At 36.2% G+C, this 72,089-nt stretch overlaps 1 long non-coding RNA gene and 2 pseudogenes across 1 annotated transcript; all 3 read left to right on the forward strand.

The window, feature by feature from the left end:
- Positions 1-19,715: 19,715 nt before the first annotated feature.
- On the forward strand, positions 19,716-41,954 carry LOC116632256. The gene is made up of 4 exons (XR_004299386.1): positions 19,716-19,844; positions 27,669-27,742; positions 36,295-36,411; positions 37,973-41,954. It is a non-coding gene; the product is annotated as an uncharacterized LOC116632256 (long non-coding RNA).
- Positions 23,980-24,083, forward strand: LOC116632519 (annotated as a pseudogene).
- A 3,931-nt stretch (positions 41,955-45,885) lies between the features above and the next one.
- Positions 45,886-46,591, forward strand: LOC116631936 (annotated as a pseudogene).
- Positions 46,592-72,089: the final 25,498 nt, after the last annotated feature.

Below are 72,089 nucleotides of genomic sequence, written 5' to 3' on the forward strand. Positions count from 1 at the left end.
TCAGTAAACTGTTAAAAGGCTCTAAGAGGAAAGTTGTCTGGTGTCTATCTCAATAGCTTTTTGTGCTGAGGCAGAGAGCAGAGTTAATCAGGGACTCTAGAAGTAATTATCGACAGAGTTTGGGTAATACAAATGCTTGGGTAAACAGCGATTGTTCTTTCCACAAGATTGCGAGTAGAAACAACAATACTGGCATTGTCCTCCACTTCTCATTAAGGGGACTCGGGGAGGGAGGGCTGCACTGCTAGGCGGATGGGAAACTGACAGGCAAACTGTGCTTGAACGACTCTCTCCTGATCCCACTACCACAAGCTCTGGCTTTTGGCATCAGGAGTGCCAGCTGCCTCGGCAGAAGCCAAGCCTGTCATACCGTCTTCACATCAAATCTTCAGGGTACAAGAGCTAGAGCATAGTTAGAGCTTAATGAAGAAACAAATACAAAAGGGAAGATTAGGCCTTGTTAACACTTGCATTCATTTGTTCTTATAGAAACTGCGCTGGATGGGTTGTTTTATAGAACTCATTCTTTTTTTTCTCCTAAGCAGAAAAGTTACATTGAGGATGCATTTTTTTTTTTATATTGTAAATACACAGGGAAAAAAGAAATCTTTCAGTTCCCCTGTAACTATCAGCCAGCAAATTGTTTTGTCAAAAATGCCACTTGAAACAGTGATGTCCATGACAACTGTCAAAATTGGTAAATAAATACTTCTCATTTTTTTATATTAATCATATTGTACTTCTTGCCACATGAAGCATTTCTTTGCATACTTAAGTGGTACCATTGCCTTCTTTTGAAAAATGGGGATGTAGAACTTTATCTATTGTTATTGGATAGCAAACAGTCTCCTCTTTGGGGTGCAACATTTATGTTTCATGGCACCACATTACTTTTATCTTCAAATTAATTGCATTTGAGAAAAAGGAACCATATTTTTGAAGTTCACTATAAACTAGTCAGAAAGTTTGACAGGAGAATGCTACCATTATTTTTTATTGTTGCAAGCAGTCAGTCAGCGGTACAAAGGTGTATTGTGCACAACTGCAATGTAAAAACCTATTTGTGTTTACGCTATCTGTCAACCACTGAATATGGCTAAGGTGCATTCTAAATGATACTATTCTAAAGGAAACAAGAACACTTTAATGGAGTAGTGTACTTTCTAGTCTATACCTTGTATATAGGGCTTACCCAAGAAAGGTTCATAATGTGGCTCTGAAATTTTGGATACATGTTGAAAGACTGCAGAGAGGTGTGTTCAATATCTGTATCGGGACTGAGATAGTTAATTTTTATAAATTCTCAAATATTTAGATGCAAACTCAAGGAAGAGATCCTTCGTGTGCTTTGCCTTGCTTATGATGGAAAATAGAAATATGGACAGCAGGGTATTCTTTCAGAAGGTAAATTTCTGTAGGCATGTGAAAAGACAATACCTAAACAATGCAGCTTAATTACTAAATAATTTATTTTTTATGAGAAAGGCATTTAAAATATACTATATTCTATTTAAAATAAAGTATACTGGGGCGCCTGGGTGACTCAGTCTGTTAAGCGTCTGCCTTCGGCTCAGGTCATGATCTCAGGGTCCTGGAATCGAGCCCCATGTCAGGCTCCCTGCTCAGCGGGGGAGTCTGCTTCTCCCTCTCCCACTCCTCCTCCCCACCACTTGTGTTCTCTATCTCTCTCCCTCTAATAAATAAAAAAAAAATCTTTAAAATTAAAAAAATATACTATAAAGTCCAAGTCATTTTATATAAATTGAATTAGCCCAAAGTAATTTTATACTATAGTCATATAATGATGACAGAGAAAGGTGTTATAAATTAGATTTTGTATTCTATGAATAAAGTTTACCATTTGCTGTAAAGCAAGACTCTACCTCTCAGATATTACTGCCAAACTACCCCTTAATATTTGAGCTATGTTACTTGAATTTACATTGGCCTAACATGAGTAAGTCCTTCTTTTTTCCTTTATATGTCCTAAAGAAAACCAGTGTTTTTAGCATGGGGGGAATGGAGCCCCTTTATTCTGTTAGTGTCTGGAAATACCACCAAGTTGGTGTTATGTGCTGAGTTCCCTGAACTCTTCCTGTTTATGGATATTATATTTGTGTGACATGATGTTGTTTATGGTATATAAAACATTCAAACAACAGTGGGCCTTGAGATACTCAGAAGTATCTCATAATTCCTTGTGCACATATACTTCTCAGTACTCGAACTCATGGATGTCACTATTTTAAGGTGACTCCATCTTAAAATGTGAGGTCATGTTGTAGGGAGCTGACCTCATCACAAAAACTTCTGAGATTTGTTACCACGAATTCATTGATTAATCATTTAAATGGCACTTGGTACAAGTGGCGATTCTCATATGCTTTCAGACAAAGAGCAAGCAGTTAAAGACTGAATAATGCTATTTTTATTTGTTAATGTTATTAGCAGTTTCCTCAGTAGCTTATAATTAAACATGACAGGTAGATTTGTATGATGTCTCCAAATGTGTTTAGTTACACAATAGTATTATTATAACTTTTTGTGGTAACAAGTAAAATGAGACTACATTTTTCTTTCTGATCAATAGCACTCCTTTTTAGGATTTTATTAATAATTACTTCAGCATTAATGTGACTACACTATTACATTCATTTCTAAAACTGTCCAGCCAATTTTAGATGATGCAATCAATTATGTATCAGCAGGACATGCAACTAGAGTATGTACAAGAGAGTCTTTACCTCTGGAAATCGTATTGTCTTAAGTATGACATTATAAAATACATATGTGTTTATTTGGATTATTTTAAGACAATAGCATGATAAAAAAGAGTAAAATAATTCATGTTCCCAAAAAGCAAAACCTGACAAAAATATTTGTTTATTATGTTATAATCATCATACGTAAATATTACATATATTTAAATATTTTACTGACAAAAATGAATGCAAGTTAGTTTTCTGTTTGAAAAGGTCTGAAGCTAAACTGAAGTTGTAGAGTTTAGATGAGAGCAATGGGGTATGGGTATTACTATGACATACATTTAATTGACAGTGATCTGGCTCCATTTTGGATTATAAAACATTATTTAAAGAGTTTTATATTTTTATAAAGCTTAAGGTTAATTTGTACGGTTTATAACTTAGGTGAACCAAAATAGAAGAAAAAAATTATACTTTTAGTTAGATCAGGAAGTATCCACCATGCATTTAATTAAACTTTCCATTTACAATGAGTTGATTTTATGAGCTATATAATGAAGAATGAACTTTTCTCTTTCTCCTTGAAAAATTGTGTTTGGTAAGAATAGAACAATCCAAATGCAACTAAAGAAATTAAATATATAGGAATGTTGAATATTTGGGTGCTGGATAAACTTGTATCAAGTTCTCTCCTTTGAAAGATGTCATCCTTGATCAGAGCTCTAACAAGAATGAACTTGCTCCATTGCCCTCACTCACTCACTCCTTGACCTCTAGCAATGAGCGACTATCTAGAGGGAAAGGGGGGCATGCATAGGAATGGAATCATAACTGGCCCTAGAGGCAACCCAATTTCTTGTTAAAATTAGAGTCACTACCCCACTAAGAATCCCTTCTGGTTTCCACCCTGTTGTAGAGAAGAGTATGTTTTTTTTCAAGGAGTAACTGACAGAGGGTGGGGGTGGGTGGGTATGTACTCAGAGTTCGCTTAACTGGAATTCATGCTTGTTTTATACTAGATAAATGTATCTTCACTCACTTTTTTTGTCTACAGGCATCTGTATCTAGAGACTTAAAAAAGTCTATTTATCCAAATTCTAGTTTGACTAATAGTTCCACTCAGTTATAAATGCTGCTTGCCTTGTGTGAATCAGGTGGTTGTTTTGGCATATAGGAATCTTTAAGAGCACTGGTGTTGGAGTGAATAGATCTGGGTTCAGATTGCTGGTTGTCTTCATTTGGAGCCATTGCATTGTCTTATTGAACCTCAGGAATTTCCTCCTTACACAGTGACTCTAAAGATTACATAAATATCCATAAAATATCATCTGACAAAATAACTAGCACTGTATCTGAAACATAAGAGCTACCCCAGAGTAGTGGTTGCACTGAAATTAGAATGTGTAGAGTCCAGGATAAATTCAGAGCTGAGTAGTCCTTTAAGAACGGTTGTTTCATCCTGAGAGGGGCAGGGTAGGGCCGCAGAGCCCCTTTACCGTGGTGGGGGAAGAGAGGCCAGGCCCAGTTGGGACTGCTGCTAATGTGAAACTTCTCCCTCTTTCTTCCTAGCTTGCAAAAGTTGAAAAACTGAGTGCTTAAAAACAAAAAGAATGAAAGTTGGCACCAGAATCCAGTGTTGTTGTGTTTTTCTTTTTAACATGGAAACTGGCATATAATAATCTAAAGAAACATTTGCTGAATAAATACACAAATAAGTAAAAGTGAATTTTAAATATGCAAACCACTAAAATTTGAAAATAAGTAATTCCAAGTTCACTCCATCACCGTCCTTTTTTTTTCTTTTGAGAATAAAAAGTTCAAGGGACTTTAAGAGCGTGAAGGACACTTTAAAATGGTCCTTCTTTATGTTTACATATGTTGAAGGAAAACCTACTTGGCATATATACCTTTACCGAGTGTGTGTACCTTAAAGCACAAAAATAAACCCATATTAATGCATGTTTCTTATACAACTTTTTTCATCACAAATTCTAGCCATAGTCACATATGTATTCATGGAATAGTCCATCATATCTTCATAGTATGAGCATTTATTTAGAATGTTTTCTTAAATAACATAGTCAGATGTTTACTAAATATATCCTTTAACCATCTCCTGAAGATATATTTTCAGACATCACCATATACATTTGGGTTTAATCAGGATGGCTACGTATGTAGGCCAACAAAAATGAGTGCCTCAGCTGTAGGCATTGTGTTGACCTGTTAACCTGAATTTCATTTCTGACTACTTTTGTATTTAAACTTAAATTCCATAACCTATATATGCATGGGGGATTAATTCTCATTTGAGAATTATCATCCTACTTTAAAATAACTGAAACAGCAAAAATAGGTGTTCATTCCAACCATCAACCTTTCAAGATTTGGAGCTTGTCTTCTTGAGAGCTCTTCCACAGAGCAGAGGAAAGAGGCAACTTCGAGTCTGAGACCAACCAGAGGAGTTTGCAGAGGTGCCGCTTCATAATGAGTGGTGGCGTCTGTGGAGTTCCTTTATTCTCTGGAATTCATCAAAATTATACCACATCTATATACATTGAAGTGATATTACAAATATAAAAACTTTCTAAATGATATTTTCCTAGCGGATATAATTCATAGAAATCTCAGTGATTCAAAATAAAACTGGGTAATGCTAATATCTTTTTTCTGGTGTAAAACTTATATTTGGGAAAATTATAAAAATACAGAGTCACGTTAAACTAAAAATAAATATATGACGCAGATAATTTTTCATAGCTGCCAACCGATAGTATCAGCTCACTTACAAGTGGTAATACTAATGTAAGAAAGTATAAATTGAATGTTCAACTTTGCAAACACATCTATAAACATTAGAAAGGGAATTATCTTTCTTTCTAGGAAACGCATACATAAAAGTTAATGCAAGAAAATATTTCTATTTCATTATTTATTTTCCTCATTGCACTTTGATTTTAAGGCCAAAAAGAACCTATCTATATGCTAAATTTTGCACATTTTTTATCTTGGGGCAGTTGATGATTTTAAATTATTATTTGAATATCTGTTTTATATTGGTTATTTTGTGGTAGCTTAATGACCTTTATAATATGATCTTTCACATAATAAATATTTTAACTGAAATATGAAATCAAGATGATGTGTTTACTTTTGTTTCTATAGTACAGTATGATCTGATAAAATAGACATAAAATCATTATCCTACTAAATAAATAAATAATAAACTTTATGCACAGTGTTTTTTGGATAATAAGCATTTCTCACAGTAGCATGTTCATTTTAAAGATATTTTCTTATTATATTTTAAAACATATGTGACCTTCTCCTGTTAGGAACTTACTGAAAAATCTTTGCTAACATTCAGTTTTTTCAAGTAAAAGACAGATATATCCTACGGAGGCTTTTTCCCTCCTCTGTATATTGTAAAGGACTTATAAGGACAAATTTAATCAGGCAGTTCAGTATTTATAGTATATAAACACTTAAAATAACCACAGAGAAACAAGAGGATAGTTGTGTCTCACTTTTATTTACTTTGAAAAATAGTATATCACACAACAGTTTTTACTGATGATTAGGACTCACAGACGTGCTAGTTAAATGAAGTACATGTGTTTAATAACAAATTTGTACTTATTTATGTTCATAATTATACAGTTAATATTTTTCTTTACATTGCTTATTTTTTGCAAATATTACATTTTCTGTAGAATGAATTGCAATGGGCTATAGTGCTATAATATTAATAACGCCAAAAAATATATTAGCTGTCCTTCCTACAGCACATGCATGCCAATTTCTGATATTACTGTTCTGTGCTGCATACACATGGTTATATGTTTCTCACCAATCAAGATCTCCTCTCTTTTCTACCTCTCTCTCTCTCTCTCTCTGCCCTTGTCTCTCTTGCTTTTCTTCCTCTATTTCCTCCAGTCTTTCCCTATCCCAACCCAGTTCCCTTCCTTCCCTCCCTCAGTTCTTCACTGCAGAGTATAGTGAACATATTAAGAACATTAGTTGTGCTTGGGCTTCTAACCTTGCTCAACTCCAGCATTAGCAAAGGGATTCAGTTTCTTGAATTCATTAATAGTGTTTTGCCACAAAAGGCTTTGTAGTTCTCTCCTGAATATTGAGCCTAGCTTAATAACATTCCATTTATGTTAAAGACACATTTAATCTGTAAATGTGACCTTTAGAAGAATTCTCTTGTTTTTCATTAAAGAAACACTGCATTACAAATATTAATTATTCCTTGATGCCGTATTTTAATTAACTAATCATGTGCTATTTGCAGCAATAAAGAGTGTAGTAATGTATGTGCAGTAATGCTGTGTAATGCAAGATCGATATCAGAGAATCCACTGCTGCAGAAAAGACATGTTTTGAGTATCTTCTCTGGATGAGTTTGCTTATATGAAACATTTTGTCTAGAATGATGCTTTGTTTTGCCTTTTTTTTTTTTTTTTGTATTTTTAAATGCCAATGCAGGTCTGATTAAAATGCTGAACATATCGTTAGCCCCATCACTAATAAGTGAACGTTCACTGATGCATATTAGCAAGGTCTAGCAATGTGGTAAAATTGTCACTTAAGTGCTTGGAATCTGAACACAGAAAATGACAGGCAATGCCGAAGGTCCGGCTCCAGTGCATGTCTCCACTGTAGCTAGAGTCACTGGAATGGTGAAACCAGTTTAGGTTCAAGGTCGCTGCTGACATTCAGCTGTCATGGCTTCATTGTCTGCAGGCCTTCTCTCCATTGACACATTCAAGAGTACTTTATAGCAACCACAAAGAGCCAGTCAATTGATACCATTACACTTCATGCACACACAAACCACAAGCCTGTTCAGGACTGTTGATACAGTCTAACATTTATTCATTAAGGGATCTATTGAAAATGCAACTTGCCCAGCCCCACTCTTAACAACATAGACTTACTTGTTTAGTCCAAACATTTAGCTACGTCTTTTTCAAGTTTTGCACAGCATTCTCTAATTGAGGTAACATTATCTGCATTTTAATGCTACACCATTTATGTCCAATGAAAGATTACCTGAACAACCCTGCCATTACCACACTAGTTTAAATACGGGCAGTCGTATAGAAAAAATATACACAAAAGATGTAAGCAGGGGGAAAGGGAGATATTTATTTGTTCTGGGAGTGCCACGGAAATCCAATTGCTCAGAAATGAAATAAGAGTCTGGAGTGAAAGGAGGGAAAACCTAAGCTTGGGTCAGGGAAGAGGCAGTGATTAGCTCCATTGTTAGGAGCTCTTTGAGCTTCGTTGGTTGTAAAGAAAAACCCACTAATGAATCTATTGAAGCTTGCCAGAACTTTGTGTGGAAGACAACTTAAGTTATAGTGCTTATCTAAAAAATGGTAGTAAAGCATGTGGATATATAAAACAGCACATATGTCTCTTCATTAACAGCTTGCCCATAAAAACGAAAAAATTGTTTAAAGGTTGTATGTTGCACAAATACCCTATTTAACACATATATGTTTAATTCAGTATTTGCAGGTCTTAAAAAAAATCACCTCAGTGATGAGGAGATATGAAAAAGTATATTCTATTTAATAGTTAAATGACAAAGAAATAGGCAGTAATATAATGTAGTTAATCTCTTCTTGGTTTTCTACCAATATTTGTAAAGAAAGATGGGCTTAAAAGTCAAGTTAGAATGCTATTTCATATTTTGCATATTTTAAATATGCAAAGGATTACACTCATTACGGAGTGTAATCAACTGACATTAAAAATAATAGACTTTGGAAAAAAGGATCAATATGTCCATGTTCTGCATTTAATAAAAAATGTCTATCATACTTCCATCATATATGGCATCTCTAACATAGAATTGAGTTCATTTTTGCAATTTGATATAATATGAAATTATATATGCCTATTTAATTCTACAAAATACATTGCAGTGTCTCAAATAAGGCTAGCATTAAAATAAGGATTCAGTTAAGCGCAGTTTACGGGAAAAAATAATTTTGGCCAATCACTTGGTCAAGATCATTGCTAGTACCTGGAGAACTTACACTGTATAATAAGTAGAAATAGAACATATGCTTCTGAAAGTTTTGCCTTAAGTTTTTCCAAATATTTTAAGTGTCACGTTGGTGAAACAAAATTCAAACAATGGATGAGAAAAGGTCCTCATCCTCCCTACATCCCACCCCTCACTCTCAAACTCATCCCTGGTTCCATGACTTTTTCACAAGAATGAAGTTTGTTACTTGGGAAGCATGATTCTCTGCCTCTGAGAATTTGTTTTATAAGTAAATGAATGTTAGGTCAATGAATTCACTCATTTTTTTTCATGAGCACTAAAGCATTATTCCTCCAAAGCATACTATTTTTGGGCAACAGGAGTAATCACGAAGCAGAATTCTTTCTTAAAATGCCATGGGTCTTTTTTACTTTGGGCACCTCAGATTTCTATCTAAGGCCCTGGGAGACTTTTTTTGGAGATTATCTTGTAGTTATCAGAAAGTTGTCTCTTTAAACCCATGTTCTTATAAGGGACGATACCATTGCCATGGTACTGAGCAACCTTTCTTCAGGTCTTTATTAATTATTCAGTGATCAAACTAGGATGAGCAAAGGCTAAATACAACCAAATAAAAATGTGTGATATGTAGGTGCAGTTTTTCTCAAACCCAAACCATTAGAAATCCATTATGTTAATATTTGTTACAAAGAATGTCTCTATTTCTGTAAGATTTTATGTCAGGAATTTTGACTTACTATTGATCAGTAGAGGAATTTCAGGATGAGAATTGCAAGAGCTATGTCAAAAAATTGAAAAGATAAAGGGAAGGAATACTACATTACAGATGTACACTTAACCTGTTGTGTAGTCTGCACAACAACCCTGTGTGTTTGGGGATTATTATTATTATTATTTTATGAATACGAAGAAGATTTTTTAAAATTTAGCTGAGGCTACAAAGCAAATAAGTAGTAAAGCTGTGATTTAAACTCAAGATCATATTCTCCTGAAGCTTAAACTGCATGAGTACTTATTTCAGCCAAAGGACTTTGGTAAAATCTAGCTGGTTTGCTGATGCCATTTAAGATGAATACTATCTTCTCTCTTTCTGCCTCACTTTTTTTTTTCAGATTCACTCCCTATAATGAGCTTTTCATCTTGTCTTTCTTCTTCTGTCTTTCCTTTGCTCCAGAGAACATTGAGGATTGATCATCTTCCTTATCAGACACCTTCCATATCAGCTTAACAGAAGCAACTTCACTCACAAGTGATGATGGTCAGCCTATTCACAACTCTTTCTACTGGATCTTTTTCCTCAAGTAAAGTATATCAGTAGAAATCTGTCAGTCCAGAATTCTGGGTCTCTGTAAATATTATATAAAATCATTATGACATGTTACAGTCGTTCAAGCTTCCCTCCAAAACTCTCTCATTGATTTTTATTAATTTAGCAGATTTTTTTCTGGGAAATTTCTTCTGAGATAGGGAAACAAACTTTTATAGTAAGTTACCCTATATTTTCAGAATCCAGATGAAGACATGTAGGTTAAGTTTTATAACTTGTACCACAATAGACTTCTGCATATTTTGTTCCTGTGTGTGTGTGTGTGTGTGTGTGTAAACTTTCAGGCACATCTTACCTGTCTAATATCTAACCATCCTCTATTCTTACTACTCTCGTATGGAAGAATTTTTAATATGCTTACAACATATTTCTTCAAGAAAAATAAGACTGCTTACATGCAAAGTCCTCACAAAAATATCTTGGTCATTTGCTTGACTATTCCCTCATTTAAATGGCAAAGAAATTAGTCCATTTGAAAATTATAGAGGAGATAGTGCTTTTCTCACAGACACATTTACTTTCTCTCATAATGCAGTTTTTTGTTTGTCCAGGTCTGTTTCCACAAACTATCCGAAATAGGACCTTACCAAAAAATGACACCAAATACTATTCAAATAATAGCAGAAAGAGAGCAATGACCAGGATGATTGACTTTCATTCTCAAACTTTGCTAAAACCACATATATATTTTTACTTTTAAGGATATCCTTTGGTCAAGAGCTTTTTGAAATTATATTAAATTGTATATTAAAAAACAGAATTATTTTTGGGAACCTCTCTCCCTGTGTAATTTTTATTTTTACTCCTCTCTGCTAATACACAGAGCAAATATTATGTAGCATGGTTACTATCAGTATTTCCGCCCTTTTTGGTGAAAAAAAATTTAAGTCTCACAAATAGCTTACAGAAAAATAATAAGCTCTTTTAAGAAAGTGAAATATGCTTTTAAGATATGCTTTCAGTTAATTTCTAATCTCGAAGGAGGCTTATTTGGTGGTTGTTCCCTATAATTAGTGAGATCAGTAATCAAGACAACTGTGATTTATTTTACTAGGAGAGCTCAGAGACTGAAGACATCTGGCCTAGACCCGTCTGCTGGTAAAATTCAAAATACACCTAAATCTGCTTTGTTACATGATTCTCTTCAGAGAGATAGGAGGAGAGGTGATGTTCTCTGCATAAGGACAATTCTGCAGTGTCAGAATCAAATAATATTTGTTTTCTGACAGCAGAATATTGTATCATATTTCTAAGGACAGTAAGCCCTTGGGTGGACATCAATGAATACTAAACACTAATTGATCTGATACATCCATATGCATATACACAAATACACATGGTGGGCTGTAATGGTTGAAAAATTACATTTTGCTTCCATTAAAAGATCTGTCACTTTTAGGTCAGAGAGGGATTTTGGAGGGGGTAACCACCCACAATAGAAAACTATCCTGACAATGGTGGTGTTTTAGGGTTGTTTGTTGTTTGGCTTGTTGATGATGCTTAGCCAAGGAGACACTTCCTTTCAGATCCTGTCTCCCAAACCCCAGGGCTCTCTTCTGGGCAGTTCAGCCTAATGGAATTACGCCTGACATGTTTCAACTCTATTTCTTTATAAAATAAACATAAAACAATGGTTTCGATTTCTAATAAAACTCGGGAAACATGTGGGACTCCAACTTTCCCTGTTCTTTACACATCTGTAAATAAAGCGCATAAAAGAGGAGCCCAACAGGATAAATCAACATAAATTTGAAATCCACTGCAGCATATTAAATGGCGCAGTCTCAGTCAAAGACAGGCTGACCCCACGGCTTCGTGCAGTTTGAAGCTAATTGTTTGCGTCAGGATGGGAACGTCTGGAAGTCCATGGCTGTATCCCACCAGTAAGGCTCCAGTAACTGAGCCGGCCCACAGAGAATGGACCCACTTTGTAGCGACACAGCGGGCTCAGACACCACCTATTCTGCTCTCCAAACTGTCATGCATAACAACTTTATTGTGCTAAATTGAACTTGAAAGCAACCAAAGGCTATGAGAAGGAGAGGCTATGAGAAAAGCGTGCTGTCAGCGCTGGCAAAGGCTGACCTGGAAAGTAGGCTCAGAGACAGGGGAATAAAAGACCAGGCCCCATGAACACAGCATATTGTTTCATTTTAAAGTATGATTCCCATACCAGAGAAAGTAGCAAATGTGATGTAAATTTATTTAAATAGATTCGACCGCTTAAAAGTTTGCCAGCCGCTCTTATCCAACTTTCCCAGCTCTCTGATTCGTTACTTACAGTGGGAATATAATGACATATAGTCATCATTGTAACAGCTTCTTTGCAGGGGCACAATGATGATTAATAGCCACCAGCAAATTTTCACATGGACTCTGAAGCACTATGGCATTAAGCAGCCAAACAGTCCCAAATCCCCCTTTTCTGTTCCACTGAAAAGTCCCCTCCTTGTACCTTGCAGATAGGAACAAAGCCTATCTTAATTCCAATCAGCTTTTCCTCATTCAAAGGGACCTTCTCTTTTTCATAATTGATTCATGTGCATTTTTTAGTGTTTCACTGAGCTGAAGCCACTTTTCTCCTTTCCTCTGTTCTGCCCCCACACCCGCACCCCTCTTTTTTTTGAGGGGGCGAGGAGTGGGAAACATTTCAACAACAACAACAATAAAAAAACGGTGTGTTTTTTCTTCCCCAAATATTGGCTAAATACATTTCTCAGTTAGTATTCATTTGTGTTGTACATTTAAAGGGTTTAAGACAAGACTTAACTCTTGGATTTCTTCCTCCTCGGAAATGATTTTGGTTATAAAAAGTATGAGCTCACTGAAATAACTCTGGTGGGAGCCCTCTAAGGATGCCCTGTTTGGCTGGGGGGAGTCTCGGGGGCTCTCATTCCCACAAGAGACTCACAGTTGGAACAAGGACAGAATCCCTTGCTCTGGACGGATTCTTTTTCCCCCTTTACGTTGGGAGCCATTAAAAAACGAGCAAGTGACCAAAGTGGAAGGGAGCAAATGAAACCCTCCTAACCCTCTCTATCCTTAAGTATCATTTTACCCCAAGTAATCTCACATTATAATTATTTGCAGAAGTTGCTGTGCTACTTGTAGACATGCTCTCTCCCTGTGATAACGACAAAAATGACATCAGCCAGTGCTGTCTTGGATGGGGATTTCTACATGTAAACTCCGTTTTGTGTCTATGCTAGTATAATGACCACCAAGGGCAGAGTGTTAGTAGTTATGCTTCGTGTATTTGCTTACATTGCCTACAATTCTGCCCTCATCTTGATGTGGAAGTAGGGTGACCATATGCCCCTGTTTGCTCAGGACACACCTCATTTATGTCTTTTGTTCTTATGTAACTATTAGCAGTGCTCTCCTTCACTCTCAATTTGATTTGAGCAGTTTGCAAAGCCCATACCTTTTGGCTACTAAAACTGTCCTGAATGAAATACAAACCATAAAGCTGGGTTGTCTCTTACCCAGGTGCTGTGGACTGATTTACCCTATTGCAGTTTAGGGGAAAGAATCTCACTTGGAAACCCTGCTGCCCATGTAGCAGCACTGACTTTTGTCTCGCCCACTTTTAAGAGGTCAGCTGACCCTATCCAGCTTCTTTGATACGTAGCAGAAAGGAGGTCATTTGCTGAAATGAAAGACACATTGCAAACCAGATTTTAAGTGTGACACTCTCCTTCAGCTGGGTCACGGTTCTCAGTGTGAACCAGAGCAACACAGTTCACTGGTCAGATAAAAATACTATGCCATGTTTTTGATAATGACCTTTCTCTTGCTTTGGTGTCTTCAAATGGTTAAATGAAGAATATGTCAAATTGATAGGAGGTATTCTGTTCATCATGTTCACTCTAGTGCTTATGTCTTCTCATAAGAAAAGTAACATGTGAAAGTGGCATTATATATCTATACTGTATTTTTCATCCAAAAATCTCATACAGGAAAGTGTCTTCTAGTCTTTTGGTTGTAGAACCAAAGTGTCTCGGATAGTGGTACAAATCCATATGGTAATCTTCCTAAAGGCTGGATTTTGCATTTGGATTTCAGAGTTAACAGAGAGATGTGTAAAATCATCTGCAGGCAGAGAAGTCCCTACTGACTAGGCCACCAAGGAGGTTTGTATGTGTTGTTTATTCCTGAAAGTATATGGAATAAATGGACTCCTGATATGCTGGTTTCAGAATAACTTTAGTAAGAACCTGAAATTTCTCATTTTCCATCAAACCACAGCCCTTAGTCAAATACCAGAAGGATATGCACTAAGAATTATGACCTTAAGTTTTTTTGTGTGGTTTTTTGTTTTTTGTTTCTTGGTTTTTGTTTTTACAGGAGCACAGTCCTTTAGTAAAACCATTATTCTTAGCCAAATTTTGGTCTATCTGGTCTTTATAAGTGCATTTTACTCCCCTTTTAGATATTCTTTCAGAAATGAAATGAGTGGAGTACATGAATGATGTTTTGTGATGTACTCTTATGTCTTCATTTTCTCATACTGTTACCATTCTAAAAAAGTATAATTAAGATTTTGATAAGAACCATTAGTTTTGTTAGATTATGGTGTTGAGTCTGGCTATGAAATTCCCACATTCATAAAGGACTTTGTTTTTTGCTGGCTAAGACAAAATTTTTAAATGCAATTGCCTGTGGGACTCTCAGATAAGTTCCTTCTTCATCTCTGAGGTTGATAAATTGCTAGGGACACACAGAAGGACACACTGTGCTCATCTTTTGTACTGGCACCATTTGAGGAACTAAAGGTCAGGGTGCCTCTTTAGGACTTTGATTTGAGATTACAATGCTGCCCCTTGCGTTGCTCACCTTGTTTTAGAATGTCATAAAGCACTTTTCTTACAGTAGAAAAATCTCTTTATATAAATAAACTGAGGCCCACTGTTTTTACACAGACAGAGCTGACTTTTTTCCTACCCAGGCCTAATTCTTCCTGGATGCCTAAAATATATACTTTATGTGCATACACTATCTTGACTCTAATCCCAAGCCAGCTAAACAAATATGTCATATCCAGAGTGATTATTACCTGGTGTGTACATTTAAGAAAATAAGATCTCTCTCTTTTTTTAAGATTTATTTATTCATTTGAGAGAGAGTGAGTGTGCATGCACACAGGGGACAGAGGGAGAGGGAGAGAGAAACCCAAGCAGACTCAGCACTGAGTGTGGAGCCCAACTCAGGGCTCCGTCCTATGACCCTGAGATCATGACCTGAGTCAAAACCAAGTCAGACGCTTAACCGACTGCACCACCCATGCGCCCAAGAAATATAAGATCTCTTAATTGATTTTTATCCTGTTCTTTGATGTAATCAAACTTTTCAGTCTCTACTCTACTTTTCCAAATTTCTCTTTCCTTCTTTTATTTGCTAATAAAATTCTGGCTTCTTTTCCCATTATCATGGAAAAAGAGGTTCAGAGAGAGTGAGCATATCCCCATGAGATGAGTCATAGTTGGTCTAAATTTTTCATCATAATTCTGTTCTCCTTTGCCAGGGTTTGAGTTAGAGATGGGCATGTGACTCACCACACTAAGGCACATCATAATCAAATTGCTGAAAACCAGTAGTAAGAAAAAATTCTTAAAAGAGCCAGAGAAAAAAGATGTTTTATATAGAGGAAAAAAGGAAAGGATGAGAATAGATTTCTCTTTGGAAGCAATGCAAGAGAGAAAACAGTGAAGCAACATCTTTTCAGTTTGAAAGACCAAAAAGAACTAAGGAAGGCAGGGAGGAAGGAAGGAAGGAAGGAAGGTCTGTCAGCCTAAAATTCTATACCCAGCAAAAATAACTTTAAAAGATAAAGTTTTTCAGAGATACAAAATGACCCACAGACCCGTACTACAAGATATGGTAAAGAAATTCCTTAAGGAAGAAAGAAAACAAGACTACATGGAAATGAAAAGCACTGGAAATGGCTATTTCATGAAAATTTTATTTTATTTAATTTATTTTAAAGATAATTTAAACCTGGCAACTGACTGGTAGGTGCTATATAAAGAACTCTCAAAACTCAACAGTAAAAAAAAAAAAAATTCAATTATAAAATGTGGAAGAGCTATAAATAGACATTCTGTTGAAGAAGATCTAGAGATGGCAAGCAGGCACATGAAAAGATATTAACATCATTAAGGGAAAGGCAAATTAAAACCACAATGAGCACATCTATCAGAATGGCTAAAATTAAAAAAATAGTAATAACATCAAATGCTGGCAAGGATACAGAAAAACTAGATTATCCATACACTGCTGGTGGGAATGTAAAATGGTATAGTAGCCGTTTTTAAAAAGCTGAACTTGCACTTACCATATGACCCAGCTATCACACACCTGGGCATTTATCCCGGAGTAATGAAAATGTACATCCATACCAAAACCTGTATACACATGTTCATAGCAGCTTTGTTAACCCCAAATTGGAAATAACCCAAATATCTATAACATCTGAATGGATAAGTAAATTGTGCAATATTCATACAAGGGAATAACTATTGTTATGCACAACATTGTTGTGAACTACTGATATGTGTAGCAACATGAATGAATCTCAAAGTAATTATGCTGAGGGAAATAAGCCAGACAAAGAGCACATCTTGTAGGATTCAATGTATATAAAATCCAGAAAATGCAAACTAATCAACAGAGACAGAAAGCAGATTATTAGTAGGTGCCTGGGACTGGAGGGGAAGAGATGGGAGGGGGGGATTGTCAAGTGATATGAGAAAGCTTGTAGTAGTGATGAATAAGTTCATTACCTTGGTGGTGGTGATGGTTTTATGGATTTATACATTTGTCAAAACATCAAAAATTCACTTCAGTTTATTGCATGTCAGTCATTCTTTTAAAAAAAGTGTAACAATAGAGGGAGAGTCTATTCCATTCCCCCTTTGAGACTACCTTAACTAAGAGAATATGGTAGACTTGAAGTTGTGTGGTCTCTAAAATTAGGTAAGGAAAGTCCATGCAGCTTCTCCCAGTTTATTTCAGGATGCTCAACCTAAGATACTTACTGAGCCATCATGTGGGAAATAGGGCTACCCTGAGTCGCCTCTGCTAGAGAGACCTCATGGTGAGACCACATGGAGAGGAAGGACCTGAGACTAGGAACAGATAAAGAGCTCCTCAGCCAGCATCCCTTTATCAAGCTATCTGAGCTGTGGCCATCATGTGCTTGCAGCTGCAAGAGAGAGAGATCCCAAACCAGAACCATCCAGCTGAATGCTGAGAGATAATAAAGGAGTGCTGTTACTTTTTCTTGTTGTTTTTAAGTAAGCTCTGAACCCAACATGGGGCTGAACTCATGACCCTGAGATCAAGAGTCACATACTCTACCAACTGAGCCAGCCAGGCCCCCCAGGAGTGTTGTTGCTTTACAACATTAAGTTTTGGGACAATTTGTTACACAGCAATAAATGACTAGAATGCCACCTATTCTGTATTTTCCATGTTAACAGTACAACTTTCATTCTTTTCAGGAAAAACTGTTTTGTGTTAACAAATGAATAAATGTAATTTGTGTTTTATACATTTTTACAACTTTCCATTTATAGAAATTTGCATATCAGAAAGAATTGTCATCATATATATCCTAGCTTTTGGTTTAGAAAAAATAGAGAAACCTTATCTATGAATTAAGAGAACCACTGGTTTCAGTTAAAACTGCTCATATTTAGCTAACATCAATCAATCAGTCAGTCAACAAACTACTGAATGTTGGATTTTGATGAGAATACAAAAGGTATCTAGCTTGCCATGACCGCCAAGAATATATCACGTGGGTAGTAAAATAAAGCCTTTTTGTGGTAGGATGTGGTAGAATGTCTTCATGGAAGAGGAAGAATTTGAGCTATAAATGCTAAGTTATAAATACCAAAGTTTGAATGGTTTTTTAGTTACTTCATTTTGTCTCAAAGAAAACTTTATTGTGCATGATTATCCTATTAATATTAAGCATCAGGAAATACACCCTGAGAATCATTATTTGCTAGTCAAACCATTTCCCTTCCACAATTTATCTACTTCCTTCAACTCAATGTATATTTTTCAAACACTTTAATTTGAAATAATCTTAGCAATGGGACAATTGTAATACAGCTAATGGATAAACAGGGGTGCTTCTTAATGCAATCATGTTGAGAGGTGATAGATTTGATATAAATAGTAGCTAATAGCATTAACCTGTGTTAGATCTAGAGAACAGTTTCCAATGTTTTTGCATTCAAAATCTATTTAGTGGAAATATATAGTGGAAATTTCTTTGGTTTGGGTCTAGTAAGCCGAGTGGTCCAGGTCGGTGCTGGAGCCTGCCTGTACTAACTTGCATGGGCCAACTGTTATCACCTCTTTCCAATTCCAGCCAGAGTGGGAGTACTTATACCACAGAAATGGCAAAAGCTACAAGTCAGACCTCCCTCTACCCTGCCTCGTCCCATCCCAGAACAGATTGCTAAAAATTTATCAGCACAACCCTGCTTAAACTTTCAAGTCTTTGGATACAAATCAATTTTAGTAGGTTTCTCTGAGTTGGAACTGGTTTGAAAGGTGATGAACTATATTTGTAGGTGAGGCCAATGCCAAATGAGAGATGATAAGAATGAGTTCCTGGGAAGGAAGAGAAGCAGGTAATCAGTTTTTAAGAAAGTATTTATCACAGTGATATATATTTTTTCTTTTCCAGCTTCTGCCCATCCCTGTGGGACAAAAATGTGACTTCCTGACTTCTCCAAGAGTGGAAAGAGGGAAATAATGGCCAACGAGGTAGTGGGAGTTCTCAGCACTACTAGTTCCAGGAGCATAACAGAGGCAAGCCTAAAGCTTCTGTATGGGAAGGATTGTATGGATGAAAGAGAGGTCTGACCATCAAGACCCCAAAGGCCTGTCTTAGGAAGTTGTAACACCAGGAAACGTACCAGATAGTTTGGTGTGAAGATAGAATAGTAAGTGTTAAGTACTGAGGCTGAGTTGAAGGATACAGGATAACATGCACTGTAACTAGGTGCTAGTCCATTTTTTTATATTTCATTTTGTTTAATATCCCTTTAAAGTATGATGTACGCATTAATAAACATTAAGGTTTTCATATCACTATTTTAGGGGGGAAAGGCAATTTTTGATAGAGAAAACTGGAAAAATACTTACTCTAAATCCTCAAATAACCCCTGTGGTAGACCATAATAGGAGAAGCAGTATCCCCCAGCTTGTGAGGTGTTCTCATACTGCCTATTAAGAAATCAGTGGCCTCAGAAGTAAATCCAGCCCTACACAGGGTGACATATGATGGAGAGACAGAATTTAAGTTGGCATGCTTGTAAAATTTGATTTGCAATTTGAGAAACAAAACAAAACAAAACACTTTGTGGGAGAATTAAACTGAAAGACAATGAAGGATTTGGGAGAATTGTTGCTGTGTGAGACATTTTCTAGGAAGATGATGGTGATCTGGAATTTTAGAAGCAGGTTTGAACCATGATCAGAGATAAGCATATGTCATAATCACCATACTTGCATGTATGTGGGTAATAAAATGTAAAATACAATGATTTAAAATGTTTAAATGTAAAATACAATGATTCCCATTGTATTGCTCTCCAATCTCCTTTTAATTGATTCCCCATTTATCTGTTTCAGGGTCCTACTTGGATAAACATATCTGTTGCATTATTAAAATCCATTCATCTCTGCATTCTAAATAGGAACCATATCAGAAGATTACAAACCTTGACCCTGAAAGTATAAACAGTGTGGTAACATGTGTACAAGAGTGAGTATATGGTTTGCAAACCTTCACAAATAGTTTTCCAGTTGACAGGCCTAGTAGACAGCATTAGTCCTCCATATCTCCTGCCTATTTTCACGTGTTGCTTCTCTGGGCTATTGCCTCCTGATACGTGTTACTTCCCTACACCTCTGCACTATTTCCTCTTCTCATTGGCATTTATAACTCCCAGGTTTGTATCGTTTATGGATTTCATTCATGTACCATTTACCTTTTTTTCCAAATAATTAAGCCCAGAATTACATTAGAGCTTGCTCAAGCTGCTTGCCACTTGGATAAATTATACATCATGGCTTCTCCAGTCAATCACCATCTAGCGTTTTCAACATTCTGCAAGTCACTTAGCTTTATTAGTTGTATTCTCTGGTAGCCCTCAGGAGAATGAGGCTTACCCAGGGAATCACGATAAGAAAAATATGCAGCAGTTGATTTTTGTTTTCTTTTAACATTTCAACTTGAATGTTTCTCCAGTGTCTTTTTTGTGAAAAAGAATATTACTATCCTCTTATCCTATACTGGTCAACACTATTATTTTGGAAATCAGTAAGATGGAAAATACTTTGGGCTTAATATATATAAAGAAATATGGAAATCATTTTCTTATATATTGCATAACATTACATATATGAACAGTTTAAATTTTAAAATTCAGGCAGTTAGAGAGTAGTTCTATTGATTATGTGTAAGTTGTTTTTTTCCTTTATTTGGGACTTGTTTAACTTGTAGCAAATATGGAGTATTTGTTCACTACTATATCCCCATTACCTAGAGCATTGTCTGACATAGTAGACACTCTGTAGATATTTGTTGAATGAATATTAATAAAATTGACTTAAAATTTAATAAATATATCCTCTTTTGATGATAAATATTGGAATATAAATTTTATGAACATAGAAGCCCTGTCCATATTTTCTGTTGATGTCTACTACTTAGCAAAGTGCCTTGACAATATAGTGTGTGTTCAGTAAATGAGTCTCAATATTTCCAGTAGATACCACACAAATAATGTGTCTAGCTTAGTGTGAGCTCCCTAGCAATTTACATAGTCAGTTATTTGAATCACCGTATTGTTTCTCCAAATATTCTAGTATATTCAATATTTAAGGAAAGGCGAGTCACACATGTCCTATGGCTTCAATAATTGGCGCACCTTCAACCGTAGAGTACCCGTGTTTGAAACCATAATTTCATAAATGTAAAAATTCTTAATTATTCTTTTTTAGTCATTGTGTTCTTATTGTAAAGCAATACATAGTGAAGAAAATGTTATTTTCTTATTATAGAAAATTTGCAAATCAGTGATAAATAAAAAGAAAATCACTCAGAATTTTTCCACCCAAAAATAGCCATTGAAATTTTGGTATCTAACCTTCCAATTGTATGTGTGATGTACATATTTACAGATATTATTACTATATTACATGTAATTTTGGCACTTGCTTATTCCCCATTAATTTAACATGAACATTTTCTGATGTTTTAAATGTGGAATTATTTTAATGACCAGAATCATCTTTTTCGAGTCATTGCATGGTTGATTTCTTCTTATTCTTCATGTCTCCCATTTTTCAACCCCCGCTAAGTGAGGCTTCCTTGATTACCACCCCAAGTGGCCACAACTCCTCACCCCAGCTTTTTTCTATCATGTGAAGCCTGAAATGTGTCTTTATTCATTATTGTACTCCCAGTGCCTAACTGGTGCCTGACACTCAGTTAAATATTTTTGAAAATAAATAAATAAATGAGTGAAGAAAAGGATAAAGAAAATTCTGTTGGTAAGTCTACCATAGTGACTTAATGCCCCTATTTTTATACATTAGGTTATTTATATTTCTTTTATATAAATATCACTTTGATGTATTTCTCTGGATAAATTTTTTTGCACATCCATGATTTTTTTCTTAGTTTATATTCCTAGAAGTAAAATTGCTGGGCTAAGGATAAGTAAATGTTAAGATTTTAAGTAAGTATTACCAGAAACTTTGTGACAACTTACATGCTCATCAAGGGTATTTCAAATTGCCACTTTACTCAAGTCAGAAATAGATTTTTGTCATTTTAAAACAGTATTATTAGTTGAGAAATTTTATGCCATTTTAAATAAAATTTCTTTGATTGTTAGATATATCTAATATTATATAAGCATACAATTACTTTCATATGCTTACTGGTCATTGTCATTTCTTCTTTTCTTTTGGTTAATTGTTAATGTGCTTACCAATTTAATATTTTGAATTTATGAGTTCAATATATACTGAGAATTTATTTAATTTCTTGATATTCATTTTGTAAATATATTCCACAGATCATGGTTTCTCTATGACTTTTATTTATTGTATTAAAATTTCCATATGATGTAAACTTTTAAACATACACAAAAAAGTAGAGATAACACATATATATACATTCATGTGTGTATCACCCAGCTTCAACTGGGTACCCAGCAGGTACAACTGGATATAAGGATCAAAAAGATCTCATTAAGATCCTATTTCTTTTTCCTTTGCTTTTATCCTCTTTTAGCTGTATTCATAGGCAGTTATCAACTCGCCTAATCTTGTTTTACCTTCCTATGCTCAATTCCTCTATTTTACCTCTTCCCACCTCCTGATTATGTTGAAGAACACCCCATACATTGTATCATTTAATCTGCAAATATTTCAAAGTGTATCTCTAAAAGACAGAGACTGTCCCTCCTTTTTTTATACTTTTTACTGACATATAGTTAACATATTTTTATTTTTAGAAAGTTTTTTTAAAAATTTATTTATTTTTGAGAGAGTGTGTGAGGGTGTGAAGGGGGGGGGTAAGAGGAAGAGAGTCTTAAGCCGACTCTGGGCTGAGCGAGGAGCCCAATGGAGGGCTCGATCTCACAACCCTGAAACCAGAGCCCTGAGACCATGACATTAGCTGAAACCAAGAGTCAGAGGCTTGGGGCGCCTGGGTGGCTCAGTCATTAGGCATCTACCTTCGGCTCAGGTCATGATCCCAGGGTCCTGGAATCGAGCCCCAAGTCTGGCTCCCTGCTCAGGTGGGAAGCCTGCTTCTCCCTCTCCCACTACCCCCCTGCTTGTGTTCCTGCTCTCACTATCTCTCTCTGTCAAATAAATAAATAAAATCTTAAAAATAATAATAATAAAAATAAAATAATAAACTGGGGACTCATTTAAAAAAAAAAAAGAGTCAGAGGCTTAACCGACTGCCCCACCGAAGTGCCCCTATATAGTTGACATATTTTTAAAAGACTTTCCCTTTTCCACATAGTCTCAAAACTAAAATAATAGTTTATGATATAAAACAAAAATTTCAATTTATTTTATTTTATTTTTTTAAAGATTTTATTTATTTATTTGACAGACAGAGACACAGCGAGAGAGGGAACACAAGCAGGGGGAGTGGGAGAGGGAGAAGCAGGCTCCCTGCGGGGCAGGGAGCCCGATGCGGGGCTCGATCCCAGGACCCTGGGATCATGACCTGAGCCGAAGGCAGACGCTTAACGACTGAGCCACCCAGGCGCCCCAAAAATTTCAATTTTTATATAACTTTGTTCTTTTTCTTTAAGGTTTCTGCTTTTGTTATTCTTAGAAAAACTTCCCTTACTTTATGATTTACAAAAATTTTTGTAGTTTCCTCTAGGATTTTAATACAAGTCTTTTGCAGATGAATTAATTAAAAAAGAATTGAATCTCATAACTCATGCATATCACTCAATATTATAGTGTAGAATATATTCTGGAAATATTTTAAAATTTATTTTTATAAAATTAAACCATATTATTTTATAAATAGATAATTTATTGTAATTGTCATTCCATGTCAATACATACTGACTGATATTATTTTCTAAAGGTGCATAGTATTTAATTGTAAAACCATATCATAATTTCTTTTCCCAATGCCTTAATGCTGGATATTTAGATGGAGTAAAATTTTTTCACAATGTAAATTATTAGTTAAATTAATTAAACAAATATTGAATCCCTCTGGTATGCCAGACACTGTATATGGCACTGAAGATACAAAGGTGAGAAAACATACACACACACACACACACACACACACACACACACACACAGTGCAGATTCCTTTGTGGCATAAGGTTTATTAAAGTAGTCACATCGCTTCTCGGCCTTTTGGCTAAGATCAAGTGTAGTATCTGTTCTTATCAGTTTAATATTAAAGTAGTCACAAACACTTTTGTTCAAATATTTTGTACCATTTTTAATTGTTTTCTTTGGATAAATTCCTAAAAATGAAAAATCCTTTTAAAAAAGTAATTTTTATAAATACTGTTAAATTTTCCTACAGAATTATTTTGACATTTTACATTTTCACCTGCACTATATTAGTGTTAGTGTCAGGTATCATTGCTCTCTTCAATCTTTGGTAATCTCATGGGTGAAAAATGATTTGTCACTGTAGTTTTACTAATACTAAATATGAAAGTATTTCATTTATTACTAATGACATTAACTTCTTGTTCATATGCTTACTGAACCTTTGTATGTCTTTTTTTGTGAATTACCTGTTCATGTTCTTTGCACATTTTTTCTTACTGAGGTGTCTGCCTTCTTATTTTTTATAATTTTGTTTTTTCAGTTTAAATATTTATTGCTTCACAATAATGGTTACTTATAGAGGTCATATATGTAAAACCACTAAAATCTTTTGGCTAACTAAAATGAAGTCTATCTGCAATAATCATACCAATGCAATTTAGAGACTTTCTAAATTGTTGAACAGTGTCTACATAAATATCTTTATACTGGAAGATTCAATTGAAGGCACCAATCTATGCATAGATGAAATGCTTCTTTAGAGGTAAATGTAAAACAATTATAGTTTTGTGTTGAAAGAAGAAATAGTGGTTGTAGAATTGTTAATGGGTTATAGAGTGTTCTGGTTTAAAAATGGTAGTATTGGCAGTATTGATAAAAAGTCATTGCTATCTGCCAGCTGTCATATTATACAAAATGATGTTGAGAACTCAGAATAATTCTTAATGTGTGTATAACAAAAGTCACCAATGCAATTAGCACCCTTGTGAGCAATCTTAAGAGAAAAGCTCAAGGATTGAATTATTGTGGGTATAAAATACATTTTCACCTGTGACACAAATTGGTATAGAAACATAGGCTTCCTTAGACTCTCTCTAGTTGGTGAGTAAGGAACTGATTTCAGTTTCTGGGACCATTAATCTTTTACCTTTTATGGGTAGTAAATTATCTTTAAATTAAAACAAACAAACAGTATACCTGTCAGACTGTATCTCAGAATAAACACAGGATGCCAACAACTTGTAATTAGGACCTCTAACCTGATCTACTTAAATGGCTTTGACAAGTAGAGGAACGAATACCAATTTTCATTTTCAAAGAGGGAAATAACTTTTAATCAAAAATTTGAAAAAAATGACATACTTTCAAATTTTTTCTACAAATGGTATATCACACTGAATTTAACCACATTTTTATACATAAGCTGAGTAGTTATCTCTTGTGTTTATGTCACATTTTTGTTGCATTTGTTTTTATTTTTGTTTTAATATCTCATACCCAAGTTAAGAGTAGTAGTTTGGAGGTGGACGTGCTAACATTTTCAGCACATGTAGGGTCAGTAACACCACATTTTAAACCCTATTAATTGTCATCTTGAATGAGTGATGTCTTGAGAATGTTCTGCCTGTCCCCTACCCAGCATGATCTGGTGGCAAGGGCCTTTAACCTATGGGAAGCCACCAACCACACAATTGCTAGCGTGAAGGAGTGGCAGAAATCATTTCAGCTATTGTGGAAAACCTAGTAGATTTATTATTGTTGTTGTTCTGATCCTTTGCACTGGATAGAGGGAGGCCATTTAAATTTTTCCTGTGCTGTCATTAAAAAATATTAAGGCAATAAACAAAGACTATGGAAGGGAGTCAGGATATTTTAGGTAACATGTGATGGGATGGAAAACCTGCCTTGAGCCTGAGTCACATGACACAAAATTCCAGAAGTACTCTGGCTGCAAGTACAACTGGATATAAGGATCAGAAAGATCTCATTAAGATCCTATTTCTCTTTCCTTGGTTTTTTCCTCTTTTGGCTGTATTATAGGCAGTCTGTACCCTATTTTCTTTGAAAACTCTTAGCCTTTGCTCTGACAGGACTGGCTTAATTCTGATGTCCATTACTGAATCAACATTGTGGTTAGGGAAATACTTTTTTTTTTTTTAAGATCTTATTTATTTATTTTGGGGGGGAGAGAGCACACGTGGGAGGGACAGTGGGGGAGGGGAAGAGAGAGAGAAAATCTCGAGCAGACTCTGCGCTGAGCCCACAGCCTGACCCAGGGCTCCATCTTACCACCCTGAGATCATGACCTGAGCCAAAACCAACATTTGGACACTTAACCAGCTGTGCTACCAGATGCCCCATGGTTAGGGAAATCCTTAACTGCACCTGGGCTACGGGCTTCAGTCATAGAATCAGAGTGGCAAAGCCCCTTCTAGACCACATGTAACCAGAGGAGAGGAGGGGAGAATATCCCAATAAGTGGATGTAGAAGGAAAGGGGAATTGATGTTGTGGAGACAAACCACAACAGTCTGGAGTATAGATTTTTCTGTTCTTGGGTTCTCGTTCTTTTGTATTATGGGTGTTCCCCAGACAAATAACCATAGCCATCAGAATAAATTTAGACAAGCTTTCTTGTCACACACCTGCAGAGAAGAAGTCAGAGATACAATGGCAACACTGAGAGATGATTCTAAGAGATGTAAACATCTAGAAAGGATTTCATGTATATTGATGATGTTGTCTAACTCACCTTAATACCCACCAACAAAATTTGTAACATTTTTCATGCCCAGTAACTTTGGTAAGATATTTCACTTTTCTGAGAGAGTACCGAAACTGTCTTGATTAGACATGAATATTGTTATTTTGCACAACCACCTTCAATCAGTTAGCTAGGAAAACTGCATATTTTGTTCGTGTATTTAGGGAGGACAAAATGTATAAATGAGAGTGCGTTTTTCATTTCCTAGAGAATACCCAATTGTAGGTGTAGGATTACTTTTTAAATCATTATATAATTTATAAAAGAAATACCAAAGAGATTGACTATATCCTCTTTAAACTTTAATAAGACACCCTCAAGATATATCAGTTTCTTACAAAACAGGGAATGGCATTCTAAAAAATAGATGACCTCTGGCCAAGAAGTACTGCAGTCACACGCGTTATCTGCAAGGTAGTCTGGAATGGCCAAATATCTTAGTACTTATATTTCAGTACTTTTTGCAACCCCCTAGTTGCTGCTACTGATTAAGATTTTTCATTTTCATGTAGTTTTCCAGGATAAGAGTTGCAAGATTTTAGATGCCCAAAACAGAATGTTTACTTTGCGCAAGAGAAGTCAACTGGGCTTACAGTAGTGCAGTAGAAAATTTAGGTCCTTTCTGCTATGATTATTTCTATTCTTAGTGAGAATTGAGGAGGAAAAAAAGACAAGTAGTTAAAGGAGGACTGTTCTTTGGAAACTAATCCTTTAAAAAAAAAAAGGAGTTGGGATTTTAGCATTGTTTCCTAAGCCACAAAGAGCTCTGGGTGGGTAAAGTAGGTATGTATGCATTCCTGGAGAATTGAGAGAGGAAATGCAAAGAATTTCAAATGGAAACAGAGTTAGAGTCCTTCTCTATTAGTATTTGAATATAAAGTGATTATTCCAGATCACTAAAAATAATTGTTTTGACTACTCATTGCACCAAAGCTGTAACAAAAGTTAAAAATCACACTTCAAACTGATTTTTGCTATCCTGCAGAAATGTGTTACACCCTTCGAAGAGAAACTCAAGAGAATCCTTGTGGAGACCAGAAAGGTTTTGTAATGCTTCAGGTATGTCATAAAAACATACAAGTGTTACCTTAGTAGTTATTTTTATTTATTTTTAGCAAAATCATGGTAGATGTAGTGAACAAACAGTGCTCAATCCATCTTTTATTCTTTTCTAGGATAATGTTATATACTTTTTGGATTGTCAATAACTTTTATAATAGACTCATATCAATTAATTACTAATTCTGAGGACTCCATCATGGAATTGGTTATTGTAGTTTTCCTCAAATTGTTGCACTGATCAGTGGAAAATCAAGCACAGATATAAAAGTATATTTTAAAATATTTTATTAATTTGCTTTATTTTCTTCTCTTCTCCTCCTCCTCCTTCTTCTTTTTGGTCGTGACTCAAGTAATATTTTATGGCATCTTTTTATTTTAAGGACATGGCATAATTTGGGGCCTTAGGTGAAGAAGGAAAAAAAGAACTTGGGGAAAAAGATCATGGTGTAGTGGGAAGAATACAGGTTAGGAGCCAGACAGGCAGGTGTGGAACTCAGCTCTGCCATTTAGTAACTTTGGGTAACTTAACTCTGTTGATCGTTGGTTTGCTCATCCTGGAGAGCACACTGGTTATGTCTAACTAAAAGGGTAGTGAGGGAATTAAACATGCTAGGCTATGTGAAGTGCCTAGTGTAATCACTGGTCGGTCAATGCCATTGACTGCCAGGAGAGCCTCAATAAATGCTAATTATATTATTTTTTATCATAATACTTATTTTTATTAAATATTTACTCAGAAACTGAACAAAACTTTGTTTAATCATGCCAAAAGACACTCAATCTAAAATGCGTATAAAATATATAATGTATTCTAAATGTATGATGGTTCATATGCTATATAGACATTTATTTCTCACTCATGTAAGCAAAAAATAGGTTTTCCTGTTGATAGGCTAGGTTACTTAGGGGTCCGGGTGACTTTCATCTCTTGGGCTCCTCCATCCTCAAGATATGACTTCTGAGGATGTCATGCTCATTTATATAAATCCAGGATAGTGAAAAAAACATGGAAGAAGGGACTTGAAAGATTACCCTGGGCCTTAGCTGGAAGGGCAGTCCACCAAACACATTTCACCAGCTAGAACTCTATCAACATGGTTATATCTAACTGCAAGGTGAGATCAGGAATGGAGTCCAAGTGCATGCTCAAAAAGAAAGTGAGATGTATTTGAGGAACAGTCAACCATCTCTGCCACATCAAGATGTTAACAATAAAAAGTTAACATGAACAAAATATAACAAATTATATTATAAATAATTGAACACCTTGAAATACTATTATATATGTAATTTTATAGTATAATTTTGTATTATACAATTGGGCTAGCAGAAGAGATGAATGTATCTTTAAAATAATTAAATATTAATGGAGTATTTGAGGAGGTTTGTAGAAGGGGAGTGCAGATAAGATGGGTAGATTAGATGGGAAGATGCCGCTGCACTGAGAGTAGCTGGGATTATTCAAGTGTTGTGATATCCATCCAGAAGTGACCCCTAGAGCTGTGTGCCTAGATAAGTGAAAATTCACTTGCAGTGTTAGAAATTTTCTTGTCCATAGGACTGCTTTTGGTATTTGCTTCAAGCCCCAGAGGGTAAGCATAAAGGTGAGACAGGGCCTAAAAACATAAATTTCTGGAGAGGAGTTTAAAAAAATTCAGAGTTGGGTTCTTTGGGAGAAACCAGTGCAATAGCTCTTATTGATTTGTGGGTTGAGGGAAGGAACTCAGTTCGGTCTGGACTTCTTCATATTCCCAACACTGATTAGAACCTACTAAGAAAATTTATTCAACATGAAAATTTTTAAATGACCAAATTTCCTATTCAGGTTACTTTTTGTAATGGAAAGAACAAAGAAATGAGGAGAGACTAAAATAGTGTTTTACAGACTGGAGAGGCAAAGGCCTAACAGGTTTTATGGTTGAAGCTCATGCAGTGATTTAGAGTGAATATAGACTGCACACTGAATCCAAACATGTGAGAAACAGGTGGAAACTCTTAAAGCTTGAACCAGATAAGTTTAAGACTGATAAAGGTAAGACCTGTACACCTTCTTTCCTGATTGTAGTTGACCAGCTTATTTTGAGAAGGTGCCCAAGTTTTTGGACATAGTGGTATGTGCCCATTTTCTACTTGTATATGAATGTCTCTGTTTTATGCTCAGAGAACAAACAGAATTGTGATTTGTATTTTCCAATTAGCATAGATGATTTAATATACTTGGACAATTAGATTGATTTCTTTGGGAATTTAGGGGCACACCAGCCTGTTGACGTACTCTTCCACACTATGCTGTCATTTGGAGAGGCGCTGCACCCTACATAAAATATACTTCCAATAGCTGCTGACTTCCAGAGCTAATCCTTTTTAAGTTCCTACTCTGTCCTTCTGATTATGTCAAGAAGAAGGTCTCAGTTTGGTGTTCATCTGTCTTTAATACCTAACACTTGCTAACTTCCCCTTTAACAGAGAATAGGAGTTCAGTAAACAACTGAATCTATGATGAACCTGGGGTGGGTTTGACAAGCTTTAAAGGGAGAACAGGAGTCAGTTGAACTCATGTTAGAGAATTTGGAATCCACAAATCCAAGATGTTTCTGTGTTAGTTTACTCAAAAGGTAGTGGTTACATGGAAATTTTATATCATGAAAACCTAAAATATAGGCTTCCAGAAAGGTTAATCTAAATTCACACATGTCAGAAAAATATCAAGAAGTCTCCGGGTGTATCCCTAACCTTTTGAGTTTCACATGATAGAAGACCACTATCACATGACATGCCCCTGTATGCTCCTAGAAGAGACAGAATATTGGATGGACCATGGTTCAGACCCACTAGACTAATTCTTGTGCTTTTAAGTAAAATCCTCTGTTTCTTTGAAAAGACCTCTTTTAAATTGCAGATGAAGCTGGTCTGGGGAAAGGTGTCCCTAAAGAGAAAGTAGCGTAAGTGCCCATGTTAGTACTATCTTACTGTGTGCACAGGATAAATCTAATGCAGATTGAACTAATCTAAAGTTCAACATCTGTTTCATTCAAAGTGGAACATTTGAAATTCAATGCAAAGGAGGACTTTCAAGCCTGGCTTTTATTCTGAACAACTAATTGCAGTAGTCAGTTTTCAGTTTTTGAGTCCATAAAGCCCCTTAGCTAGTCTCAATAAAAGTCCCATAAAGTAGCATTAAAATTTGATGAATGTTTTATAGGTTTCATTCTGTTTAAAAAAAAAGAACCATTGTATATAATTTTATAAATTTTTGAATTTAGTAATATTGAATATCAGTAATATTAAATACTATGGTTAAGAGCCTATATTCTGGAGCTGGACAGACTTGGGATACAATTTCACATTTGCTACTTCGTGACACTGGGCAAGTTATTTAACCTTTCTAAGTTCCAAATTCTTTTTTCTTCCTATAAGATAGGGATATAAATAATATTTATCACACAGGCAGCATTAATGAACTAATGCTTATCAGACACATTAAACAAAATAATTTAAGTAAACTCTTAACATAATATGCAGAAAGTAAGGGGTCAAACATATTAATTATAATTAATGATCATCATAGTAGCAGTTTTATTCAGCACTGATCTTTTGATTTAATAGCTTTGTTTATAGAACACACTCAGGTTAAATGCATGTTTAAAAATTGTCTCTTGATGTTTTACAAACATGCAGAGGTTTGGCACAATGAAAATAAGAGTAAAGAAGTAAAATAATAATTTTTATTTTTTTTTCTGGAAATTTTGATTTTTCAACACCCACAACAGTGACATTTTAAAGTATGTCCATCATAGTCATTTACTCACACTTTCTCTAACACCCTTTTTACCTCTGCCCTAGGCTGTGCTCCCCTAAGATGATAGAATATTTAGAACTGGAGGGCAGGAGCTGAGGACTCATCTCTGGGACATCCCCACTGACTCCACCACTTTTTTTAAGGAGAAAACTAAAGCCCAGAGGGGGATCATTGGTTTGCACAAGTTCAACTGAGTCTGAATTTAAACTCTACTTCTCACACTCATTCCATTGCATCATACTAGTCCTCAAAACTGAGAGGGCTCAGTATTTTTAATAATCACTATGGCCCATTTAAGAAAGGAAAATGACCTTGAAGAAAAATGTCATAAACGATAAAGATATAAGAGAATATTATGGCTTTTTAGACTCAGTTAAATTTTGTAAGCAGTGCTCCTAAGGTCATATCCAGAAGATATTATATGTAAATTATAATGTTATTATTTATATCAATTATTATTAATATAAAATTAATAGAACACTAGTATTGTTAATATTGATATTTATATTAATTATGACATTTTAACATTAATTTATCTGTATATATTGTTTTCTCTCTAGGTAAAGAATTACTGTAGTGTTATCAAAGAGCATACCATTTTTATGAAATTTCTGAATAGTATTTAGTTGGGAAAAAAAAAAATTCCCAAGATGGCATACTAAACCTTAAAGAAATAGCCAGCTCAGACCCCAAATTGTGTGGAAAAAGTCTTGTTCTGTAATTCTATGATGCTGGGATTAGGCAAGCAGCTGATGGCTTGATCAGTCAGGGGGTGACCTGAAAACTGCTGACTTCCTGGATGTGAGCCAAAGGTTGCCCTTGGGGTTGAGATAAGCCAGTTAATCTCCTGACTGAAACAACTAGTCTAGACATTGAATTGCTCTTGCCCAGTACTTGTCAGGGATACTGTGGATTGACTACATTCTAATTTTGCCCACTGTATTCCTGGAATTGCAAGGATGTCCTGGGCAAGAGTATGGTATGGTTGCTGTAACTTGACTAATTCAGCTGCCAAGAGAAAGTTATATAAGGTAGAGTGTTGGGTTTACATAATTTTTTTAGATCAGTTCCCAGTCACTAATGGAGAGAAAACAGCTGTATAATAGGTCTAGCTTGTTTTATTCATGTGTAAGGATGTAATAAGGAATCTGTAAGCTGGTATTAGCTGTGCTTCTGATCCTCTGAGAGGTTCTTCTGGCTGTGAGAATCCTTAAAAGTTGTTGAGAGAGTCATTTGGGACTACTGTATGCTGATGACTTTGAAATGGAAGACACATACAAAATAAAAAGAAGACTTTCTAAAGAGCCAGCATAAAATAAAGGCAGTCATTGGACATTAAGCAGAAATTTGGCACAAAATTCTACCTTTACCTGATATTTTGATATAAGAAATGCTAAAACAGATTAATCAGTGAAATGGGTGTTGCACAGGCCTGAAAGTCTTCAAAGCAACCATCTTCATTCAGCCCAGAGGGCATTGAAGGCTCCAACTTTCAGTTGGGTCTTACTCCATTTTAATATTTGTACCATATCCATTCAATATTTGCCCCTATTTCATTTAAGATATTTTGGGCTAAAAAGATGAATAAAATCAGTTCCTTCCTTTAACAACTTTACATTCCAGTAAAGATGGTCACATCAAATAAGAAAAGAATATCATCAAGAGAAAGTGAATAGCCATCATTACATAGTTACTTGGAGGTTGAGCTGCAGCTGGAATGACTGAAAAATTCAGACCTGTTTAGAAATCTGTTTCCCTTCATTTTCTTACGTTATTCTACATATTCTTCTCATATTCATCTGTACCTATAGCTCCTGCTTGTGTTTTATGGACACTAAAGGTTTTCTCTCTAGGCTTATTCTCACCCATGCTCTGCTAGCCAAATGTATAATGAATAATTTTTACAAAAATGTCAATATGATCTTTGAGCAGAACTTATTGTCTTATCTTCTTTGGATGTAATTCACTTGAGTTGGCTTTACCATATTCCACCCAGCACCAACTTGAACTCTTGGTGTTCTCTGAGATTCTTTCATTTCCCTCAACTCCACATCTAATTGGCCTCTAAGTTTAGTTGCTTCTATGCCCTCTTGACTCATTTTGTGCTACAGGTTGGGTTCTGGGATGCAGAGTCTGCTTCAAATCAACATCTGGAAGGAAGGGGAAGGAAGTAGGATTGTGTAGAGGGTAAGGTTGAGCTGGAAGGCAGGTACTATGCCTCAGCCATAAGAATCTTGGGGACTAAAATGACTTCTGAGTTGTCCCATCTTGTACAGAAATGACAGAGCCTTCATCCTTGAAGAAGTTTCTCATGTCTGTTCCACTTGCCTTTCTATTTGCTTTGCAACCACCTTATTTTCTATAAATTTTTTAACTGTTTCCCTTCCCCTCTTCTGTATAGCCTCCCCTTTGGTATAAGGCAAATTCATGTCACTCCACTGATTAAAATCCACCAGTAACTCCTCATCTGCTGCAGGATAAAGTCTTGATTTCGTACCATGACTTACAGAGACCTTATGAGTTTAGACCTTTTTACCTTTTCAGACTCATTGCTTTACAACTGCTCCTGGACCAATCCTAGGTGCCGGCAACATGGAACTCCTTGCAGTTCCCTAAATGTACCCCATTTACCTTGTGTCTCTGCCATTCTATTCCAAAAGAAAACCTTTTTCTTACCTTATCTGTCTGCTGAATTCATCCTAATCATTCTTCAAAGAGTCAACTCAAGTTAATTTCCTTAAAATGCCTTCCCTAGCTTTTCTAGACAAAATCAAGCACTTTAATTTCTGTAGACTCTCATCATGAGCTGTAATTATTTGTTTTTCATTTGTCTCAATCTCTATGATGTAAGAACTCAAAGGGCCAATATATTATAGATACATTAATTCCATGTGTATTATAAATACATAAATTCATCTTGTATCCCCTATGGTTAGCACAATTCCTGGCTCAAAACCGTATGTTTCAGAATGAGAAAGAAAGAAAGAAGAGAGAGAGAGAGAGAGAGAGGGAGGGAGGGAGGGAGGGAGGAAGAAAGAAAGAAAGAAAAGAAAGAAAAGAAAGAAAGAGAAAGAAAGGGAAAAGAGAAGAGAAAAGAAAAGAAAAAGAAATGAAGGAGAAAGAAGTCCCTTTCTATACTAACTCTAAATCTTATTCTAATCAACACCAATAATTGCTTCATTGAGGCTTTCATGAGTTCTGAGTCTAATTATTTTGTCAACACAGAAACATTATGATTTGTGAAATTTATTCTTGGTATGCTTTGGCTTTTGCATGACTTTTGTATCTCTGTGAAAAAAATCACACATTCATAATTACCAACCACAACAATTTGATCAGTGGTAAAATGGACCTGCCTGGTAGGGCATAGGACTGAGAACCCAAACATCCTTAAGGTGAGCTCGCAAGAGTTCCAGCAGTAGTTATTCAGAGGCATTTGGGACAGTTGGGCAGTCAGCATGAGGCTGACCCACGAGTACGCAAGAAATGTATATGTCATCAGGTGACCAGAATAGGGTGTTGAGGGAGGGAGAGGACAAGGGCTGTTTTATGACTGCTGGTGACAAAGAGAAGTGATTCAGGCTGATGGAATGAAGGCTTCTTCCAGGAGATCCAGCTGTAAGTAGTGGACACCCAGTCACAGCTATTGGCACTCAGAGGTTGTTGATGACCCTTGGAAAGCCTGGTGTGAGGGACACATCTAAGTACTAGCTTTGTAGGTGCCAGGATTGAAGCTAAGAACCAAGCAGAAAATTGGAGCAGCAGGATGGAGACCCAGGATATTATGACAGGGCTATGTGGCAGAGGCTTTGCTACTGTGGACAAAACAAGAACTCATTACGGAAAGTAGAAGCAACATAATGGTGGGGCTGGCAAGAGGATTGACTCAATGTGGAGGTACTGATGAAGCCTTTGTTGTCTCCTCAAATACAGGTTTGGGAGCTATTTGGTGAAGGCTTGAAGCTATAATTTCTGAGAATGACCCTCAGTACTAGAGATATAATGGACAATAAATCAAACTTCATTTTAGTCAGGATCCTGGGAACCCATAGTGTCAAAAGTTTCTTCCACTAGTAACCATGAATTATCAAGATACACCCAAGGGTCTAGTTAAGGAATTTATTTTGTGCCTACATTGAAAAAAATTCCCCAAATAGCCCCATCCTTACTGTGCGTTGACCTGTATACTCCTTACAATTCAGAAGAGTAAAGAAAGAAACAGTAGAAGAGAATGTGTTTAAAAATACACATTTAACTTGTTTCTCAAAGCCAAGCCTACGGTGGGAAAGGCGCTGCAAGAACATAGGCAGAGGGCCCAGGCTGACTTCTAGAGGAGGAGGAAAAGCATACTTTGCCTAAAATGAAAGCAAAACATAGTGATGTGGTGATGTTTTATATTTTATGTTCACAACTAGGTCCTAATTGGGTGACTACATTTCTAATGATGAAGAGCTCAGGATAGGCTGGGAGCAGGGAGAAGAAGAGCAAGGCCCCCTCGATGTGTACTCCTTCCACCTGCGACCAGTTAACCACAGGGATGTGCTGCTTATCAGGAAGAATGGGTGCATGAGGTTAGGTCTAGGTGTGAGCAGGAAAAGGAGGGAAAAACAAGAACAGAGAATGACCTCTTGTGTCATCTTTGGCATTTGTATAGTAGGCTACTTATATTTACCTTCTAGGAAAGAGATTATTTTTATTGATCGTGGAATGGCTTTGTGATGTGTCATCTTGATTTAACTTCCTTCTCCAGAATTCCCTTTTTAGTTTGCTTCTGGTTCACGTGGGCTTCAAGGAAGATTTTCTCATAAGAGTTGGAGAGCTCAAGGAAGGCAGCAGCATTTTGTAGCATGTGCACACCTTCTTCCAGGTATTCTGTCAAATACTAGTTTAGGTGTTATGTTGAAGGAGTTTCCAGATGTAATTAAAGCCCCAAATCAGTTGTTTTTGAGTTAATCATAAGGGAGAATACCCTGGGTGGTACTGACGTCATCTGGTGGAAGTCCTTTAAAGAGGGGCTAGGCCATCCTTGAGGTGCAGAGACTCCAGGTGGCAGAGAGGAAGGAAAACTGTAAGATAGTTCTACATTTACCTTGTGGGAATGCAGCAGCAGCTGGGCTTACCAATGCCTTCCCTTTTCCCTGATCTTCCTTCAGTTTCTCTGACTCCTGAGCCAGCATGTGTTTAGCTCCATGGTTAGAACCCCTGATTCTGCAGAATACCCTTGTCACCAAGGTCAGAGGCAACAAGAATGGATGTTTTAGTCTATATTTGTTGGATTTCAGCCTCTTTGTAATCATCACTCCTGCCTGCCTGTGTGCTCTGGGCTTTGGCATTTGATATAGCGACAGTCTTGCAGAGCCTGCTTAGCCAGGATTTCCCTGTAATAAGTCCGCACACACACACAGGTGTATGTCTGTCCATATATATGTATCAACATGTATGTATGTGTGTTTATGTAGTATAATTATATAAATATATATACAAAATATGAAATACATATAAAAACATATATACTGGTTCTGTTTCTCTGGTTGAATCTTGATTGATACAGTACCTTTTTATGTTATTTTTATATGTTACTTTACAGTTTACCAAGGATCTCCACATGTTATATTATGGCATAGGGGAAGAAACTGGGTCCAAGAAACATTAAATGACTTAGCCAATGCCAGTAGGTAACTTAATAAAGACTTGAATTAAAGCTCATTCTCCCTTATCACAACACTCCTTATAATAACAATGTATTTGAAGAGCTATGTGGAAAAAAATTTGGAAAAGTACAATAGAACTTTTGGGGGGGGATAGAAGAAAAATGTATGCAGTTTGGGTTGAATAACTTTTTTATATTCCAAAAAATTATGTAGAATCCCTTGTTTTGGATTTCAATTTTGTGATTAATTCTAATATATAAAGAGAAAAAATAGTACAGAGAATTTAGCAAAGGTTTGCTATTGTAAATTATTACTTGAGGTGACAGTAAAGTGGGTGAGGTAGTTTGGGTGAGGAGAGATCTTAAAGAAGTAACATCTATAAATTCAAAAAAATAAAACAATAGAAAACCTATGCCATAGGCATTCTACATTCTCTCATGTGTTGTTTAGCTATAACAGTTCTAATTTAATCAACAGTAGGCATCATGACCCAGCCTGGCCATTCTCTAGAAATATTTAATCTCTTGAACAATGAAAGTCAGTATTGAGAAGGATATACATACATGTGTAATAATTTATATGTACATATAAATATGTATGTGTATACACACACACACATTTTTCCCCCGTGACAACAATATAGGTATAGAATCCTGGAATAAAGTGATAATTTTGGAAATAGCAGTAATTTTTAAATTGAATAGGAAAAAGTTGAAAAAGATGTGCTTGGCATCAAACATCAATATCTAACCTTTCATTGTTTTTCTTCTCTTCCAGCCTTCATGCAAACCAAGAAAGCCACAGCCCATGCAGAATGGACATATGCTGTAATCCCGCTTGGATCAGTCTTAGTGAGGACCACTAGTTGCAAAACAATTTTCCCCATTGTGGTTGGGGGTGGGCCCATGGGAAAAGAGCATCTGACTCAAGCAGGGCCAAGAAGGGTCCTTCCCCAGGATATCTTATGCCTGCATCACCATGTCTTCCCACATAGTAAAGCCATGGGAGAAGGGTTGATAGTGGTCCACACCATGTCTTCCATAGCGTGCAAACAAGTCTACAGTAAGAGCCAATAAAGCTACACCATAGGGAGATTAAAGAAAAGGGCCAGTGAAGGGAGAAGTCTGGTAGTTCCAGTGGGTGGTTCCTGCTGTCCCCCAGGCCCTGCCCCTCCTGAGGGTAGCTAAATTTTGGATTATTATAAGTTGCATTTCAAAGAGCAAATGAGAAACCCTGGCAAATAAGGACGGATGCAGTGTTCTCCTTCTTTCTCTCGAGATTCTTGCATTCTGAGGTGCAAAGTTGGGTCAGAGTTAGGTCCGCTCAGGGGCCAGAACTTGAATCTCTGTGGCCTGCAGAGACATAGGTGGAATGGAACAGTTCTGGTGGTTAATCCTTTTGCAGAATGGTGGGGCCCACAGAACAAGAAGTGAGAACTGATGTGTATTTGCTGTCAAGTTGAACATGTCCTTTCGTGAAAAGTAAGGGCAAAAACTGGGGGAAAGTCATGACAGGAGAAAGTATTTTGAGAAATTTTTAAATGCCCCCATTATTTTGTAGTTGTGAGACTTGAGTTTAATTTGAATCCGTAAACTCAGAGGGCATCTGTAGGCATTTAGAAAAGGATGGTTAATTTGCAGCAGATACTAGCTTTTGTGCAAAGTCAGAGAGATGTACTGTAACGTATGATGCAGATCACTTTAGAGTAATTGAACCATGGCTTTTGCATGCTTTCAATTCGAAGCTTATCTCTATCTGAAGCCTGTAGAAAGTCTTTTCCCATTTACATAACAGGGCAAGAGATTATTACAACTAAAATTAGATCCACGAATTGCTATGCACAGTGCTTTGTAGCATAATCAAATTATGATAAAATAGCCTTTATTTCTTTATTGCTGTATAATATAGTTAGGTTTTTTAGTAATTTGTTTAGAAGTAAAGGAGTGGCAGTACTATCTTATTATACTAAAGCATCGCTGATTTTTGGCCAAATTGACAACCTTGCTTGATTGTTTTTTAGAGATGCTTATTCGAAGAATGGGAGGGATCCTGATAAGGTCTAATTTGTTTTCCTTTCTTTGCCCCTGCCCCTGTCTTTTTAAAAAAAATATGGGCCACTGCCCGTAAGTTCTTCCTGCTCACCCTTATCACTTAACCTGATAATACCATCCCCAGAATGTGGTTCCTGTTCATTTGATATGACCAGATAAAATCAAAAGCCTTATGCTTTCCCAGCACTGAAGAATCCTCAGCTATTTTCTCTCAGATTCTGAACAGGGCAAATTACAAGAACCTTGACATTGGTTAAATTATTCTTGTATGATGTAAATATGGGAGGGGAGGAAAAACAACCAAATTGTTGAGAAATGAGGAAGTAGGAGAGAGGAGAAAGTGGACATTAAGACTGAGTAACAGAAAAAAATGACAGAAGGAAGAGAAGAGGAAACACTACAAGGATATGGGTATGAGGGAAAAGGAAGATAGACAGGAAAATACAACCCAATGGAATCCTGTAACACGGTGTAAGAGCAGATTTCCATACCATTTTGAGGCGCTGAAAGTTTCCCAATGGCTCTATTCAGCAGAACCCCCACTCCCACCCCGTTCCATATTACCGTTAATGCTAAAGGTAGCAGTAGCTGCAGAGGTGGCATTTTCTTCTAATTTAATTTTCAGTTACTGAACTCAGTTACTGACTCTTTACAGCCTGAGGGAAGACGAGGCTTTGTTAAAGCCGTGGCCGTTAACTTTCACTTTTCTTTTCAACCTCATTAGATTTCCCGAGGTTTAGTTTTAGACCTAAAGCCCTGCACTGTGGCTAAACTATGTAAAATAACATTTTTGGTGAAAAGCAACAACCGCAAAAATGTCACACAAATTTCAAGTTCAGTTGTATCCAGTGATGTCACCAAATGAAATCCTAGTACAGAAAACGCAAGTAATTGGGTATTAAATTTGTCACAGCCTATGACTGCCTTCCTGGCATCCTGTGGTGCAGTGATGAACCAGAAAGGCTTCTTGTCGGGTGGCACCTTTATATGTGTGCTCAGTGGGTAGCACAGCCACGCAGACATTAGGCTCACTGAGGCAGGATTTCAAAGGGGGCTGCTAGTCTCAGTTAGTCCATACTGGGTGTCAGAATTTTGATTTAATCAGTGCAGGATGAGCCATTTATCACGTGTAGAGAGACTTGTTACAAAAATGGCATTTTTCAAATCCTTGTTACAAAAATTGCATTTTTTTGATTCCATGACGAAACACTGGAATGAGAACTATGGATGACTGAAAAATAACGTAAATGATCTGGGAAGATTATGTGATGCTTCTGTGATCTGTCTCTACTTACATGTCTTTCAGGGCAGTGTTTCTCTGCTGGCCCAAAGTGTGGATCCTGGGTTGGTGCCCTGTCCCAGATGGGAAGGCACAACCAGGAAGGTTTTATTGCCTCAGGACTCACTTTGCCGCGCATGGAGTCTCTGTGCCTCTGGTCTTTGTGACAAGTTGTTTTCTCTCCTCTTGTGCTATATTCTGTCCTTGATGGGATATAGATATTTTAAAGCCATGTCAGTGAGACAAGTCCCTCCTTCGAGGAGCGTACATCCGACTGGATTCCCCATCCGCTCCAGTGCTGTGGCTCTGTGCGGGTGGCGCTGCGTGGGGGACGTCACTGACCTGCCTCTCAGCAGCAGTCACTTGGGGTGAACTGCAGGCGGCTTCTTGTCCTACATCATGTACACTTGCTTTACTTGAGATACCAGCTATGTAAGAATCATTCTAAGCAATATTGAGTGATATGAGTTACTAACAAAAAACGGCTTGATAGATGGCTCAAGCATTTTATATTTTATTCTTAATTAAAGAAGTGATGAAATAAAAGGAGATCTATTTGATAGTAGGGAATGTACCAGATTTCATTTAGGCTTGTTCTAGAGTAGGATTTTACAAACTTTTAAAAAATATATAGTGAAAAATATATTTTATGTCATGACCCATTTATTGCAATGTACACAGTTCTTGCTAAGAAATCATGTGATGTGTTTTGACTGTTTCACGTCTGGCCTGTTGTACTTATTTCATTTAAAAATACTAGTTAGAACCCACTACATTTATTTCATTACCCACCAATGAGTAGTGACTATTTATAAACAACTATTCTAGAAATTTGAGGAAAATAAGCAAAAAGGATAAGAAAGAAGTTTAACTTAATGGAAATTAAATAGTAGACATGTGGGTATAAATTCTAAACACACAGTAGGTGTTTTGTTCCTGTTATTTTAAGTATTGAATTTAATTGCTGATTATTATTTTTAATGATCTTGATGGTAACTTGTTACACTGACCTCAATATGAGGTTCCAAACCAGTTTGTGTGTAAACACAGCATTAACACTCTTTATGGTTATTATCTTATTTAACCTTCAAAATAACACTAGGAGAGAAATTGTTTATCACACGGAGCTGAGGTTAAGAGTTAGGAAATTAGCTCCAGGTTATGGTAGAGTTAGTAGACAGTCCAGCAGAATTCTCCCCAAAGGCTATGACTTCCCTCCTGCACACAGGTCCTTAGCTGGTGGTGGGGGTGTGCTGGTGGGAGAGTTATCAGAATTATTGGAGAAGCTCTTTCCAACTATACCTTCTACCTCTCCTGCCCCATACCTCACTTGGGTGCTGCTTAGACTAAAGGAAAAGAAAAGGTGGATGGTATATCTTTAGTATTCTAAATATGAGGTCTATTTAGACCTCATCTTTTTTTAATACTATAATTGTTTGTATAAGTTTTCACTAATGACTCAAAAAATATTACAGATTGAAATGTATGCCAATTAGTCACGAAAATTTTAGAAGTTAAATAAACGCATAATTTATTAATCTTTCTAAAGACAAGAATAAAAATTTGAAGATATCACTGTTTCTAATAAGCTGTTCATCAGGTAAGCGAGACATTGTATTGAGAAGAAAATGGCCAACAAATGACACCCCCTTCTCATTTCCTAGCTCACTAGTGACCCAGTTGTTGGACTGAAGCTGTCAGGGGACTCACAAAATAAAAGGATGTAAAGTATGGCACCATATTCCTAAAGCAGGGAGAGGAGAGGAGTAAAGAATGGATTCAAACTTAAGTGACCATCAACTTAATATAGACTGCTATATGCAGAAGATGTTCTATACAAAACAAACGGTAACCACAAATCAAAAACCAGTAACAGATACACAAAAAATCAAGAGAAAGGAATTCAAGTATATCACTAAAGAAAGCCAACTAATTGTGAGAAGACAACAAAAAACAAGTAACAAAATGACAATAAAAACATATCTATCAATAATTACTTTGAATGCAAATGGACTAAATGCTCCAATCAAAAGACATAGGGTGATAGAATGAATAAAAAACAAGACCCACCCATATGCTGCCTACAAGGGACTCATTTCACATCTAAAGTCACATGCAGATTGAAAGTGAAGGGTTAGAGAAGCATTTATCATGTACATGGGTGTGAAAAGAAAGCCAGAGTAGCAATACTTGGATTGGACAAAATAGACTTTAAAAAACAGACTGTAACAAGAGACAAAGAAGGACACTATATAATCATTAAGGGGAAAATCCAACAAGAAAATATAACAATTGTAAATATATATGTATCCAAGATGGGAGCACCCAAATACTTAAAGTAGTTAATAACAAACATACAAGTGGTAATTAATAGTAATACAATAATAGTAGCAGACTTTAACACCCCTAAAAAAACCAATAGAACAGATTAATGAAACCAGGAGCTGGTTCTTTGAAAAAAATCAACAAAATTGATAAACCTTTAGCCAGACTCATCAAAAAAAGAGAAGAATCAAATAAAATCAGAAATGAAAGAGGAGAAATAACAACCAATACCACAGAAACACAAAAAATTGTAAGAGAATATTATGAAAACTCATATGCTAAAAAATTGGACAACCTGGAAGAAATGGATAAATTCCTAGAAACATATTACCTCCCAAAATTGAATCAGGAAGAAATAGAAAATTTGAACAGACCAGTTGCCACCAATGAAATTAAATCAATAATCCAAAAACTCCCAACAAACAAAAGTCCAGGACCAGATGGCTTCACAGGTGAATTCTACCAAACATTGAAAGAAAAGTTAATGCCTACCCTTCTCAAACGATTCCAAAAAATAATAGAAGAGGAAGGAAAATCCCCAAATTCATTCTATGAGGCCTGCATTACTCTGATACCAAAACCAGATAAACACTATGAAAAAAAGAGAACTACTGGCCAGTATCTCTGATGAACATAGATGCAAAAATCCACAACAAAATACTAGCAAACTGAATCCAACAAAACATTTAAAAAACAAAACAAAAACATTTAAAAATCGTTCACCATGATCAAGTGGGCTTTATTCCTGGGATGAAAGTGTGATTCAGTATTTGCAAATCAATCAATGCAATACATCACATCAATAAGAGAAAGGATGAAAACCATATGATCATTTCAATAGATGCAGAAAAAGTATTTGACGAAGTACAACATCCATTCATGATAAAAACCCCCAACAAAGTGGGTTTAAAGGGTACATACCTCAACATAATAAGGGCCATATATGGAAAACCGATAGCTAACATCATACTCATTGGTGAAAAAAAGAGTTTTCCCCCTAAGATCAGGAACAGGACAAGGATGTCCACTCATCACTTTTATTCAATATAGTCCTGGAAGTCCTAGCCACAGCAATCAGACAAGAAAAAGGAATAAAAGGCATTCAAATTGGTAAGGAAAAAGTAAAACTTTCACTGTTTGTAGATGACATAAGATATATAGAAAACCCTGAAGACTCCATCAAAAAACTACTAGAACTAATAAGTGAATTTAATAAATCACAGGATACAAAATCAATGTATAGAAATCCATTGCATCTCTATTCATAAATAATGAAGCAACAGAGAAATTAAGAAAGCAATCACATTTATAATTGCACCAAAAATAATAAAATGCCTGACAATAAACTTATCGAAGGAGATTAAACATCTGTACTGTGAAAACTATAAGACATTGTTGAAAGACATCAAAGATGACACAAACACATAGAAAGATATTCCATGCTCATGGATTGAGAGATCAAATATTGTTAAAAGATGTTATACTACCCAATGCAATCTACAGATTTAATGTAATTCCTATCAAAATACCAGCAGCATTTTTCATAGAACTAGAAAAAACAATTCTAAAATTTTTGTATGGAACCACAAAACACCCTGAACAGCCAAAACAATCTTGAAAAAGAAAAACAAAGCTAGAGACATCATAATTCCTGATGTCAAGTTATACTACAAACTGTAGTAATCAAAACAGTATGGTACTGGCACAAAAATAGACACATAGATCAATGGAACAGGATAGAAAGCCCAGAAACCCACGATTATATGGCCAATTAATTTTCAACAAAAGAAGCAAGAATAAGCAAAGAGAAAAAAAGTCTCCCAAACAAATGGTATTGGGAAAACTGGACCACTTTCATTCACCATACACACAAATAAACTCAAAATGGATTAAAGACCTAAATGTGAGACCTGAAATCATAAAAGTCCTAGAACAGAGCATAGGCAGTAATTTCTCTGACATCAGCCATAGCAACATTTTTCTAGATCTATCTCTTGAAGCAAGGGAAATAAAAGCAAGAATAAACTATTGGGCCTATATCAAAATAAAAAAAACTTCTGTGCAGCAAAGGAAACAATCCACAAAACTAAAAGATAACATACTGAATTGGAGAAGATATTTGCAAATGACATACCCAGTAAAGGGTTAGTATCCAAAATTTATAGAGAACTTATAAAACTCAACACCCAAAAACCAAATAATCAAATTAAAATATGAGCAGAAGACATTAACAGACATTTCTCCAAAGAAGACATTTAGATGGCCAACAGAAACATGAAAAGATGCTCAGCATCACTCATCATTGGGAAAATGCAAGTCAAAACCACAATTAGATATCATCTCACGCCTGTTAGAGTGGCTAAAACCAATAACACAAGGAACAAGCGTTGACAAGGATGTGGAGAAAAAGGAACCCTCAGGCATTGTCGGTAGGAATGCAAACTGGTACAGCCAGATGGAAAACAGTATGGAGGTTCCTAAAAAAATTAAAAATAGAACTGCCCTACAATCCCATAATCCTACTACTGGGTATTTACCCAAGGAATACAAAACCACTAATTTAAAAGCATACATGCATATACACAAACAATGAATCATGGAACACTACATCAAAAACTAATGATGTAATGTATGGTGATTAACATAACAATAAAAAATTTTTTAAAAAGCATACATGCGCCCCTATGTTCATTGCAGCATTATTTATAATAACCAAATTATGGAAGCAACTCAAGTGTCCATCAATAGATAATGGATAAAGATATATAGAGAAGCAATGAAATATTATTCAACCTCAAAAAAGAATGAAATCTTGCTATTTGCAACATGGATAGAGCTAGAGAGTATAATGCTAAGTGACACAAGTCAGTCAGAGAAAGACAAATATCCTATGATTTCACTCAATACATGGAATTTAGGAGACAAAAATGGAGAAAGGGACAAAGAGAGAGAAACTAAGAAACAGACTCAATTATAGAGAACAAGCTGATGGTTACAAGAGGGGAGGTGGGTGGAGGGATGGGTGAGACAGGTGAAGGAGATTAAGATTATACATTGTTTTTGCCGCATCTATTGCGAGAATGAACATCATTCTCGGCAGTCAGACTGTCGACATTCCAGAAAGTGCCAACGTCACTCATAAGGGACCTGATGTTATTGTGAAGGGCCCCAGAGGTACCGTGATGGGACTTCAATCACATCAACGTAGAACTCTGTCTCCTTGGAAAGAAAAAGAAGAGGCTCCGAGTTGACAAATCGTGGGGAACTAGAAAAGAATTGGCTACTATTCGCACTATCTGTAGTCATGTACAGAGCACAGTCAAGGGTGTTACAATGGGCTTCCATTACCAGATGAGGTCTGTGCATGCTCACTTCCCCATCAGTGTTGTTATTCAGGAGAATAATTCTCTTGTGAAATCCGAATTTCTTGGGTGAAAAATATATCCGCAGGGTTCAGATGAGGCCAGGTATTGCTTGTTCAGTATCTCAAGCCCAGAAAGATGAGTTAATTCTTGAAGGAAATGACATTTAACTTGTATCAAAATCAGCTGCTTTGATTCAGGAAGCCACAACAGTGAAAAACAAGGATATCGGAAAGTTTTTGGATGGTATCTATGTTTCTGAAAAAGGAACAGTTCTGCAGGCTGATGAATAAGATCTAAGTTTTCCAGTTACAGAAACAGCAAGATGCCAGATGATTTTTCAGACTTACTTGTGATATTTTAAAGATGCAATAAAAGCTATATTGATTTGGGGGTAAAAAAAGAGTATACTTATCATGATGAGCACTAAGTAATGTATAGAATTGTTGATTCACTCTAATGTACACCTGAAACTAATATAACACTGTATGCTGTAATTAAAATTAAAAAGTTCAAAAAGTTAGATATATTTCTATGATATACTGTATTTTAAAATGAAAAAATGAAATACAGTATCTACACTAAATGCAGCTGCCCTGAAAATTGACATTGAAAATGTAGCTATAAAATGAAATAAAAATGAGATAATAATGCAAAAAAAAAAAAAGAGAGAGAGGAATAAGAAGGGGAAGAAGAAGAAAAGAAAAATGTTAAGGATTATTGGATGATTTTTCAAATCATTTTTGAAATTCAGAATATTTTTAAATTGAACTTTCTGCATCTTAGGTCTTTTAATGATTCCACCATTTTGGCAGTGAACTGATAATATATGGATTTTTTTTTTGGTATGAGGTTTTTAATGTATTAATATTCTTTACTTTTTAGATATAAAAGCAGAATGCATGATTAGGGGAATATATTTTACATTTTGATGACAGAATAAATTATGTGGACTGAATTAAACTTTGGGGGCTCATGACTTAAGTATTATTTAAAAGTCTTCTCTAGAATTACTTTAATTGGTTATGAGTTCTCAGAAATAAAGAATAGCCTTGAAAATATAATCACTAAGCTATCAATTTTAAATATTTATTTTAATTATTTAAAGAAAAACTGATTTCTTTCTCTGCCTCAAAATCCTTCATTTAATCAAGCAGAGGTGCTCCTATTTTACATGCTAGGTACAATAGTAGGTTGGTGTGGAGGACATCCCTGCTGCTCACCAGTATTTCCAATTCTCCTCCCCTTCTGGCACATGAGAGCATTATGCTTTTCCACGTCCTTGAAGTTAGATGTAGTTATGTGGCTTACTTGACTAATGTGCAGAAGAGAAGGGCACCACTTGTAGGTGGCATTAAAGAACGTGTGCAGTACTCTTTGCGTTTTCTCTTCCTTTTTCTGTTGACCTAGGAGAGTACATGTTTCATATGGTAAGTGCTTCAGGCGGTCATCCACAGAGGACGGGTTTCCAGGACCTGCAGACTAAGGATGAGCAAGAAATAAAGTTTGTTGTGTTAATCACTGAGACTTGAGGGTTGTTTGTTACTGCAGCATAATCAAGACCATCTGGTTATAGTTGGTAAATCAAAAAAGGTGGTTAAAACAAAGAAGCTTAGACTGCATATATAAGTCTAAAAATTCTTTTTAGTTTATAATAAGTAGATATATATAAAATAATATTTTTGTTGTTGTTAGCCAAGGGCTTTTCTTTGATTATGAATTTGCCAACTGGAGTTCCATACTGTCTTTCACTCATTACCACATAGATCATACTTTATATGTGATTTTCCTTTGAGCAAGACTGTAAAGACACAGGAGAAGCAATCTGAGTGCAGAATCTTCAGGCTTTTTACATTGCCGCCTTGCAAATATTTTACAGTTGTCCCTCTTAATAAGCCTACTTTAGGGTTTAGGTGAAGGGGATTAAGAAGTACAAACTTCCAGTTATAAAATAAGTCATGAGGATGTAAACACAGCATAGGAAATACAGGCAATAATACTGTGATAAATTTTATGGTGACAGATGGTAACTTCACATATGATCATGAGCATTATGTAATATATAGAATTAACAGTCAAATCACTGTGTTTTACACCTGAAATTAATATAACATTGTATGTCAACTACACTTCAATTAAAAAAAAAAGACACTTAAAAATATAAGCCTACTTTGACAGCACTTTTTAGAGACTTACCTTTATTGTCTTTAACTCTCCTTAGTTTTCATACAAACACCTGTCATTTTCACACTCATATTTATCAGTTTATGTGGTATTTAATTAAATTGTATAATTCTAATAACATGTATAAGTGGTAGAAAATTTTAAGAATCAACATAACTTTCTTAACAAGCATATAATTCATTCGGCTAGATTAGGAGACTAAAGAATCCTAGAGAATAACCTACTGGTCATGAGTTCTGATGCAGAGAGCATCAGTGTAGCCTCTTACTTTGGAGGCTAGAGAGTAAGTATATCGGACACAAATCTGGTGCATCTTCTCAGGTTTTCAAATGACCTTCCTCCTTCTCTCTCTTAGGCAGCACCCATTAACACCGAGGCACTTTTCCTCTTGGGAAAGAAACTTGAAGGTTTCACGTAGTCTAGGTAGGAAATGGTGGAGCAAGGAGTCTAACCCAGACACGTTGACTCCTAACCAGGATAAGAGAGGACAGGAAAATACTTAAATGGAGCCTGAGGCACATGATAGAAATAGGATACCCTGGGTAGGAATGCTGATGCCAGATCAGAGGCTCTCTAAACACTTGCTCAGAATTAAGCATTCTCCAGGTAAAGTCAGGGCTAGCTAGTATAAACCTTTTGAAAGATCCCATTTCTACTTCTTACAATAATTTCTGCAGATGGCTAGATTTTTCTAATTTTATTATGTCATTTATCCAATAATTCAACAAATATTTAATAAGCATTTGCTGAGCCATGGGAAAATATAGGCACTGTGGATATACAGAGATAATGAAGGTACAACCGAAACGTTAAGAAATTCACAGGCTGGTAGAGAAGACTGACAAATACTCAAAAAACTGTAATAGAATAATAGTAAATATGGGGTATGAAGACCATAGAGGAGTGTATTAAACCCCTTGCCTGTAGCTAGGAAAATGGAAAGACATCCCAGAGACAACAAAGATGAACAGAGTCCTGAGCACTGGACATATTTTTTCCAGGAGAAAGGGGAAAGAATGGACATTTTAGGCAGAAGGAACAGCACACGACAGGAAATGGAATCCTGAGTATAGTGCATTCCAGAAACAGCTGATAGCATGGTGGATTTAGACTATGGCCAGAGGGACCATATAAGTCACCCACAAAACCAGGATGATAGCTTCTGAAAGTGAAACTGAATGCTTTTCATAATTGCTCTGGGTCAACAGGAATAAACAGGCACTGTCACAGGTAAATTAGGATGTGTGATCACCCCGAGTGAGGTGGCCACAGAATGGAAAGGGTTTAGGAATCATTAAGACTTGAATTTGAATAAAGGCTTGGATGGTCAGAGGCAGAGTGACTGAGTTCAGTCAGTTATTTTGCTGACAATTTCCTCATCTGCAAAATGGAAATTAATAATTTTGTCCTTGTGGGTTTGTGCAATGATCATATAACACATATAATTCACTAGTATAGTATGTGCCCAATAAATATTGTTTCCCTGGTGTCTACTTCCACCATAGGACAAAAAAGGAGGATAGTCTGGAGGATTAGGCAAGTATTAGATTTCTATAGGTCTTTTATATCATGCTAAGGAGTTTGAACTTCCACCTAAAAAAAAATATGCAAAGAAGTTACCCAATCATATTTGTGCTTTAGAAATAGGAGTCTGGCAGCAATGTTTGAGATGTATATCAAGGCGGTGGGTCATATGGGGAGCTCCTGGTGACCTCTGGTACCACAAAACCTTAGGATTCTTCATCAAAGAAATAGTTTCTTTGGCAGGTCCCAGAAAATAGGAAAGTGGGAAAGTGGGGCAGAGAAAGGAAGGCATTCAAACAGCGTGTGGGGGCAACTGGGCCTTAATCCTCTAGAGGACTCTGGGAGATGTATAGAACCCCTGCCTCAGAGAGGGCTCAGGCGTTTGTACAGCCGTGGATGAGGGCTACGCAGGAAGGCCATTAATTCTTAGGCATTTCCAATCTGCTGCAAGCGAAGGAAGAGCAGGCCTTACTGGCCAGGAAAGCCCTCAGGGGAAGAGAGGCTGGCAGTTGTTGTCAGGCCAACGTACACGGAAATGGTCAAGACGGAGGGCATGAGTAACAGAGGCATCTGCTGTTAGTGGAAGGTCTGGCTTTGGAAAAGTAGGGTGGAAGAAGGAAATAAAAAAATGCAAATATAAGTCAGCAAATTAATTGTGTCAGAATTAATTGTGTCATTAATATAAACTGGCCAATTTGATTTTTAAAATTTCTCACTGAGTTGAGTTGATTTTTTTACTCTAGGCCAAAGCTTTATAGCCAATGAAATGTGAAAGAAAGAAAGAAAGAAAGAAAAAGAAAAAGAAAGAAAAGAAAGAATTTATTACTTGATTTTAATTATTGTAAAATTACTGATGAGACTATTTGGAGCTTTTCGAGGTAGTTCATTTTTCCAGGCTTGGGAGAATTAAAAAAGAAAGAAGAAAGAAAGAAAAAGAAAGAAAGAAATGAAAGAAAGAAAGAGGAAGGGAGAAAGAAAGAGAGACGGAAAAGAAAGAAAAAAAAGAAGGAAGGAAGGAAGAGAAAAGAAAGAAAAAAAAAGAAAAAGAAAGAAAAGAGAAAGAAAGAAAGAAAAATTCTGGTAGTTCCCTGATACTACAGAAGGACATACCTGGGCAGAGAAAATCTAAATAACCTTCCCAGGATCATTTAATGAAGTGTAGAAAGATCTGGAAAGAGCATTTCTGCCTTGGCCTCTTCATTGCTTCTTTAGCTCCTCAGCTGTGTCTAACTTAACTAGAAGACTAATACAAACTGACCTGTTATATGGTGCTCTTTCTAAAGTGGCATGGTGGATTTCTTAATATTAAGGTTTATTTTTAAGGTGGACACCTCACATTTTCACATAGGTAGAAGTTAATGCCATCTTATCAAAAAAGGAAACAGGCTCAGAATTTTCTTGCTTGAGGTCATGCAGTAAGTTTTTAATAGAATCAGGATTATAATTCAAGATTTCTTTTCTCTAATCTGTTATTTCTTTTCACACATATCCAACTATTTTCTGGTTATTTAGGAGATATATACATATGTGTGTGTGTGTATAAAGTATATAATGTGATCTAACCATAGTGATTGCTTTCATAAAATATATCTTACTGGGGAAAGAGGCACTCCAACATAATTCGACTTTCTCATATTTAAACTGGGTGCCAAGAAAGTTGGCAAAGGGCAAAAGAAATATTTTTTCTTCTTTACGTATTGTGCTCTCTAACTCAAATACTTTACGTACAGAATGATGTTCCTTTCTATAACCAATATAGTAATATAAAATCCAGTGTGGTTAAACCATAATAACTTTGAATGATAACATAATTGAAGTTATATGCAAAAAAAGTTTATAGACAACAAAGAATAATTTTCAACACCAGAACAGCTAGCTGGTCCTGGAATAGTCAAGGGAGGAAAGAGAATCCAATTATTACATTCCCAACATAGTATTTAATGAGAATCAAAGCTTTATAGGCTCATAATTTATAATTGGCTCATGAAAAAAAATAATGAAAATTATACTTGTGAGAAAATTCAGCAAAGTTATGAAATAGATGTGGATTTTATATTTTCTTTTGGCAACAATTAAAGTTAGAAAGAAGATTTTGTGTGAATATTTCTTTGGATTCTTATAATGTAGTTTCAAATCTTGTCTCCCACTTATTAGTAGTGTGATTAGACTATTGTCCTCTGTTTTGTCATCTGTGTTCTCAAACTTTTATCCCGCTCTGCTAATTTAATGCCTGCCATACATTAAGCACCATTAGAGAGTCATATTCTAAATAAAACTACTTGTGGGGCACCTGGGTGGCTCAGTTAGTTAAGCGTCTGCCTTCGGCTCAGGTCATGATCCCAGGGTCCTGGGATCGAATGCCACGACCGGCTCCCTGCTCAGCGAGAGCCTGCTTCTCCCTCTCCTCCCTGCTTGTGCTCTCTCTAGCTATCTCTGTCACTATCTGTCTCTCTCAAATACATAAATAAAATCTTTAAAAAATAAAACTACTTGTAAGGGTTATCATTAAGATAAATGATGAAGTTTGATATATTTAGTAGATACTCAAAAAAATTTTTATTATTATTTTTTTAATTTATGTATTTTAGGGGGGAAAGAGAATGGAGGCACGGGGTGGAGAAGTAGAGGGAGAGGGAGAGAAAGTCTTAAGCAGACTTCACGCTGAGCTAGGAGCCCCAGGTGGGGCTTGATCTCAAGACCCTGGGAGCACAACCTGAGCCCAAACAAAGAGTACAAAGTTCAACTGACTGTACCACCCAGGCGCACCAGTAAAAAATATTTTTATTCCCAGTCATGGTATGTATTCTTTGTGCTATATCATGGTACATGTCGGAAGAACTACGGAAAAACAGAGACTTTGGAATTCGACAGCCTGGGATTTATAAATCACAAATATGCTACTTGGCAACTTAGTGATTGTGGACACATAATTTAACTTCTCACAGGTTCAGTGGTTTCTTCACTAAACTAAAAAATAAGAGAAACCTCCCTTCAATGTTGAGAATCAAATTAGTTTATGGATATATGTGGTTCTTTGATTTTAGTTCTTTCATCTCTAAAATGGGAATGCCATTCATAAACATCTTAAAATGTTATAAAGGCCCACTTACATAATGCATTTGAAAGGAGGTTTTTTAAAAGTCTGCTAAGTATTGGGCGCCTGGGTGGCTCAGTCAATTGAGTGACAGACTCAATTCTGGCTCAGGTCATGATCTCAGGGTTGTGATATTGAGCCCTGCAATGGGCTCCGCACTGGGTTTGAAGCCTGCTTGAGGATTCTCTCTCTCTCTCCCTTTCCCTCTCCCACCCACCACCCATTCCCTCTCAAAAAAAAAAAAAAAAGAAAGAAAAGAGAGAAAAAAAAATCTTATACCTGACTTTTAAGCCACTGGACTGACCCAGGACTTTTTATCCCAGTAATTCTTGAATAAACTTTTTTTTAAAAAAATCAAAATAAATAAATAAAATCTGCTAAGTATTATAAAAATTTTAAATTTTATCATTAAAATTGTATTAAAATTATTAAATATATCATTAAGATCCTTAAAACACAATTTAAACATAATTTATTTATTTATTTTTAAAGATTTTATTTATTCATTTGAGAGAGAGAGAGAGCGCATAAGCAGGGGGAGAGGCAGAGGGAGAAGGAGAAGCAGACTCCCCGCCAAGCTGGGAGCCCGATGTGGGGCTCGATCCCAGGACCCTGAGATCATGACCTGAGCCGAAGGCAGATGCTTAACCATCTGAGCCACCCAGGTGTCCCTAAACATAATTTATTTCTGATGAATAATAATTTCTGCTATAAAGTATTTGCTTAACTCCCAAACTTAATCAAATCATGAAGTTGTTGAATATTATAAATCATGACTCAATATTTAAAACTTATTTGTGAATATTTAAATTTCTAACAAACCAAACATACCTATCTGCTAATGATTAATATTACAATTTTATTTTTATTTTAAAAACGTTTTGTTACAAGTTTCCTTTAATCATCTCTACTCTATGTTAAATATGTGATTTAATTGGTAAAATTCCATTTTACATTACTTTTTAGGGTCTCACCACTTTTTGAAATCATAATAGTATAAAATGTTTTCCTGTAATTAAATGGACAAATTAGAAATATTGATTAATTCCTGTGGATGAAGCCCCAAAGGTAATTTCTGAATTGCAAGGTCCTTGCCCTGATGAAGTTTATGTATGAAGTAAGACAAAAGACAGATGAGACTAACATTGTCAGTAAAATATCCATAGAGGAATTAGTATTCGAGTGAGACATTAACGGTAAAGAGGATGGGAAAGGGTCAGGTAGTGGGGCTGTGTAAAGAAGGAGAGCTGGGAACGGCCTGGCATGTTCAGAGAGTAGGGCCTTATGAGTTGTAGTCAGGCAATGGTGATGAAGAGAAATAGGAAATAAGTCGCTTGTGGAGTCATTGTTTCCCAGGCTTAGGAGGCAATGAATAGACATTTAGCGTTTTTAGCAAAACTAAAAGTGAAGTTCTGGGGGATTAACTTGTCAGTGGCTTCCAGAGCTGAATAGAGTGGAGAGAGAGACAGAAAAACTTCAGAGAGGAATATCAATAATTTGGGTATGACTTGAGTATAATGACAGTCATAGATAAAAGGTTAGGAAGTGAGTTGCTACAAAAAATTAAAAACTATACTTGTCGGTTGGTCCAAATAGAGTATAGGTAAGTCAGAAAGGGAAAGAAGTTTGGATTTTCTTTTTTGGGGAGTTGAAGGGGGTAGGGGGCATTGTAGATGGTATGGTCCACTCGGGTATAGAAATGTTGTGTTTAATCTGATGGGGCATCCAATTAGACTAGTCTTGTAACAGACTAGGGCTGGAGTCTTGAAAGTAGACTAGTTCTGTGAAGGAGAAAATATGGACTGGTACAGCTAAAGCTGGTTTCAGATACAGAGCTCAGGGAAGTAGACTCGGTATGCCATAAATTTCTTCTTCGTATTGTAGTCCCATTGCATTAAAAGCTTTTCTCTACGAGCCCCTTTTGTTCAAATTATCAGGTAAACTTTCTAGTTATGAAAGTCATTTCTAGTTATTTCAACTTTCACACGTCAACCAGCACACTTATATTCTGTTAAGCTGAACACCAAGAAAAGTTGTCGGTTTTCACATTTACTGTAATGGAATGTTCTTTGCAATGCTTTAGCTATGGCCACTTAAATGTCAACATTGTTAACAATACTGTCTCTAAATTAGATATCTACAGGAAAGCTCTTTTAGTTGGAAGACTTTGCATGTTATAATGCTTCCTATATTTGAATGTATTATTAATAAGAGATAGCTAGCTTCCAAAGTATATGTGCTTCTGGCCTCAGGAAGATATTTCCATTATTTTCATCATCGAAGTTTAAATTCAGCTTCATATTTAAAAAACCTTATGATTAATTAGGAAAATTAGTGAACAGATGCAAAAAGAATTTTAGGATTTTAGCATTTAAAATGTCTTTCCCCACCCTCTTATACTGTTGGTGGGAATGCAAGCTGGTGTAGCCACTCTGGAAAACAGTATGGAGAGTCCTCAAAAAGTTGAAAATAGAGCTACCCTATGACCCAGCAATTGCACCACTAGGTATTTACCCCAAAGATACAAATGTAGTGATCCGAAGGGGCACCTGCACCCCAATGTTTACAGCAGCAATGTCCACAATAGCCAAACTATGGAAAGAGCCCAGATGTCCATCAACAGATAAATGAAGAAGATGTGTATATATATACAATGGAATATTACTCAGTCATCAAGAAAAAAAGAAATCTTGCCATTTGCAATGACGTGGATGGAACTAGAGGGTATTATGCTAAGTGAAATAAGTCAATCAGAGAAAGACAATTATCATATGATTTCACTCATATGTGAACTTAAGAAACAGAACGGAGGATCATAGGGGAAGAGAGGGAAAAATAAAACAAGATGAATTCAGAGAGGGACACAAACTATAAGAGACTCTTAATCATAGGAAACAAACTGGGTTGCTGGAAGGGATAGGGGTGGGGGGATGGGATAACTGGGTGATGGACATTAAGGAAGCCACCTGATGTAATGGGCATTGGGTATTTTATAAGACTGATGAATCTGAACTCTACCTCTGAAACTAATAATGCACTATATGTTAATTAATTGAATTTAAATTAAAAAAATAAAATGTCTTTTGCCAATCTCAGAATTGATTTTAAAGATTGATTTATTTATTTTAGAGGGAGAGAGAGAGAGCATGACTGGGAGGGGCCGAGGGACAGGAAGAGAGAATCTCAAGCAGGCTCCACACCCTGTGGGAGCTCCCCATGTGGGGCTCCATGTGGGGCTCCATCTCATGACCCCAAGATCATCACCTGAGCTGAAACCAAGAGTTGGAGCCTTAACTGACTCTGTCATCCAGGCACCATGATCTTGGAATTGATTTTAATGAAAACACAACTTGAGATAATTGTCTATATTAAAAACATTCAGCTATTTCCAGCTGTTTTGTCAGTGTAGTAAGGGATCAGGATTTTTCCTTCCCCCACAAAAATGGAGCTCTGGGGTTTGTGGCTCTTTGCACCTATGATCCTGTTGTATCTCTTTCTTATGGTATCTACTTTAGAAAGTTATATGTGAAGATTTGGGGGCCATGCATCTGTATGATGGAAGATAATTGAGAATATGGGTTCCTTTCTCCCTTCAGCTTTACACAAGTCACTCACATGTTGAGCTCCCACAGTCATCTCCGTTAGTCTGCCTCATTTCCTCTCAGTGCTTCCTCCAGGTAGATTCTCAGATTACTGTGGAGAGTACTTCCTATGGGTTGGAGTGTTCCCCTTTCGGATGTCCAGGACCTACCTGATGATAGGCAGTTCTTCTGAGCCTAATTATTGAATTTCTTAAAAAACAAAACACAACAAAAAAACCCTCTACCTTTCTTTGTCATCAAGTTAGAAGAAAGGTCCAAGGGAAATTTATATGTGCTCTCAGAGTCACGTGACTCTTTAAAATTACGATTGTTTAAAGTTATGCGCCTTCTCCAATAGCAGGCAGTTCACATTTATAGTTTCTGGTATTATTGTTATCCCAATAGCAATGTTATAATAAAAATTTGCACACCTAAAACCTAATACATTTCAATTGCTGAGGCATTAAGTCAGAATAGGATGTTTTACCAACACTCATACAAACATGCACACCAAGTAGCAACTAATCCAAGTTTTAGGAACTCTACAGTAAGGATTGATTTCCCAAATAAAAATAATCAGTGGTTGCTGATTTTCTTTCTTTTTACATACTTGGACAGACCTTAAGATACATAATTGAAATAGAATCTCTAGTTATTTAAAGTTTAAATATGACAAAAAAAATCCTATATGTCTGCTATCTACATATCTATTTCTTCATATCTGTATGTCCATTTATTTGCAGCTATATCTGTATCTATAACATATCTATATATAATAATATATGTAGATATATGTGTGTCATATCCACACATATTTAATTTATTAGCACTGATTTTATCCTTCCAGTCTTCCCAATGTTCAGGCAGCAACATATTTTAAGGATTAATTATGGTTTTCTTAATATGAAAACTGAAAATTCAACTGAAATTTAGAATTAGAGTTATATCTAGCAACTTCATTGATGCCTCTTTTCTAATTATGGTAAAATGTAAATTGCAGCATAACGACTGAGTATGTCATTCCGTCATGTTTCACATTGCCTCAAGAGTCTGTGTCCCGAGTTGGTATAAGAATGTTGATAAATAAGTGCCAAGAAGCAGCCGATAACTTGTCCAACTGCTAATGTAAAGCATCTGCTCAGCTGCAAAACTGTCCTTCCTGGAGGTGAAGACGCACCAGTAGCCCGGTCAGGAGAAGTTTCTGCCGCAGCCACGGCCAGACCCAGGCGGCAGGAGGACCCTCTGCAGAGAGGGCTTCACTCTCCCGTTACAATTGCTTTGGAGCTCATCCAAAAATGAATACAAGTGTTCCAAAAAATAGAAATGGAAGGAAAACTTCCAAATTCATTACCTTGATCCCAAAACCAGACAAAGACCCCATCAAAAAGGAGAATTACAGACCAATATCCCTGATAAACATGGATGCAAAAATTCTCACCAAAATACTAGCCAATAGGATCCAACAGTACATTAAAAGGATTAATCACCACGACCAAGTGGGATTTATCCCTGGGCTGCAAGGTTGGTTCAACATCTGCAAATCAATCAACGTGATACAATACATTAACAAAAGAAAGAACAAGAATCATATGATCCTCTCAATAGATGCAGAAAAAGCATTTGACAAAGTACAGCATCCTTTCTTGATCAAAACTCTTCAGAGTATAGGGATAGAGGGTACATACCTCAATATCATAAAAGCCATCTATGAAAAACCTACAGCGAATATCATTCTCAATGGGGAAAAACAGAGAGCTTTCCCCCTAAGGTCAGGAACGCGGCAGGGATGTCCACTAAACAATTATTTTTAACAAGAAGATTGTGAGAAGTTTTCAATCGAAAAATGACATATAGAGGATGTATCTGCATTCTTATTTTCCAAAAAACATTCTCATTTGCTGCTGGCCTCAACAATGAAGAAACAGGAATTGATCAGTACATCACTGTATCCTGGGGCAGCCAGCCCCCAAAAGAAGTTGCTAAATTCAGTCCCAAATTAAATTTATAGAATGATTTTTTTCTAAAGTACATGCTTGATCACTTGAGATTGCACCCATGTGAGATCACTCTCATGATTTAAGTCCTTTACTTTCACTTTAACTTGAGAACCTCTGCAGGAATTTTTGCTAGCCCCAAAAGGTTTGTGACTTTTCAGCACAGTGCTATAGAATGTCTCCTTCTCCGCCTATAATAATTACTGTTATTTTCAAGCCATTGTAAATTGAGCACAGCATCATTTATTCAAGAAATCTCTCCTGGTTTGTGTCACTTTAGCCCATTGTTCTCTCTGGCAGGTAAGACTAATCCTATAGCTTTTTAACTTGAAGCCTAAAAGGAAAGCAGCACAGCCCGCCATAGTCAAGACACAAGTGAATATCGTTCATCTAACTCAAAGGCAACCTATGTTGCCTTTAGTATAATCCAAGTCACGAATGTTACCTTGTGTTCCTGGGCTTCCCTTCTACTTAGAGTAACTTCTAATTTCACACACTAACACTGTGCCAAAAGCCAGCCTGTGACGGGACCCTCTGACAGAATCGTGGAAAAGTTGTAATTATTGCTTAGTTAGGTGCCTGCTCCATTAGATGGACATGAGTCACTTTTGTCCTTTTCTTCCTTTCATTCTTTCTTTCCTTTTTGTCACAAGGCTCCTGTCCTTTAGATTCCTTTTCCTTGTGTAAAGGGCAAAGTCTCTCTAAACTGTTCCCACAGTGCCCTGGGTCCAATAGGTTACAAAGGTACTAACACTAAAAAAAACACAAAAAATAAACAAGTGGTACCCTTGGGAAAATCCATTTCTTCTGAGGTTGTCCCTGTTCCAATGAATGAAGACTTCTTTGAGGTTACAAATATGTTTGGCAACATCTCCATACAAATGATTACAGGTTGTTTCATTCAGAGTCCACTCCTATCCTGGATATGCATGAGGTGATGAATACACTCTTTTGGAACAAGGAAGCTTTATTTAAAAGACTCTTTGTATTCTGCTGAGTACCCTAATGAGCTATCCAGGGTGGTGCATCAGTGTGGGAGCAATCAGAGAAGGCCCCCAGTCTCTGTTCATTAGCCCTGCTCTCCTTTGTTGTTGACTCACAGTACTCATCATTCCCGGGACTGAATAGAAGGAAACAAGTGACTTCCGTTTTATGGCCCAAAACACCAAAACCATCAGCTTTTATAGATGGCAAACATATGGGACCTAGGAACCTGATCTCTTGCCTCTGTGCCTATGAGAGAATCTCTCCTGGTAGGGATTTTGCTACTTCAAAAAGAGATACAGAAAATATCAATCTGAAAAGCTTGAGGGACATGCTTGTTTGTTAAGTTCGTCGTGTTGAATGATCCTCACACTGCTGGCGAAACTGTTTAGATACAGTTGGTCAGAATGGATCTATACAAATAACGTGAATTCTTAAGACAATTATCTAGAGAACTTGGGCCCCAGTGCTTAGTTCCAGAGTAACTGTTCAGAGCTTGCATTGTTCAGATAATGCCTCAGTTCTTCATTTCATGCAACATTTGTAGATCTGGCCTTCATGGGAATGTTTTCTTATCCTAATGGTCATGGTCTTAAATTCACACTGTGGTTTGTTTATTTGAGACATCATTTATAATCACACATCTATAAATTTTCAGTATTTTAGTAACATAGAGCCTGTGGAGGAAAAAAAAATCCACAACAAAATCAATTTCTAGATCAAGGTATTGAAATTTAAATAAGTTTCTTGCTTACTGTATGCAGCTATTTAAGGTCAGGTGTGAGGTTTTTTTCCACATGATTTATGTTGATTATTGCCTTGAGTCTCCATTTGCCTTTTTGTGTGTAATAATAACCTAAACTAGACTCTGACACCATACTCTGAAACAGTGCTACATCTACAGAGATCCAAGAAAGATGTATCTTAGGCCACCTGAGTACAGATAATGTATGTTTGTAGAGTGTCATTTGTCCCAAAATCTCATGGAACACCTCTTGGTCGAGCTGATTACAAGAAAAAGAAGGAAGCGTGTCATACCGTTTCATTCAGCTGGTAGCTGCGGATGTAGGCAATTCCAGGAGAGTATCCTCAGTCCTTGAACATAATTTTACTCTTGGAACTGAGAAGCTCAGTGACTTTGTATGACACTCGACCATCCCTTCATTTTTTTGCTCACCCTGCCTATATGATACTTTTCCTTTTAAGTGACAGGCTGGAAACTCGTGGCAAAAAGTATAAATGAGTTAGAAAAGTTGTGTACAGGTAAACCCCAAGACTCAGAACACAATTCTCATACTTCTTGAAAAAGAAAACTACCATTCTTATCTCAAAATTAGTCAGTCAGTGTCAATTGCAGGATGTTTTAGAATATACACCTACCACCTGTACTTTCTGAGGCCAGAAGACAAAAGCATGTTTCCTCCAACCCATTAGCAGCCCCTGGAATTTTGGTGCTCCATTCTGTTTGTTTTTAATTGAAACCTCAGTTACAATGAACCCATCATGAGTGAGGGTAGAATGCCATTACCTGAACGCAGAGCAGTTTGCCTGGAGTTCATACGCAGGAGGATATTTTGAAAGATCAAATATTACAGGCAGCTGAACCTTCTGTAGTGGTCCTTAGTAACCATGTGGCCCCTGCATAAAATTTGAGTTGGTGATTTACATCACTATACTTAAAAAGGCAGCTCCCAGAGCAAAGGAAAACAGTGTGCATGACCGAAGCAATACCAGAACAGGCCAGGAAAGTCAACTCCTGTTGTGTATTCCTGTGCTTGTGACCAAGGTGCTAATTACACTAAAGACAAGAATTAACAGGGAGAAAAATAGAAGATTCAGAGCTCTGAGTGACACCTAATTGTATTTACACAGATAAAGAGAGACTAGAGGGGAGAAGAAAGGAAACAATGGGGGGAAAATTCTCCATTTAGTCTTCGTAATTAGTTAAGAAACATTTAAATTAATAACACAATCCGAGTAAAGCCGCTTATGTGGCATATATCACATTTTAAATTAATTCTTGAAATAGTTACTCGTGTCCTACTTTATTTCAATTTTGATAAATTAGCTTACAGTCACTTTTTGATGGGTGTCCCATAAAGTAAAAATTAGTATCTCATCTGCCATTAACTACTCTTCTTGTAGCAAAATAATGTTAAAATATGTAACAGAGAAGATTTAAAATAGATATTGAAAGTTGGTCCTATTAATTTATAGGTTTAACAATGGCATCCGAGAGGAAGAAAGAGGGAATAAGTTTTATTAGCTTCCTTGCATAGACCTAGAGTAGAAAAACCCCTTGATTGTCCATGTTTGATATAAAAGTGGTCACTTGGCGTTCATTATTCTTCATTGATATGATATAATCGTCATCTCTGGTATTTTGGAGTTCAGCAAAAAGGTCTGAGATTATAGGACTGCCTTTAAATGCCTAGCTTTTGTGCTAGAATTATATAAAAATTTGCAATCTGCTGATTACGCTATTAGGGAGCTGCAGCCTCATTGACCTGATGTCATAGTTACCTTTGGAATCCTTAATGTCTCAAGGCAGACTATTACATGATCAAGGGTTGTACTTCTAAAAATTCTCTAATTTGATTTTGTCTGGATATCTCTGTGTGTGCGCCTGTGCATGTGCATGTGTGCATTTAATTCTGAGCAACTAGGAAAAAAAACTTTTGTATGACCCACTTTTAAAAGCCATGACCTTTCAGCCTAGTGAATCCAGCTACTTTTTTGCGTTTATTTTTTATTTTGTATGCTTTTCCATCAAAAGTCGCCACTAAATCAAGCATAGATAACAGTCACAGAGGACCAGATAGAAGCTAAATAGTGGTCCTATGTAAAGCTTAGACAAATGATCTAGGCACAATAAAGTGAACTGAAGAAGTAGCTGTAGGAATCATCAGTTTTATTTCTCAGTTTTCTAATCTTTGTCCCTAAAGGAAATTATTACAACTCAAGTATAAAAGCACATTTTTGTTAAATTGATGAAAAGTAAATCGGAAGTGTTGCTTTTGATTTACAACTGTCATCTACGTGTGCACGTTCATGAGTACATTCTTCTAAAAATATTTCTCTAAGGACCAGCTAATTATCTTATTCTAACTTCCCACTGCTCCCCCCCATTTTTGCATTAATTTGTCCATCCTAACAATACCAGTATGTTTTAATCATATATATTTAACCTACTCAGCCTTTTGTGAAGGACATATTTATGTCTCAGAAAACCAAAATGATTCCACTTTGTTCTGACAGAACAACTTCCATTTCCTTCAAGTGCCTCTTTTTAGGTGATATTCTGAGCAAGGGATTTTATTTACTAAATGACATTTCAGCTAACCTGGAAAGGAAGATATCCATTCTTCAAATACTGTCATTACCAAGCTTTAAAAAGACTTGATTGTACCATGTTAGGGAAACAGTGTCAGATTTTCCATCAAACTTTCTCCCCCTGTAATAACGGAGCATAAAAATGAACTTCGAGTGATGAAATGACTACAAAGCAAATTAATGCAATCAAGTCTTTACTAACAACTCTGTCCATATCTGTTAAATATTTTCAAACTATTCTAAAAAAACACACCCAGAAGGCAAACTAACAGTGAATAGAAACAAAATGGTCAGCAGCGTGTGTCGCATGTTATTTGAATGGAAAGTAATTTATCGCGTCTGAAATAAAAGCTGTTTATTCTTGTGTTTCACTGTCTGTAACAATCTTTACCATTTATCTGTGAAAAAGTGAGAAACTGTACCGTTATTAGCATATGAATACTTGACACATCAAATTGGCTGTACAATAACAGAAGGACATTTGCTATTGGTGTATGCACACAGACAAAGCAGCCATTTTGAAAAAAAAAATGAAATGGTGTGGGTGGTTTAACCCTTTCCTTATCTTAGGTTTCCCACTCCTGATTTTGACCGGAACAGTTAGGGATTTAGAATCAGAATATTTTTATAACAAAAAAAGTAATCAGGGTCCATTATGCTTACGATAATTATATTGATGCATTTGCTCTACTAGAAAAAAATAGCAGCAAAATGACAATAAAGAGTTTGAGAGAGAGAGAGAGAGAGAGAGAGAGATTGTGTGTGTGTGTGTATGTGTGTGTGTGTACATGCACGCGCAGGGTGGGGGAAGGGAGTGGAGTCTGGCAGTGTGTAGCGGGTACAGAAATGAAACAATGCCTACGTACAGTTTTATTTCATGGCAACAACATAGTGGTCCTTGGGTCAGATGTGTGAAACTATTTCTCAAAGAAGCTGCATACATAATTGAGGCCCTCTGAAGGGTTCCCAGTTGAAGTTGCCAGGCTACATTCATTTCAAAAGCAGAGCCATTTGTTATCAAATTTAAATTAACTCTGTGCACACTGAACTTGAATTTTAGAGCCCTGCTTACTTAAAATTCTTAAAACAGTTGAGAAAGGAGAAAACATGTATCTGGGAAATAGAAATAAGATAGTCCCTACAAGGAACCGCAGTGGTTCTCATGGAGGCGTGCGGTGTAACAGTCTTTTGCAGATTAAGTTGAGAAAGATCTATTTGGCATGATGAGAAACAAACTTGTATTTTCCCATGTAATTTTTGTAGATCCAGATTTATTGCAAAATCTTTTCGTTTGCACATCTGTATTGCAGCTAAGTTTTTACCTTCTTTAGGGTACTAACTCTGTTCCCTCCTCCCGCCCCCCAGATTAATTATTCTTCGCTGTGAGACTTAGAGTAAGACAATTTATAAAATTGTACAATATTCAGACTCTTTTAATCTAAGATGTCAGCTTCCATTCTTCGCTGTAGTGGAATACAGTTATTTTTTCCTAATCTGCATGGTTTTATGCATATTTTCAACAAAGTTTACAAAACTTACTAGTTAAGTTTTTTGGTAACTTTTCAAATTGTTGATACATTCATTCAAACAAAAAACTAAAGAAGCCTAGTGGAATGTGTAAAATATCCTGCTTTGGGATCTTTCTACAACTACATAGAGGAGAAACTTTCCCCAAAAAATAATGTGTGCATGGTTTTTCACAAGATGTACGCAGACATAAGAGCATATTTTGTATCTGGTATAAGTGTTTAAAGTTTAAGCTATCTCAATTATCAGAATTTGTTTCCATCACATATCAGCTGGAAAAATTAATCATGGGACAGACTTTTATTCCTGCTAAGTTTAATACACAGAACTAAGCAGTCCATTCCAAATAATCCACGTATTTTCCCTCTCTTTTGAAGTACAAACGTAAAGGTTTTAACTGCCATTCCTTCATCCTTATAAGACACTGATTTGCCATAATCAAGCACCCTGTTTTCACTGTTGTAATGAGATTTTAACTTTTTAGTCTGAATGCATAGTAAACTTTGCTTTCAAGGAAATAGCAAACGAACAAAAAAATAAAGCAAAAAAACACAAAAATGAAATGCCATTAAAGGCCGTGATGTAATCTTCCAAACACCTGCTGAAAGACCCCCATAAATGTAAAGAACATTTATTATTCTCCTCATAAATAATTAGTGCCCATGAAGTACTATTATAACCATAGAAAACAGAAACTGATTATTCTAATGACAATTTCTGTTAATAAGAATAATTGATATGCAACATGAAAGTCAAGAAGAAAGGGCATTATGCAATTATAAATTCCTCTAAAAATTATTGAATAAACACATACAAAAAGTGGATATTGGTCTAACTTCTTTCCTTCCACTAATATGTGTTATTTCATTTTTAATTTTTTTAAATTTTTTATTGTTATGTTAATCACCATACATTACATCATTAGTTTTTGATGTAGTGTTCCATGATTCATTGTTTGCGTATAACACCCAGTGCTCCATGCAGAACGTGCCCTCTTTAATACCCACCACAGTCTAACCCATCCACCCACCCTCCTCCCCTCTAGAACCCTCAGTTTGTTTCTCAGAGTCCATAGTCTCTCATAGTTCGTCTCCCCCTCTGATTTCCGGCCCTTCATTCTTCCCCTCCTGCTATCTTCTTCTTAATATGTGTTATTTTAAAACCACAAAAAATTTGCTTATTTAAAGTTCTCTGCAGCCAGCAATGCTACAAGGTTAGTATGTCCTACCAAGTGCTCTTTGAGAATCTTGTTTACTTACTGGTGGTAGTGATGTTCCATACTTGTGTATCCATGACAACACAGTGACATAGTCAAACAGTCCTAGATTTTATCTCGTTTTTTCTTTCTTTCCTTTTTTATTTTTTGCAACTGCAAAGTGAGGTTAAAAGTAAGAAAGAAGTTAAGTCTTACTAAATAGCAAAAGCTTTTCAAAAGTTAAAACATAAACTTTATGGGAACCCATAAGAGTTGCTTGTGTTGACACATTTCTATTATTTCAAGGCTTTATCTCAGGCTACCCATTGACTATAATAGTACCAAATGGTAGAAAAATCAGAATAGATAAAACTTGGCAAATTCTCTTAGATTTTTTTCATAATAAAGGTAATGTGATTTGCTTGTGTCAAGACTGAATAATTAACAATGTCAATTTTATATCTGGACTCATATTAGTCTTTTGTCCTTTTTGAATGCTTCAAATTATTTTTCTTGTGTAAAATTCTTTTAAGTGAAACTGTTATTTCTCCAGGACACTATCAATATATTTGTTTATTAACATTTAGAAGCTATTTACTACCAATAGTTTGTACCATGATATATTAAGTTTTTATTAGACAATTTTAATTTATATGCAGAACAGAAACTTTTGAAAAATAAAGTATACCTTTTCTTTTGTTAGCCTTGTTTTGGTTTTTGTTGTTGAAAGGGTAAGTTTTTATTATTTTGCAAAATTACCTTAAAATTATTTCCGTGAATCTGAAGTACTATGTAAATAACCGCTCTCTTTTGATGGCTAGGATTAGTCATTGGGTCTAATAAGATTATATTGTATTTGAGGTTCTATTTTGGAATTTTTCAAAATATGTGAAGTCTTTCTAAGCCCGAAATTAAAATTTAAATTCAAGTGGTTATTAATGTTGTTTCATTTGATACTTTTAACATGTATCAAAGAAATAAACTTGGAGATGACTAGGTATCAAAATATCTCAAGTCTAAAGGCTCGTCTGTTTGGTACCCTTGTTATTTTGACACTCAGTATCTTTGAAAATTACCCAGTAGTAGAAGAACTACTGTGCTATGACTGGAAATTTTCTCATCAACATTCACTATAAAAGAAATTAAGTTTTAAAAGCACAATGAAAAAGAATTCTCTTTCCCTTCCCCTTTCCCTTCTTTCTCTCACTTGCTTTCTCCCCATCTTTTACTTCTTTCTCAATCTGTTTCCTGTTTGTTTCTCTTTTCTGAGTCTCTTAAGCTAAGCCAATCAACTCACATGCATCCTGCTCTGGAGAAACTGTGGCACGCATATGGCAGTGAGCTGGTTTGGTAAACATATGTCTTCACGGGCATTGGATGTTTTGCCAGGAATGAGATATTCCATTTTGGGGAATGAGGGTGGGAAATGCTTAACCACCTACAGATGTTTTGCAGCAAAAGCTAAAGAATTGCAGTCAAAGAGCTGCAAAATGTGTAATTTGGAATTTTTCCAGGTTTCTTTTTTTAATAAGAAAAAAGTTAACAGCTTTCCTATTCATCTCTTTTGAGAAAATTTACAGTCGTTTCCCAGTTCTGCCCCATTCTGAAGTAAGGACAAAAGACTGAAACCGAAGCTGTCCATCTGCTCCATAACAGTAATGTTATAATGGGTGCTGTCCATTTTTATGCTATTGCTCATGTGTGCCTAGGGGACTGGAACTATTTAATTCACTGATTTCACAGCTCTGTTGTGTGTCACAAAAGGTTAAAAAAAATCCAACACACTTTTTAGCACCCTGTTTACAAGTACTCCCTTTAAATCTAACTGAAGTAACAGATTCCCACCCTGCCCCCCATGCTAGCCCCCCTATTTTTCCTTCTAGTTTAGTGCATTCAGATAACAGGTAATAGATGGAACTCACACCATTAACTTGCTCTTTACAAAAAGTGGATATTGCAAATCTGCTGTGAATGTTACTTTCAAATGCTCACAAATTCCAGAAGTACATTTGAAAAGAAAGATGTTTGCCTTTAAGATTTTAGGATTAAACAACTCTGTTTTCCCAGAAGTCCAAGAATTAATGCTCTAGATTAGCAGAGAGTTAATGAAAACCTGCAGAGGAAGACTGATGACTTCTATTCCTCTCCGCTGGGCAGGAGGCTGAGCAGTCCCACACACAGCTGGTGTGTGCTGGTGTTTCGCCAAGGCCGTAATGAGTCCTGTGCGCCCCGGGGCATTTTCCTGGAGAGACAGAGGTGGCCAGGCAATACCCATTTGGGTCCCTTCTGTGGTCTTACCAGAGCAGTGGTTTTGGGTGTTAAAACTGGCACTTAGACGTTTATTACCAAAGAGAGAACGTGGACATGAAGTCAAGGATGTCTCTACCTATTCCCACCAAAGAGAGCCCCGATGAGAATGCTTCAGAATCTCATCTCCTTCCTGCATTCGTGAGAATATGTTTCTCTAATATTTTTGATAGTTAAAATATTAGTCATAAATAATGTACTATCTAGGTACAGTTGTCACTTTCATTTTTACACCATTAACCCAACTCACTTTCAACTATGGTAACTATGAAGGTACCTATCTAGATTCTTTTGAAAACTAGTTTGTGAGTGAACAAGTGTAAAAGGCAGTTGGGTTCTCCTCACACGCCATTTAAAAATATGTGGGCAAAAATCAAATTTCTTCATTTATTTTTTCAGTAACAATAGCAAAGATTTATTTTGTGTTCATAGGTTACATGAAACTATTGGATGCTGCAGGCACCTGAAAACTATAAATTAGAAATGCTCTCTGACCTTAGATAAATTCCATAAAAACGTATGTTTAACACTTTGCAAATTCAATTTGTTCATTCCTTTGTTTATTTATATATTCATCCAAACATTTTTTGAGAATCCACTGTGTGTTAAGCACTGATTCTGAGAGATGTTAATAGGCGTATCTCAAAAGATGGGTTCTGTTGTTAAATAGGTTTAGGAATACTGCCTACTATATTTTCCTTCTTTGAGCTGAAATAGGCATCTTCATGTACCAGGAAGGCCTATTCCACTCTATTGGATCTGAGAAATCCTCTATTTTATTCATATTTTCCTATAATTATTGGAACATTTGTTCCATGCGAGCCCTCTTTCCAAAACAAAACAAAACAAAGTCATAATACCTGGAGCCCTAGAGTACTGAACGAGGAAGTTTGGCAATCGTCAGTGTGATATAGACAAAAGAGCAGCATTAGGACTATTGTTGTGCATTCATTTCTAGTGGTAATTCTAGTAGCCTTGTTAACTAGACTAATGTTAATGGGAAAGCAAGGGTATTATGCTTCCGGAAAATGGATTCCTTAAAGAGTCAAAGTTCTGGATTGCCAAGTTAGAAGCCTAGAATCCTAGAACTATTAGGCACATTGCAGCAGAGAACTGTGTCAATGACTAAACCGATTTTTACATATAAATAATTCATCAACTGATTCAATCAGGTAAGCGAAGGTGGAATTATCTCTTGAAAAAATTGTTATGGTGTTTTGTGCTGAGATACATTCTTTCAACAACATATTAAATCCCTCTTAAAGATGAAGAGGTGTTAAAATTTTACAACCTGAGGTTTGGGTAATGAATAAAAACAATCCTAAATAGGTCTAGTCAATATGGCTAGATACAGGCTAAGATAATAGTATACTTCCAATCTTTTATTTTTTAAATTTGAAAGTTTCGTTTTTACTCTATAATAGCTAATGTTACAATGCAATATGTCTTCTTTGTGGATAGCTACTTTTTCTGGACCCCACAAATGAGTGCTCAGGATAAGTGACACTTTGGGCTGTCAATTCAGTTTATGACGCTATGCTGAAAGGAAATTAAAATATGTATTTAATAGAACGTGACAGTACCAATGATATTCTACAGATCTATGCCATTTATGAAGAAAGAGGGATCCAACTAGAGAAGTTTATGAATCTCCAGGAAAAAAAAAGGATCTCATCATGGAACTATTACTATTATCTTTCTGGTATTCTACTGAAAGTGAGACACATTCCCCAATTTTCCAAAGGCAATCTCTTTTCACTTCAAATAAATCTTCCTTATAGGCAATATAAATAGAATTAAACTAGTTTATAATGTTTCCATTTGTTTTCCTGGAGAACAAATGCATTACAGTTAGTCTATTAGAAAATGATATTAAAGGATTTAATTGCCTGTGCATATTAAATATGCTTAATATTTATGAAAATAAATATTTTGAAACTGAGTAAAGATTCTGCAATAATATAAATGTGAATGTGGATTTAATACAAATCCGTAAGGTGGTGTGGATACACAGCACTATAATATACAGCATGTACCTCAAGGAAGCAAATGGAAATTCTAGAGTATAGAATCTAGACCAAACAAAGGCAAAAATCCATTCTGGGTAAGGCATATGGGATTACTAATAGATTATAAATGGCAATTTAGTGGGGTTTTTTTTGGCAATTTAGTTTATTTAGATAATATCTTTGTATAAAATATCACATTTATGATAATGAGAGAAAATTTAAAACAATAGACATGGTGTTCTGTTGGCCTGTACACTCCTCCCCAAGAGAGAATGCGTATTTGAGCATGTGTCCTCACGCTCTCAGTGTTACATGTATCAAACTTGCCTGACAGCTGTCAATTATCAGAAGCTTCTGGGAAATGAAGAATCAAGTTAATAATTTAACACTAATTAGGAATATAAACAAAACTAATGATTAAGTAAACCTAATCAAGTCCCAAAGTCCTGGAGTTGCTGAGAAATCGATCCTTGCCTTAGTTCTGGCTTCTCAAAAGCTTCTGGGAGGATCCTTTTAGGTTTCAGATTTGATGGCCAGGCAAACAGTAAGAAGGAACACCTGAAACCATTTCCGAAGTCAGGTAAGGACTTTTATACAAACCTTGGGTTTATTCTCACACAACATCCACACAGGACTGTTTAATACATTTGTGAGAATGGAACAAAATTGCCAAAATGAAATGGGTCCAATTCAGAAAAATAAATCCAGGCTTACTTAACTTTGCAAAGTAATGTTTTCCCAAACAGGTTTCTTCAGTTTGAGCGGGAAAATGAGTGACTAATTGAATTTGAATTTTCTGTGTGTTGTGTGCTAGAGGAGAAAAAGTTAAAGGAAGAAACCTTGAAAAATATATACTTGGGAAAATTTTGACTGCAAATACAAACAGGTAATCTTTTTTTCTAGAAAAATATTAAACCACAGAGACATAACTTTGAAGATGTGTTTTTAAAAAGCCATTATGTTTTTTCCCTCTTCGGTTATCCTTTTTTAAGATCTATTTATTTGAGGTGGGAGAGAGGCAAATGAGAGGGAGAGAGAGTCTTAAACAGACTCCAGGTACAGTGCAGAGCCCAATGTGGGGCTGGTTCTCATGACCCTGAGATCACAATCTGAGCTGAAACCAATAGTCAGCCACTTAACCAACTGGGCCACCCAGGTGCCTCCCACCCCTCCTTCAGTTATTCTAAAAAAACCAAAACAAAATGAACTTCATAAAGTAAAATGAGCCAGCTCTTGTCATTCCTGTCTTCTTCTAAACTCTAGTCTAACTTAGAAGGCAGAAATTTCTGTTACATAAGAGGTGCTGGGTCTTGTGTTTCTTTGTTTACATATTGCTGGATTCATTTTGTACTTCTTTATCCTGTTTTTCCCATATGTTATTTCCCTGAGTAGAACACCTAGATTCTGCTTGAGGCTACTTCCCTAGAGCTGCAGCAAAGATCCCGCCATGCGATCTGCCGGGCTCCTTTTACTTCACCTCAGCGGTGCTTTAGCCGTAGGACTTTTCGAGGAGGCAGGCTCTTTGAAGACAGAAATTGCACCCTGCTCATTTCTGATTTTCTAATAGTTCATATGGCACATGGAACATAACAGATGCTCAGTAAATATTTTCTGAATAAATCAAAGATATTTAACAAAGCTTATGGAGTACTTCAATTAAACCTGGATGAGAGGCTTCAAGGCCCTGTGCTTTAGTGCCGTGCTGTCCACTTGAAATTTCTGTGATGATGAAAAGGCTTTATATCTGCGTGGTGTGTGATATGGTAACCACATGTGGCTATTAAATGTTTGAAATGTAACTAGCATAACTGAGGAATTAAATAATTAATTTCACTAAATTTTTATTAATTCAAATTTTAATTTAAACAGCCACAAGTGGCTAGTGGCTAGATAACTTTAAAGCGTCCTCCTTTTATTGTCCTTCAGCCACACCTTTCCTGTGCCAGAGGACACGTCCACATACAGCCCACGTTCTCCCTTAGAGACCGTGCTTGAGATACTCAGAACTCCAGAAGTCCCCATGCAAACAGCCTGTGCTCACTTCCAGTGCTATGTAGCCTAATTCCGGGGTCTCCTTCCCCGAGGAAACCTTGCTGCTGGTGTACACACCCTACACTAAAGAAGTTTCCAGAAGGTAGCAGTTTG

The sequence above is a fragment of the Phoca vitulina genome, unplaced genomic scaffold (genome assembly GCF_004348235.1).
Source record: "Phoca vitulina isolate PV1807 unplaced genomic scaffold, GSC_HSeal_1.0 scaffold6, whole genome shotgun sequence".
Lineage (NCBI taxonomy): Eukaryota > Metazoa > Chordata > Mammalia > Carnivora > Phocidae > Phoca > Phoca vitulina.